Source organism: Cololabis saira, chromosome 23 (genome assembly GCF_033807715.1).
Source record: "Cololabis saira isolate AMF1-May2022 chromosome 23, fColSai1.1, whole genome shotgun sequence".
NCBI lineage: Eukaryota > Metazoa > Chordata > Actinopteri > Beloniformes > Belonidae > Cololabis > Cololabis saira.
The window spans coordinates 3,311,005-3,383,093 of NC_084609.1; the positions used below are offsets into that span (position 1 = coordinate 3,311,005).

General features: G+C 42.3%; 2 protein-coding genes across 2 annotated transcripts; both read left to right on the plus strand.

The window, feature by feature from the left end:
- The first annotated feature begins 16,647 nt into the window (after nt 1-16,647).
- Nucleotides 16,648-18,770, plus strand: LOC133424251 (E3 ubiquitin-protein ligase TRIM35-like). Its single transcript, XM_061714741.1, has one exon. The coding sequence runs from the start codon at nt 16,679-16,681 to the stop codon at nt 18,065-18,067; it is 1,389 nt and encodes a 462-aa protein (XP_061570725.1). The 5' UTR covers nt 16,648-16,678; the 3' UTR covers nt 18,068-18,770.
- A 28,853-nt stretch (nt 18,771-47,623) lies between these two features.
- LOC133424041 (potassium voltage-gated channel subfamily A member 1) lies at nt 47,624-61,804 on the plus strand. Its single transcript, XM_061714422.1, has 4 exons — nt 47,624-48,485; nt 53,584-53,827; nt 55,631-56,026; nt 59,927-61,804. Exons 1-4 carry the CDS (start codon nt 47,983-47,985, stop codon nt 60,533-60,535), a joined length of 1,752 nt encoding a protein of 583 aa, XP_061570406.1. The 5' UTR covers nt 47,624-47,982; the 3' UTR covers nt 60,536-61,804.
- The last annotated feature ends 10,285 nt before the right edge of the window (nt 61,805-72,089 follow it).

The window sequence follows — 72,089 nt, forward strand, 5'->3', positions numbered from 1 at the left end:
CTGTAGAGGTCTGGAGGTCCTGTAGAGGTCTGGAGGTCCTGTAGAGGTCTGGAGGTCTGGAGGTGTGGAGGTCCTGTAGAGGTCTGGAGGTCTGGAGGTCCTGTAGAGGTCTGGAGGTCTGGAGGTCCTGTAGAGGTCTGGAGGTCCTGTAGAGGTCTGGAGGTCTGGAGGTCCTGTAGAGGTCTGGAGGTCCTGTAGAGGTCTGGAGGTCCTGTAGAGGTCTGTAGAGGTCTGGAGGTCCTGTAGAGGTCTGGAGGTCCTGTAGAGGTCTGGAGGTCTGGAGGTCCTGTAGAGGTCTGGAGGTCCTGTAGAGGTCTGGAGGTCTGGAGGTCCTGTAGAGGTCTGGAGGTCTGGAGGTCCTGTAGAGGTCTGGAGGTCTGGAGGTCCTGTAGAGGTCTGGAGGTCCTGTAGAGGTCTGGAGGTCCTGTAGAGGTCTGGAGGTCCTGTAGAGGTCTGGAGGTCTGGAGGTCCTGTAGAGGTCTGGAGGTCTGGAGGTCCTGTAGAGGTCTGGAGGTCCTGTAGAGGTCTGGAGGTCTGGAGGTCTGTAGAGGTCTGGAGGTCCTGTAGAGGTCTGGAGGTCTGGAGGTCCTGTAGAGGTCTGGAGGTCAGAACCTCAACAGAACCACCTGGGGCTGATCTGGGTCACGAAAGAGATTGAAACTGACGTCCAGTTTTTATTTTATTGTATTTTATTTCCTGTGTAACGAGGTTTCATCTCGTGTTCCAGTGAACGATGTTGAGACATGTGTAGACGTGTTAGAGAGATTCCTAAATCCTCCTCCTTCTAAAGCCTTGCTGTTAATCCCTCCCTGGTGGGGGATTTGGACAGCTGTCAATTAAAACTCTCTTGACACAATCCAGCTGTCCCTCCCTCGTCACGCCAGCGTCCTGCTCAACGGCACTCCTGACACATGTCTAACCCCCCTTGGAGGTCACTGTTGTGTCGCTGATGCTGTAATCCCCCCCACGCCCCCTCGTTAGGTGATTTCTGTGTCGCTAGGGAACCTTTTCTTTTTTTTTTAACCTTTATTTAACCAGGTAACGGCCCATTGAGATCAAGGATCTTTCACAAGGGTGACCTGGCCAGGAAGCAGCAGCTCGTCAAAACAAATAAAATCACAAGGTTAAAAGACAGAATACAAAACAATAACAGAGGAACAAAGTAGCAGTAAAATGATAAAACCATGTCTTATAAGGTGCAGATGCAGGAGGTCACAGCCAGTTAACAGTAGGTAACCACATCAATCATATAAAGTGCAGATGTTGAGGAAGACATAACTACTATCAGGTCCAGAGACATTAAAGCTTTCACGCTCTCGGTCCTTCAAGATCGAACCAAAGTTATTGAAGGATATCAGCTCTTTCATTTTAAAGTCTTTCTGAAAGGAGTTCCAAGCAAAGGGGGAATTTAAAAGCTCTTTTTCCAGCTCAGTGCGAACACGCGGAACAATGAAGTGCAAAGCATCATGGGAGCACAGGCCATAATGGCTTTGGCTTCTATGGAGATATGTACATAGGTAAGCAGGGACCAATCCAAGAAGGGTTCTATAAATAATGCTCAATAAATGCAAACGCCTGTGTATGTATAAAGATGGCCAAGCGGATTTGGCCTACAAGGTTCAGTGGTTGGGGGCGGGGCTGCAGGGGCCGGGGTACCAGGGGTACCAGGGCTACGGGGGCTGGGGTACCAGGGCCCAGGGCCGCCGCAAGGGGTGTGCGAACCGTGCGACCGCATGGGGCCTCGCGCCCCAGGGGGCCTCGCGCTATGGGCCGTTTTTTTTTTTTTGTTTTTTTGTTTTTTTCATTTTTTTTTTTTTTTTTTTTTTTCCCTTATAAATATCAACAGTCACGTTCCATTACAGACCTAAATGTGTAATCTGTGCATATCAATAAATATATGTGTCTGTTGTTCAATACAACTAATCAGACCAAGCGCAGACACAAGCTGCTCTGATCCAGACGGGTGGAGTTGGAACAAACTGTCACACAATGTCGAGAGAACGAGACAGATTCAGGAAATTTCCATCAGGGGATGAAAAAAGAAAAAAAAAATAAAGAAAATGGAAGAGTTTAAAGCCTCTCTGAAAGGCACGTTTGATAAATTTGTTACAAAAATCACCGATCCGACCGGGTCTCAAGCAGCCGTGGGGCCCCGCGTCGAGGTAAGAGATGGTGATGAGGCAGGGGAAGGTATCCAGTATTTTGATCATTGGAGAGTTAAAATTGCGCATATAAACACCCGATCCGGCCCGAAAAACCCAAAAATCTTGCACGAGGCCCCCCCCCAGCCATTTCGCACAGGGCCTCACAAATCTCCCAGGCGGCTCTGACCAGGGGTACCAGGGACCGGGGTACCAGGGCTGCAGGGACCGTGGTACCAGGGCCGCGTGCTGAAAGCTGCATGTGTGATTCCTGACGAGCGGAGACAGCTGATTGGCCCACACTTCCCCCCAGTCCTCTTCTGGCTCATCGCTCAGGCGGAGAGCCGGCGGACAAACGCCGGCGCTAACGCCGGCGCTAACGCCTCGCTGCGTCTCACGTTTGAGCGGATATGGGACGATGCTCTTAAGTCTGATTTGTCTCCAGAGGATTTTAAACCGCTTAGCTTTGTGGTTTTCTTTTGCTCAGACAAGGATCCGAGTTCTTACCTTCAAACTTTACTCACAGTTTCGGCGGAACTTCCGCCTTCCTAGGAGTATGTTGTCACACACACACACACACGCACGCACACACACACACACACACACACACACACACACACACACACACACACACACACACACACACACACCTGGAAACAGGCATTGTGACGTAGAATTGTCAAATTGGTTTAATTCACCGTACAAATTGTTACAGATTACTTTAGTAATCCTGTATTTGACCCAGTCTTTGTGCGTTTTGACCGTATAGAAACGTAATTCTAAACGATTTTCAACGATTCTAAACAATTTAAAATTATTTTAAACAATTTTTCATGATTTTAAAGGATTTTCAACTATTATAAACGATTTTCAACTATTTAAAACAGTTTTATTTGATTTTCAACAATTTTCAACGATTCTAAACGATTTTAAATGATTTTAAACAATTTTAATTGATTTTCAACAATTTTCAACAATTCTAAACAAATTGTCAAAATTGGTTTAATTCACCGTAGGAATAGTTACAGATTACTTTTGTAATCCTGTATTTGACCCGGTCTTTGTACGTTTTGGCCGTATAGAAACGTAATTATTACCATTGTAAGAATGAGATGAACCTGCTGGATCTACTGCCCTTACTGACTAACAACTGCTGCTTTCTTTTATTTTACCTCTTTTATGTTCATTTTATTTGTTATTTACTGTTTAATTGTGTCTTGCTGCTTTTAATGTTGATGTAAAGCACTTTGAATGACCTTGTGTTGAATTGTGCTATATAAATAAACTTACCTTTCTCAGGTGTGTTTTGTGGAGCTGGAGAGTTTCAGTTCCAGCTCTAGAGCTGAGTTTCGTCCACAGATGGTTAAACCATCACATGTTCGTCCGCCCACACGCCAGCATCTGTTCACGCGCTCGCTGACAAATCCCACCAATCATCCCATCATCTCTGCCATCATCTCTGCCATCATCTCTGCCATCATCTCTGCCATCATCTCTGCCATCATCTCTGCCATCATCTCTGCCATCATCTCTGCCATCATCTCTGCCTAGCAACGCACCGCCACCTCACCCTCATGCAGCACGGAGAGTGTTTTAAATCCCACCAATCATCTTCTTCTGGATGATAACTCATGATGATTGATAATGATGATTGATCATGTGACTGGTGACAGGATCGTTGTCTCAGACAATCCTGTAAATATTGATGACTGATGTCTGATAAACAATCACAGCCACTCTATGTAGAAATACCACGTCTGACTCATGTGGGCAGCGATCACGAGACAAAGTCGTGTTACAAGACATATTAGTCCAGAAGAGAGCTAGAAAAGTCAAAAACTCTACAATCATGGAATTGATTAACTGGTCTCTCAGCACAATTGACCAGTGTTGGGGTAGTTACTCAAAAAAAGTAATCCATTACATATTACTAGTTACTTTTTAAAAAAGTAATCCCTTACACTACTTAGTTACTGGTTGCTGAAAGTAACTAGTTACATTACTAGTTACATTACTTTTGGATTACTCCGCAATATCACCTGAGCTGCACTGGATTGCCAATGAACAACATATACAGGACTGTCTCAGAAAATTAGAATATTGTGATTTTCTGTAATGCAATTACAAAAACTAAAATGTCATCCATTCTGGATTCATTACAAATCAACTGAAATATTGCAAGCCTTTTATTATTTTAATATTGCTGATCATGGTTTACAACTTAAGAAAACTCAAATATCCTATCTCAAAAAATTAGAATATTCTGGGAATCTTAATCTTAAACTGTAAACCATAATCAGCAATATTAAAATAATAAAAGGCTTGCAATATTTCAGTTTATTTGTAATGAATCCAGAATGTGACATTTTAGTTTTTTTTAATTGCATAACAGAAAATTAAGAACTTTATTACAATATTCTAATTTTCTGAGACAGTCCTGTAGTTGGAACTTTATTACTGCAGTGTCCAGATCAGCACCAGAAGTCCCGTAAAATCCTGTAAAATCCCATAAAATCACGTTAAAGGCTGATTTATGGTCTGCGTTACACCAACGCAGAGCCTACGGCGTAGGGTACGCGGCGACGTGCACCGTACGGTGTGTTGCTGCGTACCCTACGCCGTAGGCTCTGCGTCGATTTAACGCGGAACCATAAATCAGCCTCAAGTCAGACAAGTGTTGCAGCGCAACGCGTGAAGACGCATGAAAGGCAAGTTTGATTTTCTTTTCTGTTCTCCCGTTCTACATTCAATTCAATTCAATTTTATTTATATAGCGTCTAATACAACAGAGTTGTCTCTAGACGCTTTCCAGAGACCCATACCCAGAACATGACCCCCGAGCAGTTATTACATAAACAATGGCAGGTAAAAACTCCCCTAGTGGGAGAAAAACCTTAAGCCAAACAGTGGAAAGAAAAACTCCCCTTTAGGAGGAAGAAACCTTGAGCAGGACCAGGCTCATATGGGGGGACCCTCCTGCCGAGGGCCAGACTGGGGGAGTCAGGGACGGCAACATGTAGTTGAAAAGCTTAAAGTAACTAAAGTAACTAAAGTAACGTATTTTTTCTTGTCTTAGAGTAACTATAACGGGATTACCCAAATTACAACTGTAACGCGTTACATTACTGCGTTACTGGCGAATGTAATCTCGTTACAGTAACGCGTTACTTTGTAACGCGTTACACCCAACACTGCAATTGACCAAATATTTGCAACAAGAAGATAGGGGGTAAGGGAGCCCTCTTGCCCAGACGGGACATTCTTTGCTAGATACACAATGGACTCGTACAAGGCGTGGAAGCTGTTGTGTATGGCAATATTGTCAGTCGAGGATGCAGAAGATGCCTACATATTTGGATTTATGATCGCAGGATTTCTCCTGATTATCTCCTTGATCGGAGGTTGGGGTTTCCTGATGTATCGACAAATGCGTAAGTCGTCGGCGGCCTCCTTTAGCCACTTTTCCAGGCTGCCGGACGTGGCGGATGGATCAAGCAAAGCGATCAGCGCTCTGACATTTACGCTGGGGGAGCAGGCCCGTAAGCTGGATGCGATTCTCGAGCAGAACCGCAGGCTGGCGGGGATCTTTGAGCTCATCAACAAGATGGATAACAACATGGAGAAGCTGGGAGCTCAGCTTGGCCGGAATTGATTGATCACAAATTCGTCTGATCGGAGTTTATTGAGGAACCAGAAGACTGAAAAGGCAGACGGAAAATGACTGAGCTGCCTGCAAATTGTTGATTTGATTTGGCCTTGACGGAGCGGCTTGGCAGGCCTCTTCGTCACAATCTCCCTGGAGGAATGTAAACATGACGCTCTGCACCCAACTCAACCCTCCCCCTCTCTCACAAACACCTGAGGATCTCCCTCCCAGAACTGTCTGCACTCTGGGCGAAGGTTCTCGGACTTATCGCGTCACAGACTCTCACACTGACACACCCCCCTCTCCCCATATTCAACGTCTTCCTGGCCCCCCCTCTTATCAGCAGCCCCTCCTGACACAGTCTCCGGGTTGGAGCGCCAGCTGGCAATGGCCGCGGCCCTCACTTGGAGGACCTGTGCTGGGTCCCCCCCCCGACCTGCCCATATCGTATACCCATAAGCATGATGTTGTACTGTTGTGTGTATGTTGCTTTTCTGTGCTGAGGTGGTTTTTTTGCACCTTGACACTAGGTATTAATACACAGTGTGAAGATCCTTTTTTCCCTCCTCCTCCATCCCAGTGTCATCCTTCCTCTAAAAATGGCGTCCGTATTAATGGAGCCATCGGTGTGAACCGGAGTCAAGTTCTCTCGTCTGATTTATGTCTGACCTGGCAATAAAGCTTTTCTGATTCTGATTCTGATGCATTGAGATACAATATCTCTTCTGCCAGGGAGTCCTGGTCAAGATGGTAGCAGAAAAATAAATTCAGTTTCATATAAAAGAAAATACATGATACATAAATACAAAAATAAAAAAAATACAATACATAAATGTCTGTTTCTCTCCGTTTACAAGCAAACGTGAAGACGGAGGTTTTAAAAATCTCCACTTTGGCCGGAGTTTTCAGGAATGATGGTTTTTGGAGACTTTGAGCTTCGTTTTCTTGTAAACGAACGGACAAAATGCATGAAAACACCAGCGTTTCTGCTACATGGAAATGGGACCTTAAATCCCACCAATCACCCCATCATTTCTGCCATCATCTCTACCTAGCAACGCTACCTAGCATCTCTACCTAGCAACGCTACCTAGCAACGCGCCGCCACCTCCTCCTCGTCCACACGGAGAGTGTTTTAAATCCCACCTCCGGCTGCATCCCGCCGCTCTGATTTACAAATCCATTTAGCAGCATCTGCAGCCTTTTCTGCTCCTAATCTGTGTGTGTGTGTGTGTGTGTGTGTGTGTGTGTGTGTGTGTGTGTGTGTGTGTGTGTGTGTGTGTGTGTGTGTGTGTGTGTGTGTGTGTGTGTGTGTGTGTGTGTGTTAAGCTGTGACTTTAAGTGAGTGACGTGGCGTCCTTGATGTTTCTGCTCGTCTCTCACTGTGTTATTATGCAGCATCTGCTGTCAAGACTCCTTAGACTCACGACGGCGCTGCTGCCGCCCCGAGCTGCACACACACACACACACACACACACACACACACACACACACACACACACACACACACACACTGGGGAGTGTGTAGTCGGATCACGGCGAGGACACGCCGCGTGGAACATGCTAACGCACACAGATGTGGAGGACGATGAAGCTCCCGCAGGTGAATCTGACTCAGGAATACTGTCAACACACACACACACACACACACACACACACACACACACACACACACACACTCATGTTCAGATCTGTGATGGTTGCTGACAGGAGCTTTAATAAAACGACTTTGTCTTCGAGCTTCAAACCAACCGTGACTACGTTTCCATGCAGTAAAATTGGGGTTAAGGTCAACGTTCCGGTTACTGAAACACTGGGAATAATGTGTTTCCATGCGTGAGCTAACAGGGTCATCCCTGTATACATGGTGATTGGAATCATTTGGGATATCTGGATCAAACCAGCAACGCACAGAGAACGTCATGAAGCAATTCCCCTCATTTCTGCCTCTTCTTCCTGGATCCAAATCCAAAACAACAACAATAATTAAAGCTGCAAGCAGCGATGAACGGATAAACGGCCTCCACCCTGGTGCACGTTCAGGCTGCAGTGGAAGCTTGTATGACTTCATGTAGATTCTTCAGACCTGGACATTTAGCAGATGAAACCACCCACAACTCTCTATATCAAACCATTCAAAAGTTATGGCAGAAAGTAGGAACTATCAAATATGGACCAATCAGATGAAGGGGGGGTGCGCTTTTTGGCGTCTATCGTCGCCACGGTAAAGAGTAATGCGTGTTGTCGCAGGATGGAGACGCACATTTTGATGTTTAACACACCTGGGTGCACGTTACGGTTCGCGCCGTATTAACTGCAGAAGGAATGGCATATAATGCGCCAAAATTACACGATTAATGTACCTCCATTTCTGTGGAAAAAAAAACAATATTAGCTAAGAACTACATTTCCCTAGAGTCATGCTATACAGCTTTATGCTAATCAGCCCCATATTTGTAGTCACATTGGTTTGGTTAACCCTAACGTATAAAAACGTTTTAAAAAACATATATCAATTGAATATATCTATTATGTAATGCATCTGAAATAGTAACTACATTTTATAGAGATGATGTATGTTAAGGAATTGTAAATATGTTTGTTAATTTAGGATACTTTATTTATCATCATGTAACTGACATTGATGTATTAACAGTGATTCAACATAAGTTGTAAATGTACCTGTGTACGGTTTATTTTAATATTTACCGTTCAAAAGAACAATATATTTAACGGTTTACTTCCACGTCCATAGCAACAGTAATCAATGACCACACATCCGCGATCCATGAATTGAAATGTTAAATAAAGTTAATAAATATTGCCTGTCTCCACTTCCTCGTTTAAAATCAATTAAAAATGATATTTTGTGGCCGGACGACGCTCTGGTTAAGGTCTGGTTAGGATAATGCACTTATGATTGGTTAGAAGTAGGAAACGCTTGTGGTTTTGGCTAAAAACAATAATTTCACATCACTTACGCCACCTCCGTCGTCATGGCGACAGCAAACAACATGGTTAAATACTCGAATTTACGTTAAATACTAGAAAACACGGTTAAATACTCGCCGTCAAAATACTGTTAAAAATCATCAAAACACCATTTAAACACTGTTAAAACAGCGTTAAAAACATGCTTTTACAAACTGACAGTAACAAACAGTAACTTGCGCGTCAAAAACTCATAATTTAGCCACTATAACAAAGAATAATATATGCATAATAATAATGTAATAATCCGTGTATATATCACGACAACGGAGCCCATTGACTTCGCATAGGTATAATATCCGTGGTGCTCACATGGAATTATACAATTTCCGTGTTGGTGCCACAGAAAATAGTGGTGAGAGGTCGTGGGCATTTCACGGATTTTTGTGAGATCAGGTTGGTAAAACCTCGTACTATCACCTCAAGAACATCGCCTAACTCTGTAAAATGAAACTAAGCTTTGTGGTTTTCTTTTGTTCGGACAAGGATCCGACGTCTTACCTTCAAACTTTTCTGTCAGTTTCAGCAGAACTTCCGCCTTCCTTAGAGAGTGTTGTGTTTTTTTTGTTTTGTTTTCTGCTTTTGTTTTGTATTACCTAGCTTATTCTATTTGTCTCATCACCTTTTTAGTCTGTCTCGGGGCAAAATATCAGTAATTCCCCCCCTTTTCTTTTTTTTACAATCTTCCCTACAAAGTTCTGCTTCTTACCTGTTTGTCATTCAATGCAATACATGAGTTTAAAAAGGTCTCCAATGTAAACAAGCGTAATGCTTTCTTGGAATAATGCCTTTCAGTTGACTTTGTATCAGCGAATCTGTACTGTCATGAAACTGTACCTGATCCTATGCAACTCTCCTAATAAATTCTTAAATCAATCAAGTTTGAAATAAAAGATATCAATCAATCATCAGAGCGGACATTTCAAAAGTCGCCCTCATTAGAAGTTAACTTATTCAAACATCAACATCATGTTTTCACATTTCAGATGAAAGGTTTATTTGTTTATTAGGGCCCGAGCACTGACAGTGTTAGGGCCCTATTGTATCTGTAGGAATTTTTCTCGTTTTCCACGTTTTTATTTTTCTGACGAAATTAGGGCCTTTTTTCCCCCTAAACGTGCCCCAAAAGTCACCATATTTATCACCAAGTCAGTCCTGGTGATAAATATGATATTTAATGGTTTGCATTAATGAGCGTGGCCTAACGGCTCAACAGCGCCCCCTAGAAAACTTTGTGTCTCAAGCCCCACAATACGGTTTGACGTACATGAACGAAAATCGGTACACACCTGTATCATGTCACAACTTAAAGAAAAGTCTCTTGGCGCCATGGCCCAAACCCAACAGGAAGTCGGCCATTTTCAATTATTATTATTATTCCGCACGCTTTTTTCTTCCATTAATGCGGCCCGAACCGCATCATGCACCCGTGCATGTCATATATCGTTAGATGCGTCTCCATCGTGCCTCGATGGACCTTACTTTTCTCAGTCAAACGTGTTACCGTGGCAACACTAGATGCCAAAAAGCAAAAAAAAGGTTAAAATTCGGACGCTTATTGCTCGGCCGAACTTTATCGTAGAGACATCGTTCAAATTTACAAACACTCGGCCCGATTGGCACTAACGGACCGTACAAGCTCATCATGCTACTTATTACGGTTTTTGCGATATTTAACTTTCAATTTTTAAAAAAAATCCATTTTATTTTGAACGCTTGTTGCTAGGCAACTGTTTATCGTACAGACATCATTACGACGTTGAAAAACCCGGGACGTGTTGTACTACAACATATTTTAGTCTCATCATGCTAGCTATTACGTATTTTGAGATATTCAATTATGCTCATTTTGATGGTAAAATGTGATATTTAATGGTTTGCATTAATGGGCGTGTCCTAACGGCTCAACAGCGCCCCCTAGAAAACTTTGTGCCTCAAGCCCCACAATACGGTTTGACGTACATGCATGAAAATCGGTACACACCTGTATCATGTCACAACTTAAAGAAAAGTCTCTTGGCGCCATGGCCCAAACCCAACAGGAAGTCGGCCATTTTGAATTATTATTCTTATTCAGCACGCTTTTTTCTTCCATTAATGCGGCCCGAACCGCATCATGCACCCGTGCATGTCATACATCGTTAGATGCGTCTCCATCGTGCCTCGATGGACCTTACTTTTCTCAGTCAAATGTGTTACCGTGGCAACACTAGATGCCAAAAAGCAAAAAAAAGGTGAAAATTCGGACGCTTATTGCTCGGCCGAACTTTATCGTAGAGACATCGTTCAAATTTACAAACACTCGGCCCGATTGGCACTAAAGGTCCTTACAACCTCATCATGCTAATTATTACGGTTTTTGCGATATTTAACTTTCAATTTTTAAAAAAAAATCCATTTTATTTTGAACGCTTGTTGCTAGGCAACGGTTTATCGTACAGACATCATTACGACGTTGAAAAACCCGGGACGTGTTGTACTGCAACACATTTTAGTCTCATCATGCTAGCTATTACGTATTTTGAGGTATACAATTATGCTCATTTTGATGGTAAAATGTGATATTTAATGGTTTGCATTAATGGGTGTGGCCTAACGGCTCAACAGCGCCCCCTAGAAAACTTTGTGCCTCAAGCCCCACAATACGGTTTGACGTACACGCACGAAAATCGGTACACACCTGTATCATGTCACAACTTAAAGAAAAGTCTCTTGGCGCTATGGCCCAAACCCAACAGGAAGTTGGCCAGGGCGCGAGGGCCCGTTGATCGCTGCTTGCAGCTTTAATTCTAGTTGGTATTCTCCCGTCTTATGCAACATCTCTTCCTCCATATGTGTTTTTTTGTGTGTCTCTGTGTCTCTTTACAGTCGTTGCACAAAGGCCGGCTTTATGCCTGAGATCCGAGGACGAGTTTCTTTTATTTCAGGCTCTTAGTGGCCTTTGTGTCCGAGTCCACTTCCCCTGTCAGGCTGGAGGGTCGGGGCCCCTGAAGGAGTACTCTCCATCAGGATATGGAGGCCTGAAAGAACCTGCTTCTGTTTCCTTCCTGTCCTTTATTCCATATGCCAAGCAGGAAATGTGAGTTCATCGGTTCATGATGTTATTTATTTACTAGAGACTTTTGTCAAAAGCACCTTTGACCTCTGCCGCCTGCAGATTTAGATGCTCTTAGTTTGATAGAAATACAACTTCCAGCACTTGTTCGTGTCAATAACGGCTTTAAACTTCAAACATGTCACGACTGGTTCTGCTACAGTCCCGGTCCGACGCCTGGATACAAACCCAGGTCGGAAAACGTTGGAACACTGATGCAAAAGAGACATAAAAAACCATCGAATGCAATAAAAAAGCAGTTCCACAGTGAGACATGGTGGTGGGAGCATCATGATGGGGGTTGGGTTGCCTCTTCAGGATGTTTATTAATTAAATGTGTCATAAAAAAACAACCGTACCACCTAACGCTAGATTATACTACCCAACTCCTCCAATGCTATGAATAAACTACACTTAAGACACTTATGCCTTCTTCCGGCTCTCGGTGAAGGCGGACGCTTTTCTGCTCCTCTCCCTTATCTATCTGCCCTGCTACTGCTTTTTGTCCTGTCTCGTCTTCAGAGTCTCTTCTTTTCACTTCTCCCAAACTCTACAATCATGGAATTGATTAACTGGTCTCTCAGCACAACCAGAAGTCAGGGGGTAAGGGAGCCCTCCTGCCCCCATGGGACATTTTTTACTGGATACACAATGGATTCCTGGAAACATTGGAAACCGTTGTGTTTGGCGATTCTGTCTGTCGAGGACGTTGAAGATGCTTCATAATTGGATTTATGATAGCAGGATTTCTCCTAATTGGAGGGGGATTCCTGGTCTACCGACAAACGCGTAAGTTGTCGACAGCTGTTCTGGCTCTTTCAGAGCTGCCGGACGTGGCTGAAGGATCAAGCAAGGTGATCAACACTCAGACTTTAACGCTGGGGGAGCAAAGCCGTAAGCTGGATGTGATTCTTGAACAGAATCGCAGGCTGGCGGCGTCTTTGAGCTCATTGGCAAGATGGAAAACACCTCAGAGAAGTTGGAAGCTCGGCTTGGCGGGAATTGATCACAAATTCGTCTGTTTGGAGTCACCATTGATGAACCAGAGACTGAAGGCAGACGGAACATTACTGAGTCTGTCTGTTTTCAATATAATTGTTGATTCTATAATCTGGCCTTGACAGGGCGGTTTGGCCGATCGCTCTGGTCACAATCTCCCTGGTGGAATGTAAACAAGGTGACTCTGCCCCCACTAACCCTCCCCTCTCAGGAACATCTGTGGACCTGTTTCAGAACTGACCGAGCCGTCTGATAACATCAAGGACATTGGCTGAGGAGCAGCTCTGAGCGAAGTTCACGGACTTACCGCTTACACACACACAATGATAAATACACCTTCATTTAAAGTCAACGCCTTCTCCGGCCCCCCTCTTATCAACCCCCCCCCCCCCCCCCCCCCACCCCCCCCCCCCCCCCCCACACACACACACACACACACACATGTACAAGCCTTGTGATGATGATGTTAAATTGTTATGTTGCTTTCTGTGCTGAGGTGTTTTCTTTTTGCACTTACACACTGTGTATTTATACACAGTGTGAAGATGACTTTTTTCCCTCCCCCATCCCCAATGTCATCCTTTCTCTGATCTGATCTCGCCAGTTCACTAATGTCTCATGTTGTTATTTGTTTTGTCTGTTGTCTTGATGGTTGTACTGGTTTCAATTTGTGCTGGGATGCCAGACTAGCGACAATAAAGGCTATTCTGATTCTGATTCTGATTCTGATTTATGTCACTTATGCACAACATTCAAGTGCTCAATTAAAAACAGACGTTTACCAGATATAGTACTTTATCAGAAAACAAGGACTTTAGATTTTAAGGATTTAAAGAATCGGAGGCCGTGACGCCGTGAAAATGGCTAAAGGCTGCAAACAACAAACAGGAAGTGACACAATAAATTACCGCCAAAAAGTCCCAGTTGAGTCACAGACAACAGTTAATAAGTCAATTATTCATGGAAGAAGAGTTTAAAAGCCCTGGGAGACGTTAGCTAGAGACATTAAAGAGGAAACTGTCAGGAGCTTCAGCTCAGATCAATAGTTGGATAATAACGTTGTTAATCACGCCGCTAACACGTCCTCCTGGACGCTAACACGTCCTGCTGGACGCTAACACGTCCTGCTGGACGCCTGGAACTTAAAAAGGCTTCTGGCCGGACTGAGCATGTGTGTTTGTGTGTGTTTGTGTGTGTTTGTGTGTGAAAGAAGGGAAGGTGACCTATTTAAAAGGTTAGTTTCTTCGCCCCGTGGGTGGATTAGAAAACAAAGCGCGAGCTCTATATTTATCCCGTTCCTTATCTAACGCTGCGGTCTCATCACGATAAGGACTCTCTCTTTCCCCCTGGATTAAAGCCTGTCCTCAGAATAATAACTCCCATCACCCCCCACAGGAATAATAACTCCCATCACCCTCCACAGGAATAATAACTCCCATCACCCAGGAATAATAACTCCCATCACCCTCCACAGGAATAATAACTCCATCACCATCCACAGGAATAATAACTCCATCACCCAGGAATAATAAATCCCATCACCCAGGAATAATAACTCCATCACCCTCCACAGGAATAATAACTCCCATCACCCTCCACAGGAATAATAACTCCCATCACCCTCCACCGTGACTACAGGAATAATAACTCCCATCACCCAGGAATAATAACTCCCATCACCCCCCGCAGGAATAATAACTCCCATCACCCAGGAATAATAACTCCCATCACCCTCCACCGTGTGACTGGTTACGGGCAGCGATTTCACGCACTGGGTGATAAAATGGGAAAAAAGTGATCACAAATTCGTCTGATTGGAGTCGCCATTGATGAACCAGAGACTGAAGGCAGACGGAAAATTACTGAGTCTGTCTGTTTGTAATATAATTGTTGATTCTATAATCTGGCGTTGACAGAGCGGTCTTCAGCCGATCGCTCCGGTCACAATCTTCCTGGTGGAATGTAAACAAGGTGACTCTGCCCCCACCAACCCTCCCTCTCCCACGAACACCTGTGGATCCCTGTTTCAGAACTGTACCCAGCCGCCAGATAACATCAAGGACAATTGGCTGAGAGCAGCTCTGGGCGAAGGTTCACGGACGGACTCATCGCTTCACAGAAAGAACCTTACTGATAAACACACACACCTCCCTCAACTCAACGCCTTCCTCGGCTCCTCCCTCTTATCAGCCCCCCCAACAGTCTCCGGGTTTCGAGCGCCAGACGGCGATCACTTTGACCCCCCCCCACACCTCACACCCACACACCCACATGCAAGTCTTGTGATGTCTGTTGCTCTGTGTTGCTGAGGTGTTTTTTGCACTTTGATACTGTCTATATACCGTTGAGGAATTTACCAAACCATTTCAGAAGTCCGCTTTGTGGTATATGAGTTTTATTCAGCCGGCGGTGAGCACGTCGACACAGACCAGGGGTCTGGTTGAAATGCTGACCTCGAGTGATTTTGTAACAAGGTTTTTATACAAGAAGTTTAACGAACAAAAGGCAGGAATAAATAAGTCAGTGAGAGACAGTCAGAGGTGTGATCTTTCAGTTTTGGGACTACCCCTGAGTATCAGGAAGTCCATATATGGTCTTCGTCTCTGTAAGGGCTGGAAGTGAAATCCACTCCCCCGGTGCCTGTCTCGGCAGGGATGCAAGACGCCGGAACTTGTGTGAGACAATAGCTCACAGACGAAAATCACCCCATGGGGTGCTCTAGTGTTCCGAGTCTGTTTGAGTCAACTTCCAAGGTGTGATCTTCTACATGGGGGTAGGAAGTTTGAAGCTAACACAAAGGTGTTGGGTCCTAGTTCAAAGCCCTGCAGGAGGTAGGACTGGTGCAAGGCGTCGTTGTCCCTGCAGGGGCCACGTGCTGTTGGAATGCTTCATCAATACTCAGTGTGAAGATGTTTCCCTGCCATGTTGAGAGTAGAAGTTATTTAGTCACAAACACGAGCGCTAGTTCCCGTATAGCTCAACGGGTTGAGCAGTAACTTATGTACACCTTCCCCTGAACAGCAATGCGAGTTTGATTCCAGTAGCGGCATATTTTGCCTCCACTTGCTACATGTCCGTCTTTCACTGCACCATCAAATAAAGTCGCATGAGCTGCATGACACCAGGAAACCACCAGGTTGGACACCCCTGGGCTAGAGGGATAAAGGCATGGGCGGCTGACTCATGGGGATAGACGGAAGAGTGCAGGAACTGTCAGGTCTGGATCTGGACCCTAGTGGTCATTGTGGTTTTTTCTTCTTTGTTTTCCGTTTCAGAAATTGAGGTCCAGTTTTAATCACGTGACCAACAGTTGAGTTGTTATGCAACTTTTGAACACAGAAGCTGTGAAGAAAAAAAATCATTGACGTGAAAAAACTGGTTCCAGCCAGAGTCTGCATCACCGTCAACACTTGTTAGGACATGCAAGAAACAAGTTTAGTAAAGTGAGTCACACACAGGAATTTGCATGAAGCTCCGCCCACTCTTACTCCCCCAGGAAACCAGTCGGTCCAGATTCTTGACTGACGACAACGCCCTCAGGCATCAGAAATCCTCTCGCTGCCGAACAACGTAGCAGAAGTCAGAACGCCGCGACCGCTCGGATCTCTGCCACCGCTGGACCACTAGGACCGCTGGGATCTCTGGGATCTCTGGGACATTTGGGATCTCTGCCACCACTGGGATCTCTGGGATATTGGCTTCCTCACACTCACCCTGCTTCAGCCTCCTCAGCCTCGCCTGAAGAAGCCGCAGCTCAGAAGTCAAAGTAACTGACAGTCTGAACCGTCAGCGTCTCCCGGAGAGAACATGGCCTCCAGCTCAGGGGAAGACCTCTCGTGTCCCGTTTGCCAGGACATTTTCAAAGACCCGGTCCTCCTGTCGTGCAGCCACAGCTTCTGCCGGGCCTGCATCCAGTCGTGGTGGACGGAGAAGAAAACACGACCGTGTCCATGCTGCCAGAGGAAGTCATCGAAGAGCAACCCTTCTCGCAACCTGGCGCTGAAGAACCTGTGCGAGGCCTTTCTGCAGGACGAGGAGCGGCGGGCGGCGGCAGGGCCCAAGCACATGTGCAGCCTGCACGGTGAGAAGCTCAAGATCTTCTGTCTGGACCACCAGGAGCCGGTCTGCGTTGTCTGCCGGGACTCCAGGAATCACAGCAACCACCGGTTCAGACCCATCGACGAGGCGGTCCAGGATCTCCGTCAGGAGCTGCAGAGAGACCTGAAACCCCTCCGGAGGAAGCTGACGCTCTTCCAGGACGTGATGGGGGACTGCATCTCCACGGCAGAATACCTCCAAGTCCAGGCCCGGGTCACTGAGCAGGAGATCCGGCAGGAGTTTCAGATTGTTCACCGGTTCCTGTATCAGGAAGAGCAGGTGAGGGTGGAGGCACTGAGGAAGGAGGAGGAGCAGAAGAGTCGGGCGATGAAGGAGAAGGTGGAGGCTCTGACCCGGGACATGGACGCTCTTTCAGACACGATCAGAGCGACGGAGACGGAGCTGAGAGCCGGAGACGTCTTGCTGCTGCTCAACTACAAGGTGGCGACCGGGAGGGTCAAGCAGGGCCCGGTTCTGCAGGACCCGGAGCCGGTTCCAGGGGCTTTGATAGATGTGGCCAAACATCTGGGAAACCTGACCTTCAACATCATGAATAAGATGAAGGACATAGCGGGCTACAGTCACATGATCCTGGATCCAAACACCGCCGACCCAGAGCTTGTCGTGTCGGACAACCTGCTGAGCGTCACATTCGGGGGGTCGCGAGATCTGCCGAGCAACCCGGAGAGGACCAGGTTCCCCGGAACCGTCCGGGGCTCCGAGGTGGTGAAGTCAGGGACCTTCAAGTGGATAGTTGATGTTGGAGACAACGCCGACTGGGAGCTGGGAATGCTGGAAGCCGATGGTGGCGACACAGCGGAGCCGCGGCGGTGGAGGATTTCACTCAAGGACGGTAGATACAAGGCGTTAGCTGGATCGGGCTCGGAGAAAGACCTGCAAGTGGGGAAGCCCCGGTGGATCGAGGTTCGACTGGAGTTCGACAAGGGGGAGCTGTGTTTCGTGGATATTGACGCAGACACAGTCATGCACACCTTCACGCACACGTTCACAGGCGAGATGTTTCCTTACGTGTACACCCGGAGCTCAGACCCACTGAGGATCCTGGCATTCAATGTTTCCGTGACGACACCGAGTTAGACGGGTCGGGACTTTTTTTGTTTTTTAAACATAAAAGATGTATGCTCTTTTAAAACTGCCATAATAATGTAATTTACCTTTAATATAATTTACCTTTTTTGTGAGGTGAAATTCACTCACAATTCATTCAACAACATGTCACACAGCCTACCCACAACAGTGGACACACCTTAGATTTGTCATAACCTTCTTGTTGTCCATGAGGACGAACCTCTGCAAACACAACATGAATGTGTTACGCTTGAGCTTCTACGTGGAAACAACCAGACCTTCTGTCATGGGAAAATTCAAACATTATATACTTTCTAACAAAAGGTCAACAGCTGTGGGGAGCAGGATACTGCAGGGGAGATAAACAGCTGTGTAAATGCAAAATTCTAACAAAGGCCAGCTGCGAGAAAGGAACTAGAAGAGGGGGATATGGAAGATGTGGATGCAGATGAAAATGTAATATCTCTTTTGTAATGTATGCCTTTCTCTAAGAGAACTAGCACCTATGTGTCGGGTGCAGGGGGACACAGTGTCCCTTGAATGGTCTGTCAGGTTTTCCTGTCTTTTGTTCCTCTAGCTTCCAATGATGTGTCAGGTCCGACCCATTCCCATATAAAAGAAGTTTCGCCTCAGACCCAACTGTCCAGTCTGCATGCTGCACGTCGACTCTCCTGATGCCACCCTAACTCTGCTAAATTACATCTATAAGCACCTCGAGGGTGTGTGTGTGAGGGGGTGTGTGTGAGGGGGTGTGTGTGAGGAGGTATATGTGAGGGGGTGTGTGAGGGGGTGTGTGTGAGGAGGTATATGTGAGGGGGTGTGTGTAAGGGGGTGTGTGTGAGGAGGTATATGTGAGGGGGTGTGTGTGAGGGGGTATATGTGAGGGGGTGTGTGTGAGGGGGTGTGTGTGAGGAGGTATATGTGAGGGGGTGTGTGTGAGGGGGTGTGTGTGAGGGGGTGTGTGTAAGGGGGTGTGTGTGAGGAGGTGTGTGTGAGGAGGTATATGTGAGGGTCCAACTTTCTAATTGCGGGGTAAAGGGGAGGTAATTATCAGACGTTTTGTCAATTGTTCAAATCTTTATAATTATAATCTACAATTACCAGGTAATATTATGGAAACAACACACGCTTTCTTTTACAGTCCAGTTTCACTTTAATTACTGAGTAAAAGCCAGGTAAAAATGTCTGTACTTATTGGGTAAATACTTAGGAAATAGAATTACTGGGCAAGTAACTACAAGGTAAGTACCTGGATTACCAGGTAAAACATGGTAACTATCAGGTTAATTACAAGGTCAATAGAGTCATTTACACCCCTCGGGGGTACCTGCACCAATCCATTGATAATACATAAATCAATAATGAATGGGTAAATACCCGGTAGTTATCCATGAAATGTATAGTAAATACAAGGTAACTACAAGGTCATTGAAGTGTAATTAGCTGGTAACTAGCTCAAATATAGGTTATAATTTCCTGGTAGTTTGCAGAAAAATACTTATTATCTGGTACTTACTTAGAAATAATTCATGTAATTTCAGAGTAATTACATGGTAAATTGACTTGTAGTTACCAATATTAACCTAGTAAATACCTGTAATTTCCCTCATAGTTCCCATCTAATGTCTTTGTAATTACCTAGTAATGTTTAGTTTAAACAACCAGGTATTTACCATGTAATTACACGGTAAATACACATAATTACATGGTACAAGAAAATACGTAATAATTACCTAGTACTTACTGGGTAAATTACCCGGTAGTTACCATGTAATTACCTTGTAAATACAAGGTACTACTAGGTCATTACAGTGTAATTACCATGGTATTACCTGGTTATTACTGTACTGTAAAAGAACGGGTTACCAATCTGGTTGTTAACTGTGGTATAATGATCTGATTGGTTGTTAACTGTGGTATAATGATCTGATTGGTTGTTAACTGTGGTATAATGATCTGATTGGTTGTTAACTGTGGTATAATGATCTGATTGGTTGTTAACTGTGCTATAATGATCTGATTGGTTGTTAACTGTGGTATAATGATCTGATTGGTTGTTAACTGTGGTAAAATGATCTGATTGGTTGTTAACTGTGGTATAATGATCTGATTGGTTGTTAACTGTGGTATAATGAGCTTATACCACGGCTTCTATTCTAAAGCCTCATCACAGCAGATCATTCCACGTCAGGGAAGCAACAATGTTTCCATGACAACAACCAACTGGTACAGATTTGTTGACGGTTACAGCAGGTAGCAAAAAGTAGTTTGTGTTAAAGTTTATTTTTGATTTTTGTTAACAATTAATGAGTCATGTTGAGGGTAAACGTTGATCTCCGGGGAGGAGCTAACGTTAGCAGGGAGGAGCTAACGTTAGCGGGGAGGAGCTAACTTTAGCGGGGAGGAGCTAACGTTAGCGGGGAGGAGCTAACTTTAGCGGGGAGGAGCTAACGTTAGTGGGGAGGAGCTAACGTAAGCGGGGAGGAGCTAACGCTAGAGGGGAGGAGCTAACGTAAGTGGGGAGGAGCTAACGTTAGCGGGGAGGAGCTAACGTTAGCGGGGAGGAGCTAACGTAAGCGGGGAGGAGCTAACGTTAGCGGGGAGGAGCTAACGTTAGTGGGGAGGAGCTAACGTTAGCGGGGAGGAGCTAACGTTAGCGGGGGGAGCTAACGTGAGCGTGGAGGAGCTAACGATGGATGGATGGATGGAGGAGTTCCTGTCTCCGACATGCGGAGCTACATCTGGAGAGATGGACTATTGTTTTACACAGTGGGATATTTTTACTGCATAATATGTATTTATGATTAATTAAAAATTACATAAAATATATTGTGTATTCCTCTTTCATATTTACATTATTGGTAACTGTTTTATAAAAGCAATAATCACTTGGCGTTGGGCCGGAGACGCCGCTCAGCTGTGATATAATGAGCGTATACCATGGCCTGTCGGGATGTATTGCTTAAATATTAATATTTAATTAATATTATATATATTAAACTCTCCCACTGTGTTAAAAACGTCCTGTGTTTATCTTCATATTTTCGTTTGGCTGTGCATTTTTTCCCTGCCATTTTGAGAGTAGAAGTTATTTCCGTCACAATCACGAGTGCTAGCGCCCGTATAGCTCAACGGGTTGAGCAGTAACTTATGTAAACCTTCCCCTGAACAGCGACGCGGGTTTGATTCCAGACGTGGCATATTTTGCCTCCACTTCCTACGTGTCTGTCTTTCACTGCACCATCAAATAAAGTCACAAGAGCCGCGGGTTGGACACCCTGCTCTAGTGGATACATACAGGACTGTCCCAGGAAATTAGAATATTGTGATAAAGTTCTTTATTTTCTGTAATGCAATTAAAAAAAAACTAATATCATACATTCTGGATTCATTACCAATCAACTGAAATATTGCAAGCCTTTTTATTATTTTAATATTGCTGATTATGGTTTACAGTTTAAGATTAAGATTCCCAGAATATTCTAATTTTTTGAGATAGGATATTTGAGTTTTCTTAAGCTGTAAACCATGATCAGCAATATTAAAATAATAAAAGGCTTGCAATATTTCAGTTGATTTGTAATGAATCCAGAATGGACGACATTTTTTGCATTACAGAAAATAAAGGACTTTATTACAATATTCTAATTTTCTGAGATAGTCCTGTAAACTTTCTGTGATATCATGGTGAATTAGGAAATTAGCATCGTTGTGTCATTGGATATCAATGTTGATGGTTTGCAGAGATGCTGGGGATTGTGGGTAATAGAGGGAAGGGTTGGGGTCGTATGAATCCTTTATCTTCTGTTTTGTTTTGTTTTTTTTGTCTGTTTTATTATTGTGGATGTAGTTTGTTGTTCTGTTCTATTTTTTATTTGTATTTTATTGTTTTTAGCACAGGAAGAAGAGAATCTCTGACCTACTGCTTCCACTCTCTCTGCATTTCTGACGGGACTACGATCATGTTTTTACCATGAGATTCTTAATAAAAAATTGATCATAAAAAAAAAAAAAGACGTTGAGACGGAGACGTTGAGACGGAGACGGGACGACGGCGGCAGCAGAAACACATCCGTCCTCCGGGTTTGTTGGGAGGCCGAGGAGAGAAATGTTTCTATAAAAAGAAACGTGTTATGTTAAGGAGACGTCAGGCAGCTGATTGGTGGAGAATAACGAGGGTTTCACACGGTTCCCTGCACTGTGCTTCTAGTCTAGGAACAATGAGATCCCCCTACCCGGGGTAGAACCAACCACAACAATGATTTCTATCATCTTTAGGCAGTACTCGAGTTGAGGGGGGATAAGGGGAGATGGCATCCCCCCTGAAATAAAAACGGTCCAAATCATCCCCTGAAATAAAAACGGTCCAAATCATCCCCCCTGAAATAAAAACGGTCCAAATCATCCCCCCCTGAAATAAAAACGGTCCAAATCATCCCCCCCTGAAATAAAAACGGTCCAAATCATCCCCCCCTGAAATAAAAACGGTCCAAATCATCCCCCTGTAAAACTGCCATCCCTCCTTTCCATCCCTTATGTCATTTCATCAATGAATGTGGTTTTACTGCTATTTCAACATTTAGAGTCATCACCAGAAAAATAACTTATTTGACAATTTTCACCTGTTTCAAGTAAATTTTCACTTGAAATAAGTAGGAAAATCTGCCAGTGGAACAAGATTTATCTTCTTATTACAAGCAAAAAAATCTTGTTCCACTGGCAGATTTTTCTACTTATTTCAAGTGAAAATCTACTTGAAACAGGTGAAAATTGTTGTTTTTTCCAGTGATGAGTCTTGTTTTAAGTGTAATGAGATTTTTTTTACTAAAATGAGACATTTTAACTAGAAATAAGACCAATATTCTTGTTAAGATTGTGAGTTTTTGCAGTGATCCATGTTACTTATCCTGTGAAGGACAGAGTCATATTGATAAGTTCAGAAAAGTGTTTTTTATTGTTGTGTTTTGATGTATTTGATGTAAGCCCAGTGGATATTTAAAGCTTACAGAAGGCTGCATTTAACTGCTGCTATGTCATTCCTGCAGTATTTCTGCAGCTGTTTTGGTCACTGCTATTATTTGTAATATATTATATTATTTGTAATCAGCACAAATTATCTGTCCCCATATGATAAAATCCACCATCCCCCCTGATTTATTTTACAACTCGAGTACTGTCTTTAGGGTCTCCTATTAGTGAAATTGGATGTTGTGGTTTTTGATTTTGGGGGGAAATTCGTTTTTTTGGCTCTTCTTTAGAACTTACTCCAAACCCTGAAGTTCCAATAGGGGAAAAGTGAGGAAAAAAGCCCATAACTTGAGAATTCTCACTCTTTTCTGCATCAAACTTGCTGAGGTTTGAACCAGGTGGCTGAACTACATCATCAAACAGTCAGAAAATGATTTACCTGAGAAAATAGTGAAATATAGCACTGTAATCATACCTCTAGTTTAGGCGGAAATCGTACTTTTTGATAATAAGAACAAATAGGACTCCTTCACTTTTCTCTCATTTATCAGAAAAACATAAATCCCTATAAAATATACTATAACTTAGTTGTCTTGAATGTTCTTGAATACTAACCAGTGGTTTTATGGAGATATCTGGTACAGTTCTCTTGAAAATGAGATTTCTTGTTTGTACTGGTTTATACTAGTTTATACTAGTTTGTATCGGTTTATACTGGTACATACTGGTTTGTTTTGGTTTATATTAGTTCATATTGATTTATACTAGTTTATACTAGTTTATACTAGTTATACTGGTTCATATTGGTTCATACTGGTTTATTTTGGTATATATTAGTTCATATTGATTTATACTAGTTTATACTAGTTTATACTAGTTATACTGGTTCATATTGGTTCATACTGGTTTATTTTGGTATATATTGGTTCATATTGGTACATAAGATAAGATAAGATAATATAAGATAAGATAATCCTTTATTTCTCCCTCAATGGGGAAACTCACTTGTTTAGCAGCAGTAACTCAACACACACATGCAGGGGAGGGGTAAAAATAAAGTAAAAAGTAAAAAATATATATAATTACGAAGTAATTATAATAATAGTACATTTTTTTGTCTTTTTTTTGTCTTTGCTTCTTGTCCAGATACCTCTGTTACTTGTCCAATATATCAATTCTTTTTCAATGTTTGAATCCAAATTACTAGTTTTGTTTTGTATAAAACCTCCTGAGTGGAGGTTCATAAACGGGTAATAATAATAATAAGCCTCGGCTTCAGCCTAAACCTTTTCAGTGCCATTTAAAATATTGGCAAGGCAAGGCAAGTTTATTTATATAGCACAATCTAATACAAGATGATTAAAGGTGCTTTACATCGACATTAAAAGCAGCAAGACATAATTGTACAGTAAATAAAATTAAGAGAAAAGGAGGTAAAATAATAAATAAAATGATAAGAAAAGAAGTAAAATAATAAAAAACACGAGCTGTTAAAAATAAGGGCAGTAGAGTACAGCATTGGACATATTGGACTATTTTTATGTTGTATTATGTTGTATCCAGATGGAGCGAAATAAAAACTCAAAATCAAAATCAAGTATAAACAGTATATACAGTTCATTGAAATGGAAGTAAAAGTAGTGAGAGAGAAAAAAAAAGAAACAGTGCAAAAAAAAGCAGGTAGAATGTGTGTGAGGTAGTGAGAGATGGATCTCCATGGTTCTGATGGAGCTCTCCATGGTCCTGATGGATCTCTCCATGGTCCTGATGAATCTGATGGATCTCTCCATGGTCCTGATGGATCTCTCCATGGTCCTGATGGATCTGATGGATCTCTCCATGGTCCTGATGGATCTCTCCATGGTGCTGATGGATCTCCCCATGGTCCTGATGGATCTCTCCATGGTCCTGATGGATCTCCATGGTCCTGATGGATCTCTCCATGGTTCTGATGGATCTCTCCATGGTCCTGATGGATCTCTCCATGGTCCTGATGGATCTGATGGATCTCTCCATGGTTCTGATGGATCTCTCCATGGTCCTGATGGATCTCTCCATTGTCCTGATGGATCTCTCCATGGTCCTGATGGATCTCCATGGAGCTGATGGATCTCTCCATGGTTCTGATGGATCTCTCCATGGTTCTGATGGATCTCCATGGAGCTGATGGATCTCTCCATGGTTCTGATGGATCTCCATGGAGCTGATGGATCTCTCCATGGTTCTGATGGATCTCTCCATGGTTCTGATGGATCTCCATGGAGCTGATGGATCTCTCCATGGTTCTGATGGATCTCTCCATGGTTCTGATGGATCTCTCCATGGTCCTGATGGATCTCTCCATGGTCCTGATGGATCTCTCCATGGTGCTGATGGAGCTGATGGATCTCTCCATGGTTCTGATGGATCTCTCCATGGTGCTGATGGATCTCTCCATGGTGCTGATGGATCTCTCCATGGTGCTGATGGATCTATCCATGGTGCTGATGGATCTCTCCATGGAGCTGATGGATCTCTCCATGGTTCTGATGGATCTCTCCATGGTGCTGATGGATCTCTCCATGGTGCTGATGGAGCTGATGGATCTCTCCATGGTCCTGATGGATCTCTCCATGGTGCTGATGGATCTCTCCATGGTGCTGATGGATCTCTCCATGGTGCTGATGGATCTATCCATGGTGCTGATGGATCTCTCCATGGAGCTGATGGATCTCTCCATGGTTCTGATGGATCTCTCCATGGTGCTGATGGATCTATCCATGGTGCTGATGGATCTCTCCATGGTGCTGATGGATCTCTCCATGGTGCTGATGGAGCTGATGGATCTCTCCATGGTCCTGATGGATCTCTCCATGGTGCTGATGGATCTCTCCATGGAGCTGATGGATCTCTCCATGGTCCTGATGGATCTCTCCATTGAGCTGATGGATTTCTCCATGGTGCTGATGGATCTCTCCATGGTGCTGATGGATCTCTCCATGGTCCTGATGGATCTCTCCATGGTCCTGATGGATCTCTCCATGGTGCTGATGGATCTCTCCATGGAGCTGATGGATCTCTCCATGGTGCTGATGGATCTCTCCATGGAGCTGATGGATCTATCCATGGAGCTGATGGATCTATCCATGGAGCTGATGGATCTATCCATGGTGCTGATGGATCTCTCCATGGTTCTACAGTAGTATTGGTTCATACTGGTTTATACTGGTTTATACTGGTTTATACTGGTTCATACTGGTTTATACTGGTTTATATTGGTTTATACTGGTTTGTTTATACTGGTTTATATTGGTTCATACTGGTTTATACTGGTTCATACTGGTTTATACTGGTTTATACTGGTTCATACTGGTTTATACTGGTTTATACTGGTTCATACTGGTTTATACTGGTTTTATACTGGTTTATATTGGTTTATACTGTATTTGTTTATACTGGTTTATACTGGTTTATACTGGTTTCTATTGGTTTATACTGGTTTGTTTATACTGGTTTATAGTGGTTTATACTGGTTTTATACTGGTTTATACTGGTCCATACTGGTTTATACTGGTTTAATCTGGTTTGTATTGGTTTATACTGGTTTATACTGGTTCATACTGGTTTATACTGGTTTATACTGGTTTTATACTGGTTTATACTGGTCCATACTGGTTTATACTGGTTTCTATTGGTTTATACTGGTTTGTTTATACTGGTTTATACTGGTTTATACTGGTTTATACTGGTTTATACTGGTTTTATACTGGTTTATACTGGTCCATACTGGTTTATACTGGTTTAATCTGGTTTGTATTGGTTTATACTGGTTTATACTGGTCCATACTGGTTTATACTGGTCCATACTGGTTTATACTGGTTTATACTGGTTCATACTGGTTTATACTGGTCCATACTGGTTTATACTGGTTTATACTGGTTTTATACTGGTTTATACTGTATTTGTTTATACTGGTTTATACTGGTTTATACTGGTTTATACTGGTTTATACTGGTTTATACTGGTTTGTATTGGTTTATACTGGTTTATACTGGTCCATACTGGTTTATACTGGTTTATACTGGTTTTATACTGGTTTATACTGGTTTAATCTGGTTTGTATTGGTTTATACTGGTTTATACTGGTTCATACTGGTTTATACTGGTCCATACTGGTTTATACTGGTCCATACTGGTTTATACTGGTTTATACTGGTTTTATACTGGTTTATACTGGTTTATACTGGTTTATACTGGTTTGTATTGGTTTATACTGGTTTATACTGGTTTATACTGGTTTATATTGGTTTATACCGGTTTATACTGGTTTATACTGGTTTATACTGGTTTGTTTATACTGGTTTATACTGGTTTATACTGGTTTATACTGGTTCATACTGGTTTTTACTGGTTTATACTGGTTTATATTGGTTTATACTGGTTTATACTGGTTTATACTGGTTTATACTGGTTTATACTGGTTTGTATTGGTTTGTATTGGTTTATACTGGTTTATACTGGTTTATATTGGTTTATACTGGTTTATACTGGTTTATACTGGTTTGTTTATACTGGTTTATACTGGTTTATACTGGTTTATATTGGTTTATACTGGTTTATACTGGTTCATACTGGTTTATACTGGTTTATACTGGTTCATACTGGTTTATACTGGTTCATACTGGTTTATACTGGTTTATACTGGTTAATACTGGTTTATATTGGTTTATACTGGTTTATACTGGTTTATACTGGTTTATACTGGTTTATACTGGTTCATACTGGTTTATACTGGTTAATACTGGTTTATATTGGTTTATACTGGTTTATACTGGTTTATACTGGTTTAAATTGGTTTGTACTGGTTCATACTGGTTTGTTTATACTGGTTTATACTGGTTTATACTGTACTGGTTTATACTGGTTTATACTGGTTCATACTGGTTTATACTGGTTTGTTTATACTGGTTTATACTGGTTTAAATTGGTTTATACTGGTTTATACTGGTTTATACTGGTTTATACTGGTTTATATTGGTTTATACTGGTTTATACTGGTTTATATTGGTTTATACTGGTTTGTTTATACTGGTTTATACTGGTTTAAATTGGTTTATACTGGTTTATACTGGTTTATACTGGTTTATATTGGTTTATACTGGTTTATACTGGTTTATACTGGTTTGTTTATACTGGTTTATACTGGTTTATACTGGTTTATACTGTACTGGTTTATACTGGTTTATACTGGTTCATACTGGTTTATACTGGTTTGTACTGGTTCATACTGGTTTATACTGGTTTATACTGGTTTGTACTGGTTTGTATTGGTTTATACTGGTTTATACTGGTTTATACTGGTTTACACTGGTTTGTATTGGTATGTACTGGTTTATACTGGTTCATACTGGTTTATACTGGTTTATACTGGTTCATACTGGTTTATACTGGTCCATACTGGTTCATACTGGTTTATACTGGTTTATACTGGTCCATACTGGTTTATACTGGTTCATACTGGTTTATACTGGTTTATACTGGTCCATACTGGTTTATACTGGTTTATACTGGTTTTATACTGGTTTATATTGGTTTATACTGGTTTATACTGGTTCATACTGGTTTATACTGGTTTTATACTGGTTTATATTGGTTTATACTGGTTTATACTGGTTTTATACTGGTTTATATTGGTTTATACTGTATTTGTTTATACTGGTTTATACTGGTTTATACTGGTTTCTATTGGTTTATACTGGTTTGTTTATACTGGTTTATAGTGGTTTATACTGGTTTTATACTGGTTTATACTGGTCCATACTGGTTTATACTGGTTTAATCTGGTTTGTATTGGTTTATACTGGTTTATACTGGTTCATACTGGTTTATACTGGTTTATACTGGTTTTATACTGGTTTATACTGGTCCATACTGGTTTATACTGGTTTCTATTGGTTTATACTGGTTTGTTTATACTGGTTTATACTGGTTTATACTGGTTTATACTGGTTTATACTGGTTTTATACTGGTTTATACTGGTCCATACTGGTTTATACTGGTTTAATCTGGTTTGTATTGGTTTATACTGGTTTATACTGGTCCATACTGGTTTATACTGGTCCATACTGGTTTATACTGGTTTATACTGGTTCATACTGGTTTATACTGGTCCATACTGGTTTATACTGGTTTATACTGGTTTTATACTGGTTTATACTGTATTTGTTTATACTGGTTTATACTGGTTTATACTGGTTTATACTGGTTTATACTGGTTTGTATTGGTTTATACTGGTTTATACTGGTCCATACTGGTTTATACTGGTTTATACTGGTTTTATACTGGTTTATACTGGTTTAATCTGGTTTGTATTGGTTTATACTGGTTTATACTGGTTCATACTGGTTTATACTGGTCCATACTGGTTTATACTGGTCCATACTGGTTTATACTGGTTTATACTGGTTTTATACTGGTTTATACTGGTTTATACTGGTTTATAGTGGTTTGTATTGGTTTATACTGGTTTATACTGGTTTATATTGGTTTATACCGGTTTATACTGGTTTATACTGGTTTATACTGGTTTGTTTATACTGGTTTATACTGGTTTATACTGGTTTATACTGGTTCATACTGGTTTTTACTGGTTTATACTGGTTTATATTGGTTTATACTGGTTTATACTGGTTTATACTGGTTTATATTGGTTTATACTGGTTTGTTTATACTGGTTTATACTGGTTTATACTGGTTTATATTGGTTTATACTGGTTTATACTGGTTCATACTGGTTTGTTTATACTGGTTTATACTGGTTTATACTGGTTTATATTGGTTTATACTGGTTTATACTGGTTCATACTGGTTTATACTGGTTTATATTGGTTTATACTGGTTTGTTTATACTGGTTTATACTGGTTTATACTGGTTTATATTGGTTCATACTGGTTTATACTGGTTTGTACTGGTTCATACTGGTTTATACTGGTTTATACTGGTTTGTACTGGTTTGTATTGGTTTATACTGGTTTATACTGGTTTATACTGGTTTACACTGGTTTGTATTGGTATATACTGGTTTATACTGGTTCATACTGGTTTATACTGGTTTATACTGGTTCATACTGGTTTATACTGGTCCATACTGGTTCATACTGGTTTATACTGGTTTATACTGGTCCATACTGGTTTATACTGGTTCATACTGGTTTATACTGGTTTATACTGGTCCATACTGGTTTATACTGGTTTATACTGGTTTTATACTGGTTTATATTGGTTTATACTGGTTTATACTGGTTCATACTGGTTTATACTGGTTTTATACTGGTTTATATTGGTTTATACTGGTTTATACTGGTTTTATACTGGTTTATATTGGTTTATACTGTATTTGTTTATACTGGTTTATACTGGTTTATACTGGTTTCTATTGGTTTATACTGGTTTGTTTATACTGGTTTATAGTGGTTTATACTGGTTTTATACTGGTTTATACTGGTCCATACTGGTTTATACTGGTTTAATCTGGTTTGTATTGGTTTATACTGGTTTATACTGGTTCATACTGGTTTATACTGGTTTATACTGGTTTTATACTGGTTTATACTGGTCCATACTGGTTTATACTGGTTTCTATTGGTTTATACTGGTTTGTTTATACTGGTTTATACTGGTTTATACTGGCTTATACTGGTTTATACTGGTTTTATACTGGTTTATACTGGTCCATACTGGTTTATACTGGTTTAATCTGGTTTGTATTGGTTTATACTGGTTTATACTGGTCCATACTGGTTTATACTGGTCCATACTGGTTTATACTGGTTTATACTGGTTCATACTGGTTTATACTGGTCCATACTGGTTTATACTGGTTTATACTGGTTTTATACTGGTTTATACTGTATTTGTTTATACTGGTTTATACTGGTTTATACTGGTTTATACTGGTTTATACTGGTTTATACTGGTTTGTATTGGTTTATACTGGTTTATACTGGTCCATACTGGTTTATACTGGTTTATACTGGTTTTATACTGGTTTATACTGGTTTAATCTGGTTTGTATTGGTTTATACTGGTTTATACTGGTTCATACTGGTTTATACTGGTCCATACTGGTTTATACTGGTCCATACTGGTTTATACTGGTTTATACTGGTTTTATACTGGTTTATACTGGTTTATACTGGTTTATACTGGTTTGTATTGGTTTATACTGGTTTATACTGGTTTATACTGGTTTATATTGGTTTATACCGGTTTATACTGGTTTATACTGGTTTATACTGGTTTGTTTATACTGGTTTATACTGGTTTATACTGGTTTATACTGGTTCATACTGGTTTTTACTGGTTTATACTGGTTTATATTGGTTTATACTGGTTTATACTGGTTTATACTGGTTTATATTGGTTTATACTGGTTTGTTTATACTGGTTTATACTGGTTTATACTGGTTTATATTGGTTTATACTGGTTTATACTGGTTTATACTGGTTTGTTTATACTGGTTTATACTGGTTTATACTGGTTTATATTGGTTTATACTGGTTTATACTGGTTCATACTGGTTTATACTGGTTTATACTGGTTCATACTGGTTTATACTGGTTCATACTGGTTTATACTGGTTTATACTGGTTAATACTGGTTTATACTGGTTTATACTGGTTTACACTGGTTTGTATTGGTATATACTGGTTTATACTGGTTCATACTGGTTTATACTGGTTTATACTGGTTCATACTGGTTTATACTGGTCCATACTGGTTCATACTGGTTTATACTGGTTTATACTGGTCCATACTGGTTTATACTGGTTCATACTGGTTTATACTGGTTTATACTGGTCCATACTGGTTTATACTGGTTTATACTGGTTTTATACTGGTTTATATTGGTTTATACTGGTTTATACTGGTTCATACTGGTTTATACTGGTTTTATACTGGTTTATATTGGTTTATACTGGTTTATACTGGTTTTATACTGGTTTATATTGGTTTATACTGTATTTGTTTATACTGGTTTATACTGGTTTATACTGGTTTCTATTGGTTTATACTGGTTTGTTTATACTGGTTTATAGTGGTTTATACTGGTTTTATACTGGTTTATACTGGTCCATACTGGTTTATACTGGTTTAATCTGGTTTGTATTGGTTTATACTGGTTTATACTGGTTCATACTGGTTTATACTGGTTTATACTGGTTTTATACTGGTTTATACTGGTCCATACTGGTTTATACTGGTTTCTATTGGTTTATACTGGTTTGTTTATACTGGTTTATACTGGTTTTATACTGGTTTATACTGGTCCATACTGGTTTATACTGGTTTAATCTGGTTTGTATTGGTTTATACTGGTTTATACTGGTCCATACTGGTTTATACTGGTCCATACTGGTTTATACTGGTTTATACTGGTTCATACTGGTTTATACTGGTCCATACTGGTTTATACTGGTTTATACTGGTTTTATACTGGTTTATACTGTATTTGTTTATACTGGTTTATACTGGTTTATACTGGTTTATACTGGTTTATACTGGTTTGTATTGGTTTATACTGGTTTATACTGGTCCATACTGGTTTATACTGGTTTATACTGGTTTTATACTGGTTTATACTGGTTTAATCTGGTTTGTATTGGTTTATACTGGTTTATACTGGTTCATACTGGTTTATACTGGTCCATACTGGTTTATACTGGTCCATACTGGTTTATACTGGTTTATACTGGTTTTATACTGGTTTATACTGGTTTATACTGGTTTATAGTGGTTTGTATTGGTTTATACTGGTTTATACTGGTTTATATTGGTTTATACCGGTTTATACTGGTTTATACTGGTTTATACTGGTTTGTTTATACTGGTTTATACTGGTTTATACTGGTTTATACTGGTTCATACTGGTTTTTACTGGTTTATACTGGTTTATATTGGTTTATACTGGTTTATACTGGTTTATACTGGTTTATATTGGTTTATACTGGTTTGTTTATACTGGTTTATACTGGTTTATACTGGTTTATATTGGTTTATACTGGTTTATACTGGTTCATACTGGTTTGTTTATACTGGTTTATACTGGTTTATACTGGTTTATATTGGTTTATACTGGTTTATACTGGTTCATACTGGTTTATACTGGTTTATATTGGTTTATACTGGTTTGTTTATACTGGTTTATACTGGTTTATACTGGTTTATATTGGTTCATACTGGTTTATACTGGTTTGTACTGGTTCATACTGGTTTATACTGGTTTATACTGGTTTGTACTGGTTTGTATTGGTTTATACTGGTTTATACTGGTTTATACTGGTTTACACTGGTTTGTATTGGTATATACTGGTTTATACTGGTTCATACTGGTTTATACTGGTTTATACTGGTTCATACTGGTTTATACTGGTCCATACTGGTTCATACTGGTTTATACTGGTTTATACTGGTCCATACTGGTTTATACTGGTTCATACTGGTTTATACTGGTTTATACTGGTCCATACTGGTTTATACTGGTTTATACTGGTTTTATACTGGTTTATATTGGTTTATACTGGTTTATACTGGTTCATACTGGTTTATACTGGTTTTATACTGGTTTATATTGGTTTATACTGGTTTATACTGGTTTTATACTGGTTTATATTGGTTTATACTGTATTTGTTTATACTGGTTTATACTGGTTTATACTGGTTTCTATTGGTTTATACTGGTTTGTTTATACTGGTTTATAGTGGTTTATACTGGTTTTATACTGGTTTATACTGGTCCATACTGGTTTATACTGGTTTAATCTGGTTTGTATTGGTTTATACTGGTTTATACTGGTTCATACTGGTTTATACTGGTTTATACTGGTTTTATACTGGTTTATACTGGTCCATACTGGTTTATACTGGTTTCTATTGGTTTATACTGGTTTGTTTATACTGGTTTATACTGGTTTATACTGGTTTATACTGGTTTATACTGGTTTTATACTGGTTTATACTGGTCCATACTGGTTTATACTGGTTTAATCTGGTTTGTATTGGTTTATACTGGTTTATACTGGTCCATACTGGTTTATACTGGTCCATACTGGTTTATACTGGTTTATACTGGTTCATACTGGTTTATACTGGTCCATACTGGTTTATACTGGTTTATACTGGTTTTATACTGGTTTATACTGTATTTGTTTATACTGGTTTATACTGGTTTATACTGGTTTATACTGGTTTATACTGGTTTGTATTGGTTTATACTGGTTTATACTGGTCCATACTGGTTTATACTGGTTTATACTGGTTTTATACTGGTTTATACTGGTTTAATCTGGTTTGTATTGGTTTATACTGGTTTATACTGGTTCATACTGGTTTATACTGGTCCATACTGGTTTATACTGGTCCATACTGGTTTATACTGGTTTATACTGGTTTTATACTGGTTTATACTGGTTTATACTGGTTTATACTGGTTTGTATTGGTTTATACTGGTTTATACTGGTTTATACTGGTTTATATTGGTTTATACCGGTTTATACTGGTTTATACTGGTTTATACTGGTTTGTTTATACTGGTTTATACTGGTTTATACTGGTTTATACTGGTTCATACTGGTTTTTACTGGTTTATACTGGTTTATATTGGTTTATACTGGTTTATACTGGTTTATACTGGTTTATATTGGTTTATACTGGTTTGTTTATACTGGTTTATACTGGTTTATACTGGTTTATATTGGTTTATACTGGTTTATACTGGTTTATACTGGTTTGTTTATACTGGTTTATACTGGTTTATACTGGTTTATATTGGTTTATACTGGTTTATACTGGTTCATACTGGTTTATACTGGTTTATACTGGTTCATACTGGTTTATACTGGTTCATACTGGTTTATACTGGTTTATACTGGTTAATACTGGTTTATACTGGTTTATACTGGTTTACACTGGTTTGTATTGGTATATACTGGTTTATACTGGTTCATACTGGTTTATACTGGTTTATACTGGTTCATACTGGTTTATACTGGTCCATACTGGTTCATACTGGTTTATACTGGTTTATACTGGTCCATACTGGTTTATACTGGTTCATACTGGTTTATACTGGTTTATACTGGTCCATACTGGTTTATACTGGTTTATACTGGTTTTATACTGGTTTATATTGGTTTATACTGGTTTATACTGGTTCATACTGGTTTATACTGGTTTTATACTGGTTTATATTGGTTTATACTGGTTTATACTGGTTTTATACTGGTTTATATTGGTTTATACTGTATTTGTTTATACTGGTTTATACTGGTTTATACTGGTTTCTATTGGTTTATACTGGTTTGTTTATACTGGTTTATAGTGGTTTATACTGGTTTTATACTGGTTTATACTGGTCCATACTGGTTTATACTGGTTTAATCTGGTTTGTATTGGTTTATACTGGTTTATACTGGTTCATACTGGTTTATACTGGTTTATACTGGTTTTATACTGGTTTATACTGGTCCATACTGGTTTATACTGGTTTCTATTGGTTTATACTGGTTTGTTTATACTGGTTTATACTGGTTTATACTGGTTTATACTGGTTTATACTGGTTTTATACTGGTTTATACTGGTCCATACTGGTTTATACTGGTTTAATCTGGTTTGTATTGGTTTATACTGGTTTATACTGGTCCATACTGGTTTATACTGGTCCATACTGGTTTATACTGGTTTATACTGGTTCATACTGGTTTATACTGGTCCATACTGGTTTATACTGGTTTATACTGGTTTTATACTGGTTTATACTGTATTTGTTTATACTGGTTTATACTGGTTTATACTGGTTTATACTGGTTTATACTGGTTTGTATTGGTTTATACTGGTTTATACTGGTCCATACTGGTTTATACTGGTTTATACTGGTTTTATACTGGTTTATACTGGTTTAATCTGGTTTGTATTGGTTTATACTGGTTTATACTGGTTCATACTGGTTTATACTGGTCCATACTGGTTTATACTGGTCCATACTGGTTTATACTGGTTTATACTGGTTTTATACTGGTTTATACTGGTTTATACTGGTTTATAGTGGTTTGTATTGGTTTATACTGGTTTATACTGGTTTATATTGGTTTATACCGGTTTATACTGGTTTATACTGGTTTATACTGGTTTGTTTATACTGGTTTATACTGGTTTATACTGGTTTATACTGGTTCATACTGGTTTTTACTGGTTTATACTGGTTTATATTGGTTTATACTGGTTTATACTGGTTTATACTGGTTTATATTGGTTTATACTGGTTTGTTTATACTGGTTTATACTGGTTTATACTGGTTTATATTGGTTTATACTGGTTTATACTGGTTCATACTGGTTTGTTTATACTGGTTTATACTGGTTTATACTGGTTTATATTGGTTTATACTGGTTTATACTGGTTCATACTGGTTTATACTGGTTTATATTGGTTTATACTGGTTTGTTTATACTGGTTTATACTGGTTTATACTGGTTTATATTGGTTCATACTGGTTTATACTGGTTTGTACTGGTTCATACTGGTTTATACTGGTTTATACTGGTTTGTACTGGTTTGTATTGGTTTATACTGGTTTATACTGGTTTATACTGGTTTACACTGGTTTGTATTGGTATATACTGGTTTATACTGGTTCATACTGGTTTATACTGGTTTATACTGGTTCATACTGGTTTATACTGGTCCATACTGGTTCATACTGGTTTATACTGGTTTATACTGGTCCATACTGGTTTATACTGGTTCATACTGGTTTATACTGGTTTATACTGGTCCATACTGGTTTATACTGGTTTATACTGGTTTTATACTGGTTTATATTGGTTTATACTGGTTTATACTGGTTCATACTGGTTTATACTGGTTTTATACTGGTTTATATTGGTTTATACTGGTTTATACTGGTTTTATACTGGTTTATATTGGTTTATACTGTATTTGTTTATACTGGTTTATACTGGTTTATACTGGTTTCTATTGGTTTATACTGGTTTGTTTATACTGGTTTATAGTGGTTTATACTGGTTTTATACTGGTTTATACTGGTCCATACTGGTTTATACTGGTTTAATCTGGTTTGTATTGGTTTATACTGGTTTATACTGGTTCATACTGGTTTATACTGGTTTATACTGGTTTTATACTGGTTTATACTGGTCCATACTGGTTTATACTGGTTTAATCTGGTTTGTATTGGTTTATACTGGTTTATACTGGTCCATACTGGTTTATACTGGTCCATACTGGTTTATACTGGTTTATACTGGTTCATACTGGTTTATACTGGTCCATACTGGTTTATACTGGTTTATACTGGTTTTATACTGGTTTATACTGTATTTGTTTATACTGGTTTATACTGGTTTATACTGGTTTATACTGGTTTATACTGGTTTATACTGGTTTGTATTGGTTTATACTGGTTTATACTGGTCCATACTGGTTTATACTGGTTTATACTGGTTTTATACTGGTTTATACTGGTTTAATCTGGTTTGTATTGGTTTATACTGGTTTATACTGGTTCATACTGGTTTATACTGGTCCATACTGGTTTATACTGGTCCATACTGGTTTATACTGGTTTATACTGGTTTTATACTGGTTTATACTGGTTTATACTGGTTTATACTGGTTTGTATTGGTTTATACTGGTTTATACTGGTTTATACTGGTTTATATTGGTTTATACCGGTTTATACTGGTTTATACTGGTTTATACTGGTTTGTTTATACTGGTTTATACTGGTTTATACTGGTTTATACTGGTTCATACTGGTTTTTACTGGTTTATACTGGTTTATATTGGTTTATACTGGTTTATACTGGTTTATACTGGTTTATATTGGTTTATACTGGTTTGTTTATACTGGTTTATACTGGTTTATACTGGTTTATATTGGTTTATACTGGTTTATACTGGTTTATACTGGTTTGTTTATACTGGTTTATACTGGTTTATATTGGTTTATACTGGTTTGTTTATACTGGTTTATACTGGTTTATACTGGTTTATACTGGTTTATACTGGTTTTATACTGGTTTATACTGGTCCATACTGGTTTATACTGGTTTAATCTGGTTTGTATTGGTTTATACTGGTTTATACTGGTCCATACTGGTTTATACTGGTCCATACTGGTTTATACTGGTTTATACTGGTTCATACTGGTTTATACTGGTCCATACTGGTTTATACTGGTTTATACTGGTTTTATACTGGTTTATACTGTATTTGTTTATACTGGTTTATACTGGTTTATACTGGTTTATACTGGTTTATACTGGTTTATACTGGTTTGTATTGGTTTATACTGGTTTATACTGGTCCATACTGGTTTATACTGGTTTATACTGGTTTTATACTGGTTTATACTGGTTTAATCTGGTTTGTATTGGTTTATACTGGTTTATACTGGTTCATACTGGTTTATACTGGTCCATACTGGTTTATACTGGTCCATACTGGTTTATACTGGTTTATACTGGTTTTATACTGGTTTATACTGGTTTATACTGGTTTATACTGGTTTGTATTGGTTTATACTGGTTTATACTGGTTTATACTGGTTTATATTGGTTTATACCGGTTTATACTGGTTTATACTGGTTTATACTGGTTTGTTTATACTGGTTTATACTGGTTTATACTGGTTCATACTGGTTTTTACTGGTTTATACTGGTTTATATTGGTTTATACTGGTTTATACTGGTTTATACTGGTTTATATTGGTTTATACTGGTTTGTTTATACTGGTTTATACTGGTTTATACTGGTTTATATTGGTTTATACTGGTTTATACTGGTTTATACTGGTTTGTTTATACTGGTTTATACTGGTTTATACTGGTTTATATTGGTTTATACTGGTTTATACTGGTTCATACTGGTTTATACTGGTTTATACTGGTTCATACTGGTTTATACTGGTTCATACTGGTTAATACTGGTTTATATTGGTTTATACTGGTTTATACTGGTTTATACTGGTTTATACTGGTTTATACTGGTTCATACTGGTTTATACTGGTTAATACTGGTTTATATTGGTTTATACTGGTTCATACTGGTTTGTTTATACTGGTTTATACTGGTTTATACTGTACTGGTTTATACTGGTTTATACTGGTTTATACTGGTTTATACTGGTTTATACTGGTTCATACTGGTTTATACTGGTTCATACTGGTTTATATTGGTTTATACTGGTTCATACTGGTTTGTTTATACTGGTTTATACTGGTTTATACTGTACTGGTTTATACTGGTCCATACTGGTTTATACTGGTTTAATCTGGTTTGTATTGGTATATACTGGTTTATACTGGTCCATACTGGTTTATACTGGTCCATACTGGTTTATACTGGTTTATACTGGTTCATACTGGTTTATACTGGTCCATACTGGTTTATACTGGTTTATACTGGTTTTATACTGGTTTATACTGTATTTGTTTATACTGGTTTATACTGGTTTATACTGGTTTATACTGGTTTATACTGGTTTATACTGGTTTGTATTGGTTTATACTGGTTTATACTGGTCCATACTGGTTTATACTGGTTTATACTGGTTTTATACTGGTTTATACTGGTTTAATCTGGTTTGTATTGGTTTATACTGGTTTATACTGGTTCATACTGGTTTATACTGGTCCATACTGGTTTATACTGGTCCATACTGGTTTATACTGGTTTATACTGGTTTTATACTGGTTTATACTGGTTTATACTGGTTTATACTGGTTTGTATTGGTTTATACTGGTTTATACTGGTTTATACTGGTTTATATTGGTTTATACCGGTTTATACTGGTTTATACTGGTTTATACTGGTTTGTTTATACTGGTTTATACTGGTTTATACTGGTTTATACTGGTTCATACTGGTTTTTACTGGTTTATACTGGTTTATATTGGTTTATACTGGTTTATACTGGTTTATACTGGTTTATATTGGTTTATACTGGTTTGTTTATACTGGTTTATACTGGTTTATACTGGTTTATATTGGTTTATACTGGTTTATACTGGTTTATACTGGTTTGTTTATACTGGTTTATACTGGTTTATACTGGTTTATATTGGTTTATACTGGTTTATACTGGTTCATACTGGTTTATACTGGTTTATACTGGTTCATACTGGTTTATACTGGTTCATACTGGTTTATACTGGTTTATACTGGTTAATACTGGTTTATATTGGTTTATACTGGTTTATACTGGTTTATACTGGTTTATACTGGTTTATACTGGTTCATACTGGTTTATACTGGTTAATACTGGTTTATATTGGTTTATACTGGTTCATACTGGTTTGTTTATACTGGTTTATACTGGTTTATACTGTACTGGTTTATACTGGTTTATACTGGTTTATACTGGTTTGTTTATACTGGTTTATACTGGTTTAAATTGGTTTATACTGGTTTATACTGGTTTATACTGGTTTATACTGGTTTATATTGGTTTATACTGGTTTATACTGGTTTATATTGGTTTGTTTATACTGGTTTATACTGGTTTATATTGGTTTATACTGGTTTGTTTATACTGGTTTATACTGGTTTAAATTGGTTTATACTGGTTTATACTGGTTTATACTGGTTTATACTGGTTTATATTGGTTTATACTGGTTTATACTGGTTTATACTGGTTTGTTTATACTGGTTTATACTGGTTTATACTGGTTTATACTGTACTGGTTTATACTGGTTTATACTGGTTCATACTGGTTTATACTGGTTTGTACTGGTTCATACTGGTTTATACTGGTTTATACTGGTTTGTACTGGTTTGTATTGGTTTATACTGGTTTATACTGGTTTATACTGGTTTACACTGGTTTGTATTGGTATATACTGGTTTATACTGGTTTATACTGGTTTATACTGGTTTGTATTGGTTTATACTGGTTTATACTGGTTTTTACTGGTTTATACTGGTTCATACTGGTTTATACTGGTTTATACTGGTTTATATTGGTTTATGCTGGTTTATACTGGTTTATACTGGTTTATACTGGTTTATAATGGTTTATACTGGTTTATACTGGTTTATACTGGTTTATACTGGTTTATACTGGTTTGTACTGGTTTATACTGGTTTATACTGGTTTGTATTGGTTTATACTGGTTTGCATTGGTTTATACTGGTTGATACCGGTACATACTGGTTTGTACTGTTTTGTATTGGTTTGTTCTGGTTTTCAGTGGTTTATACAGGTTTTTTACTGGTTTGTATTGGTTCATATTGGTTTATACTGGTTGATACCGGTACATACTGGTTTATACTGGTTTGTATTGGTTTATACTGGTTTATACTGGTTTATACTGGTTTATACTGGTTCATATTGGTTTATACTGGTTCATACCAGTTCATACTGGTTTATACTAGACTGTACTCTTCCTCGTGTACACGTGAAGCCCATGTTTGGTAAACGGAGAGCAGACTCCCCTTCTGTGGAGCTCAAGGTCTGGTTGCCAGGTACAGAGGGAGACGGTAACCATGGCAACCAGTAACCGTTGACAACCAGCATCCATGCTTGAGCTCCATAACTACTGGAGTAGCTCCTGAAAACACGTATACACGTTGTTCCTCATTTTATTTAACAGTTTGAAAGCATTTACCACAATTTTGGTTAAAAAAAAATATTTTTATTGGTTTGCACACTTACAATAAGAGTAAAACAAATGGGATTGTGGCTGTTGCACTGTTTTCCTCTTCTACCTCAGATTGTACTTTTATTTTATTTATTTTTCTTTATTGGTTTGCACACAATAAAAGTAACACTTGCAATGTAAATAGTAAAAAACAAATGTGATTGTAGATTTTGCACTGATTGTTTGGCAATGCCTATTTTAAAAGGCACATTGTGTTAAATAAGAAATGGTTGAATTGTAACAGCAGTGTCGCTTTCAATTCTTTCAAACATTATTGACTGAGCTGAGAAATATTCAAAATTTCGAGTGTATTTCCCACAGATAATGAGCTGAGGAAAATAGAAAATTTTAAGTTGTGGAAACATTACAACGACTTAAAACATTTAAAAAATATAACTTGAATCAGAATCAGAATCAGAAAAGGGTTTATTGCCAAGTTTTCACACGAGGAATTTGTTATGGTGATGATTGGTGCAACACAATACAATTATAAAAACAAATATATATAAGAGATAAAATAAAATGTATAAACAATAAAATAAAATGTAGACCAGAAATGTACAAAATGAGGTTTTAAAGTGCCGGGTGAGTCTGTACAAAAGTGACTTAGGTATAAATATAAAATATAAAATATAAAATATAAAAATAAATATTTTGGTGTAATCAGATACACAAAAATGTATGAATGTATGTGTCATGAACAGTAACGGGAGTTCAAAGATGACGACCACGTCGACTCAGTTCGGCATTAACCAGCCGTTTATTAAACAGAGAACCACGCACACGATACAGATACCAGCTTGTTATGAACGCACACTGATGACGTCATACCGCGACTACGGTAGCCCGTTTGTGCTCATCATCACATCTCCCCCTTAAAGTGGTTAAACTCACAACGTTAACTGAGATGCATATCTTCTAACACAAGCATGGATGTAGAGAACATAAAAGCTTTAACTTACTTTAACTTACTGTGACTAACTGTGACGTTATGATTTCACCGCCTTTAACTCAACAGTAATCACATTTCTTCAGAAATTAGTACAAATAATATGAAATATAAACCCAAATTTAACCATGTAATTTCCATTCATTAATAATCTTTTTTTTTCTTTCTAAACTGTCAAATTAAACATAATTAAACCAAAAGTTATCCTTTACTCAAATTATCTTTCACACAACTTTTCACCTGAGCTTAATGTGAAGTTGGTTACTTCTAAATCCTAAGTGTCTCTATACCTGAGAGGAACTCTGACCTCACGACCTCTAGATGTCACCTGTACAGCACTATGTGGAGATGAACTCTGCGGGGCCCACTCCACATCTGAGTCTGTCAGTCTCTGGTTCCTGAGGCCGGTACGGACCACAGGTAGAGGGCTTCTGGGCTGCTGCACTGGAGATCCAGGCGGCTGCAGCTGTCGGTCAGGTGGGTCAGCAGACTGTGGAACAGCCTGCAGATGTCTCCGGTTGCGTCGCAGTACTGCTCCGTTGTCTGTCTTCACCATGTAGGATCTTGGCTCCCTGCACCTTTCGATGACTCTCGCTGATGTCCTCCACCCCTTCTCTCCATCCAGCTTCACTCTGACGTCCTGCCCTGGTTGTAGAGCAGGGAGAGGCAGTGCAGAATGATGCCGGTCATGGAAGAACCGGTAAGCGGACTTGGTCTGGATGTCCTTCTGCTGGACTTGATATCGGTCCACAGGTGCAGGTTGTAGCTTGGCCTCCAGCATAGGAAGTGTCGTCCGGATGTGCCTCCCCACCATAAGCGAGGCTGGGCTCACCCCTGTCGCAGCACTAGGGGTCGCCCTGTAGCACATCAGGGCCAGATGTGGATCAGGCTGCTTTAATATGTGTTTTGCAGTCTGAACGGCACGCTCCGCAGCGCCGTTAGCCTGGGGGTAATGGGGGCTAGACGTCGTGTGCACAAACCCATACTCCCGGCTGAAGTCCTGAAACTCAGCAGAGGTAAACTGAGTGCCGTTGTCACTCACCAATTCTAAGGGAATGCCCCACCTCACAAACATGCTCTTGAGCCTGTTAATTACTTGACGGCTCGATGTTGTAGTCAGGTGGGCAATTTCAATGTCCCGAGAATAGTAATCAGTCACGATAAGGTAATCCCCTTTTCCTGACTCACACAAATCAGCAGCAATACGCTGCCAGGGGCCCTCCGGCAGAGGTGTGGTCAGGAGGGGCTCGTGTCTCTGGCTGGGTTTCTGTTCTATGCAGAATTTGCATGTGGAGACTGTTTGTGTGATCTCAGCTCCAATGTGTGGCCACCACACAGACATCTTGGCACGAGCACGGCACCGTGTCAGTCCTTGGTGCCCCTCGTGCAACAGCTTTAATATGTTCACCCTTAGAACAGTAGGAATGACCAGTCGGTCCTGATATAGCACTAGGCCATCAGTCTCTGAGAGTTGCGCTCTTGCAGTGTAAAATCCATGCAGCGATGGTGACAGCGTTGATTTAGCCGGCCACCCCTTACTAATGAAACGCAAGACCTTCTGCAGATCTTCGTCATGCTGCGTGGCTGCGCGGATTTCCCAGAGTTTTTGTGATGAGACAGGTGCATTTGCTACTACAGACTCGACGTACGCCTGTACCTCCTGGTCTGTGCTCTCATCTCTCACGTTGGTCAGCGGGCTCCGGGAGAGCGCGTCGGCGACGACCAGCTGTTTCCCTGGGACGTGTTCTGCTACCACGTGAAACCTTAAAAGCCGCATGAGGAGCCTCTGGCACCTCGGAGGGGCCTTGTCCAGGTCGTAGGTGTTGATAAGCGGCACCAGTGGTTTATGGTCCGTTTGCAGACGGAAACCATCCATGCCCTGCACGTAACGTGCAAACCGCTCACACGCCCACACGCCTGCCAAACACTCTTTCTCGATCTGAGAATACCGTTTCTCCGCGTCGGACAGCGTGCGGGAACAGAATGCCACTGGTTTCAAGCAGTCTCCGTGTTCCTGCAACAGCGCTGCTCCTAAGCCGAAGCTGCTTGCGTCAGCGCTGATGACAGTCTTTCTTTTAGCTTCATAATAAGCAAGAGCTGGGGCTGACACAAGCATGGCTTTAACCGCAGAGAATGCTTGTTCTTGCGCGTCACCCCATGTCCACTCGCTTTCCCTCCTCAACAGGCAGGTGATCGGGTGGAGCTTCGTGGAGAGGTCAGGCAGGAACCTCCCGACGTAGTTGATGAGACCCAGAACCTGACGAAGCTCTTCCACGTTGGTCGGGCTTGGCATGTCGGTGATAGCTCTCACCTTATTCGGGTCTGGTCTCATCCCCTCAGCACTGATTATGTGACCAAAGTATGTCAACTCGGATTTAGCAAAATGGCACTTGGCCTTATTCAGTTTCAAGCCGCTGTCTTTCACAGTCCTCAGAACCCCGTTCAGACGCTTATCATGCTCCTCTTTAGTTGCTCCAAAAACGAGTATGTCGTCCATCACCACGACAACTCCTTCATGACCCTTCAGCAGCGTTGACATTTGTCTTTGGAAGATTTCTGGAGCTGAAGTAATTCCAAACGGCAGCCTTCGGAAGCAGAATCTGCCTATAGGTGTTATAAACGTAGTCAGCTTTTGGCTGCTTGCATCCAGAGGAATCTGCCAGAATCCACACGAAGCGTCCAGGGTGGAAAACACTTTTGCTCCAGCCAGCTGTGGGGCAATATCTTCCAAAGTTGGCAGGATGTAACGTTCTCGCTTCACAGCTTTGTTTAAGCGTTTGAGATCAACGCACACCCTCACTTGGTCTCGGTTCTTTTTTTCCACTGGAACCATCGGGGCGCACCAATCGGTGGGCTCCGTGACCTCCTCGATAATCCCCATGGCAAGCATCCGCTTCAGTTCTGTCTCCACTTTTGACAGGAGAGGAAATGGGATGCGTCGCGGTGCTGTCAGAGTGTAGGGCTCCGCATCTGCTCTCAGTTCAATTTTGACTGGATCACACTTGAGCAGACCGATGTCCCCATACACGTCCGCTAACATCTTTGTGTCAACGCCATTAATGCGTTTGACCAGTCCCATCCTCCTGGCAACAGTCCCTCCTAATAGGTTGTGAGCATACGGGCCTTTTATGACAGTGACCCAGTAGCGATAGTTCTGTCCTTTAAACTGCGTTCTGGCCAGGAATTTGCCAACACACTGCACCTTACCGCCAGGACTGGTCACTAGTGGTATCTTCTGCGTTGTGACCAATCTTGGGCTCTGTGCCAGTCTGTCAAAAGCAGTTTGTGACATCACCGTGATGTCAGCCCCTGTGTCAATTTTAAATTTGACAATGCTGTCATTTACAGGCAACTCCACCAGCCACTCGTCCTCTGTGTCTGGCTGCTCGATCACGGCTGGCTTATTTTCAGTCACCGCTCCAAGGAAAAACATGTCCCCGTCTCCCTCTGATATTTTATCAGGAGCCAGTGCCACCTCTTTAAGCATTCGCGTTTGACAGGCTACTTCAAAATGTCCCAATTTTGTACATTTTCTGCACCTCTTATTCTTTGCTGGGCAGGGCTTTGTTTTCCCATGATGTCTAGCACAGCGAGAGCATGCAACGGTGTTTCTCTGCTCACCTTGCTCCTGCTTCCGCCGCCATTGTCCATCATTGTCGCTCCTTTTAGCGCGAAACTGCTGCCTTCTTTGTCTCACAGCATCCACAGTACAATCCGCACGCAGGCTCACGTTCTGCTGCTTAATTTGTTCACTCTGGCGTGCAATCTGGATAGCTCTTTCGAGCGAGAGTTCAGGTTCGAGCTGCAACTTTTGGGAAACTTCGTTGTCGGATATTCCAATAACAATCCTGTCCCTGATTTGTTCGTCTTTTGTCCCCTTGAACTCACAATATTGTGCCAGCTCATACAGTCCCCGGACAAAAGCTTCAACCGACTCTCCAGGCTTCTGTACCCTCATGTGGAAGCACGCCCTGTCGTGAATGACGTTCCTCTTGGGCACAAAATGCTCGCTGAATTTCTCCATTACCGTCGTGTAATTGAGCTCCGGGGGCTCGTCTTCCTCCTCATCGACGTTGTCGTACACAAAAGAGTCATAAATAGCCTCTGCCTCCCTTCCCAAGGCGTAGAGAAGCGTGTTCACCTGCACTTCCCCGCTGTCTCTATCCAGCTTCGACGCCACTCGGAAGCGGTCGAAGCGGCGGCGCCACATCGGCCATTCAGCCGGCCGGGTGAAGTCAAAAGGCTCTGGCGGTCCGAACTTTGCCATATCTCACAGCGTAGGCTTCCTGTCGGCCACTTCTGACACCATGTCATGAACAGTAACGGGAGTTCAAAGATGACGACCACGTCGACTCAGTTCGGCATTAACCAGCCGTTTATTAAACAGAGAACCACGCACACGATACAGATACCAGCTTGTTATGAACGCACACTGATGACGTCATACCGCGACTACGGTAGCCCGTTTGTGCTCATCATCACAGTATGTATGTATGTAATGAAGTTAGAGAGAGAGGGAGAGTTAGAGGGAGAGTTAGAGGGAGAGAGAGAGAGAGAGAGAGAGAGAGAGAGAGAGAGAGAGGAGGGAGAGAGAGAGAGAGAGGGAAGAGGGGGAGAGAGTTAGAGTGTTAGAGTGTGAACATTACAAAGACATTAGATCTAGTTCTTTCCTAAAATTAAAAAACAAGTCCAGGATTTTGATTCCCTCACAGATCAGGACAAAATCCTACATTTAATTGGAGAAAAAAAGGAAAGTTCTTTAGAAGCCGCTAAATACATGAATTTGAATTTGAGTTAGAGAGAGGGAGAGTTAGAGAGAGGGAGAGTTAGAGAGAGGGAGAGAGGGAGAGGGAGCGTTAGAGGGAGAGAGGGAGAGGGAGATCCAGCCGCCGCGGTTCTCTCCTCGTCCACAGACGTCCTGCGCGCCTGAACGGCTCTGGTCACGTCAGGATCCTCATCCCTCCATCCTCATCCCTTCATCCTCATCCCTCCATCTACGTCAGGGACTCTCATCCCTCCATCTGCTGCTGTTTCTGTCCCGCTCCCGGTCCGCGGAACCGGTCTAGACCAGCAGAACCGACCCGGCGGCTCCGGTCCAGCCCCCGCGCAACCGAGCCGACACCGATGGAGCGGCGCGGCTGACCCAGAGCGCGGATCCGGGAGGATGCTGCGGATCTACAGGTGTCCGTGAGCGCGCAGGGTACCAGCGGTACCGGTCCCGGTCCAGACCCGGTCCAGACCGGGCGGAACCGGTCTGCGGGTCTGAGGTTCCGCGGGTTCTGCGGGTTCTGCGGGATGGAGGTCGCGCTGGTGAGCTTTGAGAACTGCGGGACCAAACCCGGCCCCGGCGGGGCCCCGGTGGCCCCGGGTCTCCCCCCGGGGGCCCCGGCGGAGGACGGGCCCCGGAACGCGGTCCCGCAGGCCGCGCCGGTGCGGGGGGATCCGGGGAAGGACCCGGGGAAGGACCCGGGGAAGGATCCGGGGAAGGAGCTCCCCCCCCGGGCAGGGACCGCCGTCCTGGCCGCCCCCCCGCCCCGGGGCCCCTGGAAGATCAACGACATGAACTGCGGCTCCGACGCCACGGACGCGCTTTTACGCGCCGACCACAGCCCGCACCTGTGGGACGACCTGGACCCGAACCTGGACCCGAACCTGAACCTGGACCTGAACCTGGACGCGGACGCGGACAGCCGCGAGCGGGTTCTCATCAACGTGGCGGGACTGCGCTACGAGACCCAGCTGGGGACCCTGAACCAGTTCCCGGAGACCCTGCTGGGGGACCCGGCCAAGAGAATCAAGTAAGAATAAAATAATAATAAATAAAGCTGCTGGGGGACCCGGCCAAGAGGATCAAGTAATATTTATTAATTATTATTATTATTATTATTATTATTATTATTATTATTATTATTAAAGCTGCTGGGGGACCCGGCCAAGAGGATCAAGTAATCATTATTATATTAATAATTAATAATTAAAACTGCTGGGGGACCCGGCCAAGAGGATCAAGTAATCATTATTATATTAATAATTAATAATTAAAACTGCTGGGGGACCCGGCCAAGAGAATAAAGTAAGAATAAAATAATAATAATAACTATTAAAGCTGCTGGGGGACCCGGTCAAGAGAATAAAGTAAGAATAAAATAATAATAATAACTATTAAAGCTGCTGGGGGACCCGGCAAAGAGAATAAAGAAATTAATATTAATTATTATTATTATTATTATTAAAGCTGCTGGGGGACCCGGCCAAGAGGATCAAGTAATCATTATTATATTAATATTAATAATTAAAGCTGCTGGGGGACCCGGCCAAGAGAATCAAGTAAGAATAAAATAATAATGATAATAATAATAATTAAAGCTGCTGGGGGACCCGGCCAAGAGAATAAAGTAATTATTATAATAATATTAATAATTAAAGCTGCTGGGGGACCCAGCCAAGAGAATAAAGTAAGAATAAAATAATAATAATAATTAAAGCTGCTGGGGGACCCGGCCAAGAGGATCAAGTAATCATTATTATATTAATAATAATAATTAAAGCTGCTGGGGGACCCGGCCAAGAGAATCAAGTAATCATTATTATATTAATAATTAATAATTAAAACTGCTTGGGGACCCGGCCAAGAGGATAAAGTCATTATTATTAATTATTATTATTATTAAAGCTGCTGGGGGACCCGGCCAAGAGGATAAAGTCATTATTATTAATTATTATTATTATTAAAGCTGCTGGGGGACCCGGCCAAGAGGATCAAGTAAGAATAAAATAATAATAATAATAATAATAATTAAAGCTGCTGGGGGACCCGGCCAAGAGGATCAAGTAAGAATAAAATAATAATAATAATAATAATTAAAGCTGCTGGGGGACCCGGCCAAGAGGATCAAGTAAGAATAAAATAATAATAATAATAATTAAAGCTGCTGGGGGACCCGGCCAAGAGGATCAAGTAATAATAATAATAATAATAATAATAATAATAATTATTATTATTATTATTATTATTATTATTACTATTATTATTATTATTATTATTATTGAAGCTGGGGGACGCGGCCAAGATAATCAAGTAAGAATAATCATGGATTTAATCTATAATGCACTTTACATTCAATCAATCTCAACATGCTACAACATTCAAAGCAAGAAAATAAAAAAAAGCAGCAGTATCATCACTAAAAAGTAAAAAAGCCATAAAAATCAATGGCAAATCATAAATCGTAGCTGGCATATGCTTTCCTAAAAAGGTGGGTCTGAGCGGTGAATGGTGGTGTTTTCATGCGTTTTGGCCGTTCGTTTACACGAAAACGAAGCTCATTGCACATTGTTTCTAGTTTAAAGAGCTGCAGTGACCTCTATGTTGGTCAGAAAGATTCACATCTTGAATGAATAGCATCTAAAATGTAATTTTCTGAAGGGGGTGTGTAACTTCATGAGCTGATAACTCTGATCCAGCTGCCTCTCAGGAAGGTTATCATACTAAATTATCATCTACATGTGATCGTACTCCCATATGGAACAACCCAGACATCGTGAAAAATGATAAAAAGGTGGTTAACTTCGTTCAATGGAGAGATCAAGGAATACGGTACTTACAGCACGTAATTGTAGGAGGACAGTTTGTACCTTTCAATACACTTATTGTTCAATACGGAGTTAGCAGGAATACATTTTTAGAGTATCAACAACTTAAGGCCATAATAAATAAAACATACAAAATTAGTCAATTAAACGTACAACTTCCCGCTAAGATAATAGATTTATTGAATCTAAGCACTTTAAAGTTGTTATCAAAACTCTACAGGTTAGTATCTAAACTGGACGATTCAGTCTCTCTTCCGACTTCCAAGTGGGAGGCGGATCTCTCTCTGAATACCGACCAGTTTTCTTGGTTACAAATATGCTTAAATACGTTTACTATGACCAAAAACCCAAACTTACAACTTATACAGTACAAAGTTCTTCATAGAATACATTATACTGGACAAAGGATGTTCCAGATGGGCTTTGTCACCTCTAATATCTGTTCACAGTGCACAGAGAACACCCCAGATAATTATATGCATGCTTTATGGCTCTGCACACCGGTACAGAGGTTCTGGAAGGAGATTTGTGAGGATTTATCCACATGGATCAACCACAGAATCCCAGTGTGCCCCACGGTATGTATATTAGGTCACCTGGGAGACATTCAAATGGAACCTAATTGGACACACCGGGTTCTCACTGCTTTATGTATCGCAAAGAAAACCATTCTAGTAAATTGGAAACAAAAATCCAGTTTATGTATCAACCATTTTAGGAATCTTTTATCAGATCATATTAGTAGTGAGATAATGTCTGCCTCCACTGAACAACATTCGGCTGAATTGCACTCTCTCTGGTCCCCGATTATTGGCTTCATTACCTAGTGGGGGCGGGGGGGTGGTGATCTCGTAGCCCTTGGGGTTGGGGGTCGGCTTGGGGGGTCTGGGGCGCGGGCCTCTGGTGGCCCCTGGGGGGCGGTGGGTGGGGCCGCGGGGCCCTGGCCCGGCTCGGAGGGCCGGCCCCCGTCTACTGGATGGCCGGTGGGGGGACGCGGGTGTCTTATCAGGGCCGGCTTTGCTGGTCCTGCCTCCTGGCTTCGGCCTCCGCTCCCCCTCCTTCCCCCCCTACACGATTCATACGCACATAGGCGAAGGGGCGGGGGGTCCGGGTCGTGGGGGGCACTGTCCCGCGTGGCCCGGCACTCCCCGCCTCACGGTTTTAACAGCAAAATAGACACTGCACATTCAACACTTAATAAATACATTTAACAAGGACACGTAGTTCGGGAGGGGGGGGGGGGGTCGGTGTCAAATCGATACTTGGCCCTCCCCCCTCCCTGTTTTTATGGCATTAATCACATGCACTCAACACCAGGGGCGGGAGGGGGTCCTACATCACCCGCGTTCCCTCACTGGCCTGGGACAGGTGGGTCGGGTTACCCGGGCCCGGCGGGGCTCGCCGTGCAGCCTGGGGTGCCTTCTGGCGGTGCTGGACCCCCCCGGGGAGGGGGAAACGGTGCGTGATTGTGTGTCTGTGTCGGTGAGAATGCGGTATGGAAGGGTCCTGCCATGGAGGATTTGAGCCTCCATTGGCAGGACATCAAAACTTAATAATTTATCAATATTATATTATACAAAGATGGTTATTATTATTATTATTATCTGGTCTTGGAGGGCCACTTTCGTGGGGGGTGGGTGCGCCTCCCCGCGTCGGCGGCCGGGGCGGCTCTGTCTCTCCTGGCAGGCCTGCCCTCTGCCGGGTGGGGGTCGTTGGCCTGAAGGGTGAGGGCCTCCTGGCCGCGTGTCCGGCCCGGACCGGGTGGCCGGGGATTGCCTGGGTCACGATCCGCTGCCACGGGATCCCTGGCTGCTTCTTCCCGCGCCGTGGGGGCCCCGCCCGCGGACCCTCTCGGCCTCGCAGGCGGTGGGTTGCCTCCCTCCTGCTTCTTCCCTCTGTGGGGTTGCCGGTGGCCTGGGTTCCGGGCTCTTCCGTGTCGGCCTCTGGTCTCGCGGGTGGCGGGGTTGCTCCCCCCCCTCCCCCACTATAGATACACTTCAGGTGGAGCTTTGTTCGGTTTATTACACACACACACACACACACACACACACACACACACACACACACACACACATAGACATACACACTGGCTTGTTCACCTGCATGCCAAAAAAAAAAACACTGGGTTTGTATGTGTATATTTATGTATGTGTACGCATATGTATGCGTATATATATGTATATATATTAAATATAGTAATAATGCACATGTGTATGCTTTTGGTTTCTACCGTCATGGTATCAATCATTAATATGTGTGCAGACAAGGGAAAAAAGAAAAAAAATATATATATCATCTACAGACATGGATATTTTCAAAACTTATAAGTAAGTGTTGTCACCTTGAGTGGTTCTGATCTCTGGTCTGGAACACGGACTACATGGACGCATCGGTAGGTTAACAGGGAGATTCTGTATTGTGTCCGGGAGGAGATGGGGAGATGGGGTGTAGTGAGTGGAGGATGGAGTGATGTGGTCGTATTTACACTCTCATCAGGATCCTAGCAGCTGTTCTGGATGTGTTGGAGCTTTTGAAGGCTCTTGCTTGCACTAAAAAAATAAATCTAAGCGCATGTAAATATAACATACTTAAATCTGTGATATTAATAATTAAAACTAAAGTTTGTTGCTTTACATGAATACATCTAGTTTTGAACTTAATCTGCATTTGTTCAAAAAACAAGACATTGTGCATTTTTTCCTTAACAAGCAGTATTTATGTAATCCCAGGCAATCTTTACATTTACACACAAACAACAAGCAATATACTATAATAATATACTGTACATACACTTGCATACATACATGTACACACATAGATGCATATACATACACATACATATCTCTTTTCCCCTTTTTTCAATTAGAGCCATAACTCCCACATATAAATACACATAATGATTTTTTGAACATAACAAAGGAAGTTTATTGCTTAAGTTTGAGATCAACACTATTCCACAGCTGGACCCCTTTAAAAGAAATAAATCTTCTTTTAACTTTTATCGCTTTTGGTAACAAAAATCTGCCTCCATCTCTTAACTCATATTTACTCTCATACGCTATGAAAAACTTCTGCACACTTGTCTGCTAGTGTTTTATTTTTTGCTTTAAACATGATTTGTATTGTTCTATAATAAACCAAATCACTAAACTTCGGAATATGAGAATTTAAAAATAATGGATTAGTATGATCATAATATCCCGCTTCATTTATGATGCGTTTAGCTCGTTTTTGTAGTAAAACAAGTTTGCCAGCTGTTTAGTTGCAGAAAGTGTTTTTTCATCCACACCTCGGTCTCCTCAGGTACTTCGACCCGCTCAGGAACGAGTACTTCTTCGACCGGAACCGGCCGAGCTTCGACGGGATCCTGTACTTCTACCAGTCGGGAGGGAAGATCCGCCGGCCCGTCAACGTTTCCATCGACGTGTTCGCCGACGAGATCCGCTTCTACCAGCTGGGAGAGGACGCCATGGAGCGGTTCAGGGAGGACGAGGGCTTTATCCGCGAGGAGGAAAAGCCGCTGCCGCACAACGAGTTCCAGAAGCAGGTGAGAGAAGCTGCTGCTGCTGCACAATCAGTTCCAGAAGCAGGTGAGAGAAGCTGCTGCTGCTGCACAACGAGTTCCAGAAGCAGGTGAGAGAAGCTGCTGCTGCACAATCAGTTCCAGAAGCAGGTGAGAGGAGCTGCTGCTGCACAACGAGTTCCAGAAGCAGGTGAGAGAAGCTGCTGCTGCAGAACCAGTTCCAGAAACAGGTAAAAGAAGCTGCTGCTGCAGAACCAGTTCCAGAAGCAGGTAAAAGAAGCTGCTGCTGCACAACGAGTTCCAGAAACAGGTGAGAGAAGCTGCTGCTGCACAGAGGTGGAAAAAGTACAAAAATATTGTACTTAAGTAAAAGTACAAATTTTCTGCTTGAAAATTACTTAAGTAAAAGTAAAAAGTACCCATTAAGAAAATTACTTAAGTAAAAGTATAAAAGTACCTCAACTTAAATATAATAAAGTACCAAAAGTACATGGTGTAAAATGTACTTAAGTACAAAAGTAAAAAGTACAAAGTACAAAATTCAAAGTACAAAATTATTTTCAAAAGGATTGCAAAGAAATGAAGAATCCAAGAATTTGCTTACAACTCTAAATAATGGTGATATTATTCTGACCCCTTTAGCGTTTGTTTCCATTACCCCATTTTAATTTCGCCGGCTTGAGCGTCGGCTGCCGCTCAAGGCTGATTTATGTTTCCGCGTTACACCAACGCAGAGCCTACGGCGTAGGGTGCGCGTCGCCGCGTACCCTACGCCGTAGCTCTGCGCCGGTGCAACGCGGAAACATAAATCAGCCCCCGCTGTGCTGTTCTCACGCCTACATTTTCATTTAATGTAAGACTTTAATTTGTAGCGAGTAACGACGTGTCCAATTTGAAATATAGCGGATTAAAAGTACGATTTTTTCCTTGAAAATGTAAGGAAGTAAAAGTAAAAGTACAGAAAAATGAAAGTATCAATAAAAGTACAAATTCTCAAAAATCTTACTTAAGTACAATAACGAAGTACTTGTACTTCGTTACTTTACACCACTGCTGCTGCACAACCAGTTCTGATGGATCTCCATGGTGCTGATGGATCGGATCCACCAACATGTTCCAAACGGAGTAGGATTGAAGTAAAAACTTATCCAGTTCCCCTGAATCTACATACATTCTTACATATAATAACAGTTTCAATAAACTTACTTATAAAACACACATCCCTACTTTAATAACTGTTCAATACAGTGATGTAATACTCAATTATAGTGAGAAGCCTTCCATCTACTGCAAAACAAATCCACCTATGGGTATTAATAAAGTTAAGTTGAACTTGAATTATGTGTATATATAAATATGGTCAAAATCAAAACAAATCAAGGCAAACAAAAGAAAACAAAACAAACAGCCATCATTAAGTGGTGCTACTATGTATGTATATACTAATAGAAGTAATTATAATGCATATTATTAGAGCTGGGCATCATCACTGACCTCCCGATACGATACGATTCCGATACACTAGGTCCCAAGTCGATACGATTTCCGATACGATTCGATATCGATATTCTAGTTACAATACCAATTTTGCTTTGGCAATAGAAGGGATTCTCAAAAAGAACTAAGGGTTGGTAGACGGAGCAATGCCCAGGACTGACTCACGGAGGAGCGCTGGGTGATAAAATGGGGAAAAAACGAAAATGTTTTTGTTTTTTTTAAATCGATAATTGGATTTATGTATCGATAATCGTTCCTACACATGTATATCGATAAAATATTGACATATCGATATTTTTAACCCACCCCTACGTATTTTTCCATCCTCAGGTGTGGCTGATCTTCGAGTACCCGGAGAGCTCCAGCCCGGCGCGCGGCATCGCCATCGTGTCGGTGATCGTCATCACCATCTCCATCATCACCTTCTGCCTGGAGACGCTGCCCGAGTTCCGGGACGAGCGCGAGCTGGCGGCGCTGGACAACAGCACGGCGCCGCGGCCGTCGCTCACCTTCTCCGACCCCTTCTTCATCATCGAGACCACCTGCGTCATCTGGTTCACCTTCGAGCTCATCGTGCGCTTCTTCGCCTGCCCGAGCAAGTCGGAGTTCTCCAAGACGGTGATGAACATCATCGACATCATGTCCATCATGCCTTACTTCATCACGGTGGGAACCGAGCTGCAGGCGGAGCAGCAGGACGGCACCGAGCACCAGAACGGACAGCAGGTAGCTGGGAGTTTTCAAGTTTTTATAGTTATAGAGTTTGCAAATTTGCTTGTTCTGTCCAAAGCACAACCTAGAACCTTCCATACCAACCTACAACCCTTCCATACCAACCTACAACCCTTCCATACCAACCTACAACCCTTCCATACCAACCTACAACCCTTCCATACCAACCTACAACCCTTCCATACCAACCTAGAACCCTTCCATACCAACCTACAACCCTTCCATACCAACCTAGAACCATTCCATACCAACCTACAACCCTTCCATACCAACCTACAACCCTTCCATACCAACCTAGAACCTTCCATACCAACCTACAACCATTCCATACCAACCTACAACCCTTCCATACCAACCTACAACCCTTCCATACCAACCTACAACCCTTCCATACCAACTTAGAACCTTCCATACCAACCTACAACCCTTCCATACCAACTTAGAACCTTCCATACCAACCTACAACCCTTCCATACCAACCTAGAACCCTTCCATACCAACCTACAACCCTTCCATACCAACCTACAACCCTTCCATACCAACTTAGAACCTTCCATACCAACCTACAACCCTTCCATACCAACCTACGACCCTTCCATACCAACCTAGAACCCTTCCATACCAACCTACAACCCTTCCATACCAACCTAGAACCCTTCCATACCAACCTAGAACCCTTCCATACCAACCTACGACCCTTCCATACCAACCTAGAACCCTTCCATACCAACCTACAACCCTTCCATACCAACCTAGAACCCTTCCATACCAACCTAGAACCCTTCCATACCAACCTACGACCCTTCCATACCAACCTAGAACCCTTCCATACCAACCTAGAACCTTCCATACCAACCTACAACCCTTCCATACCAACCTACAACCCTTCCATACCAACCTACAACCCTTCCATACCAACCTACAACCCTTCCATACCAACCTACAACCCTTCCATACAACCTACAACCCTTACATACCAACCTAGAACCTTCCATACCAACCTACAACCCTTCCATACCAACCTACAACCCTTCCATACCAACCTACAACCCTTCCATAACAACCTACAACCCTTCCATACATACCTACAACCCTTCCATACCAACCTACAACCCTTCCATACCAACCTAGAACCCTTCCATACCAACCTACAACCCTTCCATACCAACCTACAACCCTTCCATACCAACCTACAACCCTTCCATACCAACTTAGAACCTTCCATACCAACCTACAACCCTTCCATACCAACTTAGAACCTTCCATACCAACCTACAACCCTTCCATACCAACCTAGAACCCTTCCATACCAACCTACAACCCTTCCATACCAACCTACAACCCTTCCATACCAACCTACAACCCTTCCATACCAACTTAGAACCTTCCATACCAACCTACAACCCTTCCATACCAACCTACGACCCTTCCATACCAACCTAGAACCCTTCCATACCAACCTACAACCCTTCCATACCAACCTAGAACCCTTCCATACCAACCTAGAACCCTTCCATACCAACCTACGACCCTTCCATACCAACCTAGAACCCTTCCATACCAACCTAGAACCTTCCATACCAACCTACAACCCTTCCATACCAACCTACAACCCTTCCATACCAACCTAGAACCTTCCATACCAACCTACAACCCTTCTATACCAACCTACAACCTTCCATACAAACCTACAACCTTCCATACCAACCTACAACCCTTCCATACCAACCTAGAACCCTTCCATACCAACCTACAACCCTTCCATACCAACCTAGAACCCTTCCATACCAACCTAGAACCCTTCCATACCAACCTACGACCCTTCCATACCAACCTAGAACCCTTCCATACCAACCTAGAACCTTCCATACCAACCTACAACCCTTCCATACCAACCTACGACCCTTCCATACCAACCTAGAACCCTTCCATACCAACCTACAACCCTTCCATACCAACCTACAACCCTTCCATACCAACCTACAACCCTTCCATACCAACCTACAACCCTTCCATACCAACCTACAACCCTTCCATACAACCTACAACCCTTACATACCAACCTAGAACCCTTCCATACCAACCTACAACCCTTCCATACCAACCTACAACCCTTCCATACCAACCTACAACCCTTCCATACCAACCTAGGACCTTCCATACCAACCTACAACTCTTCCATACCAACCTAGAACCCTTCCATACCAAACTACAACCCTTCCATACCAACCTACAACCCTTCCATACCAACCTACAACCCTTCCATACCAACCTACAACCCTTCCATACCAACCTACAACCCTTCCATACCAACCTAGAACCTTCCATACCAACCTACAACCCTTCCATACCAACCTAGGACCTTCCATACCAACCTACAACCCTTCCATACCAACCTAAAACCCTTCCATACCAACCTACAACTCTTCCATACCAACCTAGAACCCTTCCATACCAACCTACAACCCTTCCATACCAACCTACAACCCTTTCATACCAACCTAGAACCTTCCATACCAACCTACAACCCTTCCATACCAACCTACAACCCTTCCATACCAACCTACAACCCTTCCATACCAACCTACAACCCTTCCATACAACCTACAACCCTTACATACCAACCTAGAACCCTTCCATACCAACCTACAACCCTTCCATACCAACCTACAACCCTTCCATACCAACCTAGGACCTTCCATACCAACCTAGGACCTTCCATACCAACCTACAACTCTTCCATACCAACCTAGAACCCTTCCATACCAACCTACAACCCTTCCATACCAACCTACAACCCTTCCATACCAACCTACAACCCTTCCATACCAACCTACAACCCTTCCATACCAACCTACAACCCTTCCATACCAACCTAGAACCTTCCATACCAACCTACAACCCTTCCATACCAACCTAGGACCTTCCATACCAACCTACAACCCTTCCATACCAACCTAAAACCCTTCCATACCAACCTACAACTCTTCCATACCAACCTAGAACCCTTCCATACCAACCTACAACCCTTCCATACCAACCTAGGACCTTCCATACCAACCTACAACCCTTCCATACCAACCTACAACCCTTCCATACCAACCTAGGACCTTCCATACCAACCTACAACCCTTCCATACCAACCTAAAACCCTTCCATACCAACCTACAACTCTTCCATACCAACCTAGAACCCTTCCATACCAACCTACAACCCTTCCATACCAACCTACAACCCTTTCATACCAACCTAGAACCTTCCATACCAACCTACAACCCTTCCATACCAACCTACAACCCTTCCATACCAACCTACAACCCTTTCATACCAACCTACAACCTTCCATACCAACCTACAACCCTTTCATACCAACCTAGAACCTTCCATACCAAATAAACCCTTCCATACCAACCTAGGACCATTCCATACCAAATAAACCCTTCCATACCAACCTAGAACCTTCCATACCAACCTAGGACCCCTCCATACCAACCTAGGACCCCTCCATACCAACCTAGAACCCTTCCATACCAACCTACAACCCTTCCATACCAACCTACAACCCTTCCATACCAACCTACAACCCTTCCATACCAACCTACAACCCTTCCATACCAACCTACAACCCTATATTCAGTGCGTCTTGTAATGCGGTGTGTCTTATATATGAAGAGGGTCTTAAAAGAGGCCATTTATTCAAGGTGCGCCTTATAATAGTACGTGCCTTATGTTGCAGAAAACACACAAAATAATAAAAGTGGGAAAACTTATTTATTCCTCCTTCAGGTAACGACGATGCCGTTGCACAAGTGTTGAAATCCAGGACACGGCTGTGGTATGTGGATATGTACGCTCCCTGCTCACCAAATAAATTAATTTAATTTCATTTTTCAGACCATGTCGCTGGCCATCCTGCGCGTCATCCGCCTGGTGCGCGTCTTCCGCATCTTCAAGCTGTCGCGCCACTCCAAGGGGCTGCAGATCCTGGGCCAGACGCTGAAGGCTAGCATGCGCGAGCTGGGGCTGCTCATCTTCTTCCTCTTCATCGGCGTCATCCTCTTCTCCAGCGCCGTGTTCTTCGCCGAGGCGGACGAGCCCGAGTCGCACTTCTCCAGCATCCCCGACGCCTTCTGGTGGGCCGTGGTCACCATGACGACGGTGGGCTACGGCGACATGCGGCCCGTGACGGTGGGCGGGAAGATCGTGGGCTCGCTGTGCGCCATCGCCGGGGTGCTGACCATCGCGCTGCCCGTGCCCGTCATCGTGTCCAACTTCAACTACTTCTACCACCGCGAGACGGGCGAGGACCACGCGTCGCTGAAGGACGACCCGGAAGACAGCGGCGCGAGCCCCGAGGTGCCGCGCAAGGCTAGCGGGGCCTCGGCGGGGGGCGCGGGGGAGGACCACGACGGAACGGGGGGGAAACCCAAGGCCAACAGCACCATGGACCTGAAGAAAACCCTGTACGCCTTCTGCCTGGACACCCGCGAGACGGACCTGTAGAACCCGGCACCTGCAGAACCTGCAGAACCCCCAGAGTTCCCGTAGTTCCCGGAACCCCCTCCCCGGAGCGGGCTAGCAAGTCTTTGCACGGATTTATTAACCTTTATTTTACCAGGAATCTCTTTTGCGAGGGAGACCTGGCCGAGAGGATTAACTGGTGCAACAACAATAAACTTAAGGATCTGGTCACCGAGACGGAACCGGTTCCCCCTGGTGGGCCGGTACAGCAGGAACCCCAAAAACAATGCAAAGGGAAGGGAGTAAGACATCAGCGCGGGACGTAGAGAACCTGGAAAGTTCCCTCTAGGAAAGTTAACCCCGACTGGACTCAGGATTAACCCGGAACCCCCTCCCCGGAGCGGGATAGCAAGTCTTTGCACAGATTTAAAGGATCTGGTCATCGAGATGGAACCGGTTCCCAATGCAAAGGGAGTAAGACATCAGCGCAGGAGGTAGAGAACCAGGACTCAGACCTGGAAACTTCCCTCCAGGGTTCCGCGGCCCACGTGACCAGTTCTTTTCAAACTGTTACCCACAATTCCCGTAGTAGTGACCTCACATCCAGGGAACTTCTTCCAGCACAGATGGACCAGGACCGGTCCAAACTGAAGGAAACGCTAAAGGAGTAAGACATCAGTGCAATTTTGTAGAAAACTCCCCATGAACGGACTCTTTTTAGGTCTTTGCAAAGTCTTAAACGTTTAAACTGTTGCCTGGGATGTAAAGCAGCCGCTGGAGCTACAGGTTTAACCCCGGACTGATGCGCTCTGGCCGGTTCTGGCCGGTTCTGGCCGGTTCTGGCCGGTTCTGGCCGGTCCGCGGTGCATGCTGCCCCCCCAACGCTGCAGGAACCAGAACCAGGAGCTGCAGGAACCAGAACCAGGAGCTGCAGGAACCAGAACCAGAACCAGGAGCTGATGGTGCAGACAATCAAGGCGTTCCTGGACTCAGGATTAACCCGTGGATTAACCCGTGTACATAAACATAAATCAGTGGTCATGTTTACACTGGAACCTGCGGCCGACGTGAACCGAACCCTCAGGACCATCAGATCCACCGTCTTACGGGACAAAGTCTATTTTTGACCCTGTTTTCCTCCCGGAGGGCGTTTTTGTAACCGACACTGGACCTCAGCCTCGTTTCTGCTCGTCTGGAACTAAAGAGCGTCTTTGATTTCTTTATTTTTGTAATAAAAGGACATAAATGGGAGTATGTGAAGTACGTGGAGCGAGGGAACACGAGCCACCGGAGGAGGACGAAGTGGAGATGGAGGGATGGAGTCGCTCCGACACCAGGTTAGTGTTACAGAGCCGTTTATGGGATGTTTTAATTTGATGGAGTCGCTCCGACACCAGGTTAGTGTCACAGAGCCGTTTATGGGATGTTTTAATTTGATGGAGTCGCTCCGACACCAGGTTAGTGTCACAGAGCCGTTTATGGGATGTTTTAATTTGATGGCAGCTGATCAGACAAAGAGGATTGTGGGACTAATGGACCCAGAACATAAGCAGCGTTGGTCTGACTCCTCTCACCACCGAGAATATGGAATATGGATACTATATATATATATATATATATATATATATATATATATATATATATATATATATATGTGTGTGTGTGTGTGTGTGTGTATATTTATATGTACACACATACATGTATATTATATATATGTGTACATATTTGTGTATATGATGAATAGCAGAGGGCCGAGGACGGAACCTTGAGGGACACCACAGGAGACGGGGCGTGTTTGAGACCTTGCAGATCAGAATCAGAAAGAAGTTTAACACACACAAGGAAGTTGTTGTGGTGATTGGTGTAGTACAAATCAGAACAGAACAAATAATATTAAAGGAGCTTGAGGCTCCTTTTAAGAAATGAGACTCTCTAGCGCCACCCTCACCACGACGGCCGTCGGGGGTACTGCAGCCAACAGTGAAGCCGGCACGGGAGAACGGGGAGAACGTGCATGCAGCGTCATGTAACGTCACATCTGCAGGACAGCGCGGGAAATTCTGGACCGAATTGCAGCACATTTTGCAGCAACAGCCTGTTCAAGGCAACGGAGAGATACACTAGAGGGAACATTCTTTTGGGTTTGGAACGCTTCATCTGACATTATTACTAGAAAACTTGAAACATATACTAATGTTTTTCATAAATCCTGCCTCAATCCTGCCTCATGCTCCTTTAAAAGAAAAAATGTACAACATGTTGTTTTTAAAGTACCTGAGTAATGAGTCTGTACAGAGGTGACCTGGGATGTGAAATAATGTGACGTGGGGTGGTAGACGGGGGGACCGGGTGGAGAGGTAGGGTCCGGGGGGAGAGAGGGGGGTCCAGGGGGGCCGGGGAAACGGGTGGAGAAGTAGGGTCCGGGGGGAGAGAGGGGGGTCCAGGGGGACCGGGGGGACCGGGTGGAGAGGTAGGGTCCGGGGGGAGAGAGGAGGGACCGGGCCTTGTCGACGTTCCCATGGTGACAAAGTGGGAGCTGCTTAGGGGTGTAACGATACACTAATCTCACGATACGGTACGATACACCATATTGAGGTCACGATAACGATACGATATGATATTATAGCAGAATTTTTTTAACAACCTTGAATGAGGAACATATGACTGGAAAAAATTAAAGACACAAAATACAAAACAATACTGTGTGTTTGCCCTATTGTTCCAGTTTGTAATGATTTATAACTGTTTAAGTTTTAAAGAGAAAGCCAGGCCAACCATTTTCCACAAACTGAACTAAAAGTAAATGTCAGGTTTGCATTATGATCTTCAGTTTCATACAAGTACAAATATTTAGACACAAACTGAATAGTTTGTGTCATGTATGATTTGACTTTTTTCTTTCTAATTTAACAACTAAAATTAAATAAATACATACAATTTGACATCATAAAAAGATTGATTCATGCTCACCTTATAAGTGTAAGAGGAGATTTATTTTTGTTAAGAAGGTTATTTCATTATTTTATAAATATATTCTTTATATTCTGATGTAAATCAGGGACTAGTTTATCTGTAGTGATTAGTCTGTTTTAGATTGGGCGGAGTGATACGCCACAGTACGGCACTAGGTGCTGTGTTGATGTTCTAAAATCCTACACTGTTGAGGGACATTAAAGTACACTGGAACTCAGCAGAAGTTTCCCCGTGTTTATCCTACTCACGACCCGAGAAAGGTTTAATTTAATAAAGTAAGGCTTAACTCTACACCAGACTTAAAAGTTCAGAGCTCAAAACCCCGCTAGAGTCCCGTGATCGGGACCGAAACGAGGCACGTTACTAGTCAACACAATAGATTAATATTAATCCTGTCACCTCCACGACACGTATTGTGACGTTTTTGTATCGCGAAATTTCGTGGCACGATATATTGTTACACCCCTAGAGCTGCTAAACCAGTCCAGACCAGTTTGAACACCAGTACTTTGTCCACCGTAGATGTGAGTCCTTATTGTGGGTTACGCCGCAGGCCACGCTCTGCCTGACGTGCACCTCCCACAAATTGTAATTAGGCGTCAAGAGGTCGCATACCCAACACAGACCGAGAGGCTGTGATTGGTTCTCTCGGTAGCAACTCATTTCCGGTTCCGGTTTGTGAAGCAGTCGTGAACTTTCAGCCTCTTTTCTTTATGTGTGTGTGATTTATTTTGTTTTGTTTTTTTGCACAATAGTTGTCCTTATCTCTTTGATTCACTGTGACCGGAAAAGTCTGGAAAAAGCATTCAGGAAAAGATCGCACCCCCCATAGCGCTCGCGGGGGGTTTTGCACCGCGGAGTGCTTCACAACGGCGTCACGGCAACGGCGTCACGGCAACGGCGTCACGGCAACGGCGTCACGGCAACGGCGTCACGGCAACGGCGTCACGGCAACGGCGTCACGGCAACGGCGTCACGGCAACGGCGTCACGGCAACGGCGTCACGGCAAAGGCGTCACGGCAACGGCGTCAGGGCAACGGCGTCACGGCAACGGCGTCACGGCAACGGCGTCACGGCAACGGCGTCACGGCAACGGCGTCACGGCAACGGCGTCACGGCAAAGGCGTCACGGCAACGGCGTCAGGGCAACGGCGTCACGGCAACGGCGTCACGGCAACGGCGTCACGGCAACGGCGTCACGGCAACGGCGTCCCGGCAGCGGCGTAGGCTCTGCGTTGGTGTACCATAATCCAGCTTTTAGGGTTAGATCAGGAGCAGCTGATAGACTGAACTTTGCTGTCAGTTGAATCAGCTGCATCAGTTTGCTGCCTTGAAACAGCCGTCCAGCTCGTTAGCAGAGGGATGAAACAGCCGTCCAGCTCTTTAGCAGAGGGATGAAACAGCCGTCCAGCTCGTTAGCAGAGAGATGAAACAGCCGTCCAGCTCGTTAGCAGAGGGATGAAACAGCCGTCCAGCTCGTTAGCAGAGGGATGAAATAGCCGTCCAGCTAACAGAGGGATGAAACAGCCGTCCAGCTCGTTAGCAGAGGGATGAAACAGCCATCCAGCTCGTTAGCAGAGGGATGGTGCTGATGCTAATTAGCCTGTGCAGTCACTCAGAAGAATCGGCCGACTCTCTGCTCGCTCGGCTGATTCCAGATGCTGCTGCCGGCGGCCGAGTGGAGCTGAAGAGGAGGAGATGAGACACTGTTTCCTTCTGGGAAACCTCTTATGTAGCAGGATTCAGGACAGATGGGAACCTGGATCCCAAAAACCAACTAAACCGTCCCTGAAACGATCCAAAATACTGGTTCTTTAAATGTCTGCTGAATTCTGAGTTCTGGTTTCAGCTTTTGTGTCCGACGATTCAGTAACTTGAAACTGGATCAGAATGAATGATTAGCCGCGGGATCCCTGGCTGCCTCTTCCCGTGTCTTTGGGGCCTGTTTTGGGAGAAATCTCACTTTAAGGTTCTAGTAAGTGGTCGGCTGCACCAAAATGAATCACACACACACTTGCTTTTGCTATAATGATATATGAACCTTTATTACCAGCCAGAAAAGCAAGCATTTGCATAGAAGACACACACACAATTACTCTTTTTGCTAGGACAAGGTGTCAAGTTATCCCCCACAAATGGCAGAGCAATATTACGCACACACAATTACACAGGGCCAAGGCCTTATACTCTTACCTCGACACAAGAGACTGGAGAGCCGAACAGTCCTGGCAGAGTAGGCCAAAAAAACCCGCTGGGCGTCCGTGCACTAGACCCGCAGCTGACTCTAACCCGGACTTCCGGCTGTCGCGTCTATATACCTTTTTACTCAGCACCTTGCGGAGGGGGGGGGGGGGGGGCATTCGCCACCCGCAAGTTCTCAAAATAAGTCTCGCCTCACATGGGAGCAAAATCCCGTGTGAACTAGCTCCTCTCTCACAGTTTATTTACATTTGTTATAATAAACAGGTGCATGGCTGATTAAAGCTGTGTTTTGGGAATCCAGGGCATTTCAGGACACAAAATTTATGTCTCTCCCTTCCCCTTGGGTTGCCTCCCTCCTACTTCTCCCCTCTGTGGGGTTGCCGGTGGCCTGGATTCCGGGCTCTTCCGTGTCGGCCTCTGGTCTCGCGGGGGGGCGGGGTTACTCCCCCCTCTCCCCCACTATAGATACACTTCAGGTAGAGCTTTGTTTGGTTTATTACACACACACACACACACACACACACACATACACATACACATACACACACACACACACACACACACACACACACACACACACACACACACACACACACACACATAGCCACACATACACACACACACACACACACACACACACACACACACACACACACACACACACACACACACACATAGACATACACACTGGCTTGTTCACCTGCATGCTTGCTCTGTAGTTTTTGGGGTTAGTTAGTGGTAGCTTAGCCTAGCCTAGCCTAGCTCAGACTGTGATCAGATCTCGATATTTGGGTCGATTGCTGCTCGTGTTTTGGTCGTTTCCGTGTCGGTTTTGTGTTTCGTTTGTGGTTTTTGTTGCAGATTTCCAGTGCTCAACGTGAGGCCTCCATGTATTCTTGCTTCCTGTTTTAGCAGCGGATGTCACCCCCCCCCCTCCAAAAAAATTGGTTTGTATGTGTATATATATATGTATATATATTAAATATAGTAACAATGCACATATATATGCCTTAGGTTTTTACCAGCATGGTATCAACCATTAATATGTGTGCAGACAAGGTAAAAAAAAAAAAAAGAATGAATGATTAGCATCATTGGCTAGCATAAGCTAAATTAGTCATTCTAAAGTAGCTAACAGTGATTGACAGGAGGTGGGCGTGGCTTAAACTAGCTTCCAGAACTCTCGTCTGACCTTCAACGCCTCGTTTTGAAGGATTTGATGCTCAACTTTAAGCTACATACCCTCAGTTTTCAGGCAGATTTAAAAAGTTTTCGGCCCCAGCTGTCAGAATGATTGACGTCTGATTTTAACGGAGGGCTGAGAGACGGTTAAAACCGGTTAAAACGGCATCCGTGACTAAACCGGAGCTGCGGCCGCTTCGCCTCCTTCAGCCAAAGATGAGATGCAGAGTATTTACATGTGTACACTTCTATTTTTATCTGCGTGGACGCAATTTAATCCAGCGGGCATCGAGCGGTTCGTGTGACGGACGAGTGACAGAAGAAATGCTGCTGTAACGACGGCAGACGCAGGAACAGATGCATCATGGGAGATGGTTAAACGTATCTCCTTCCAGCAGAAGTTTAAGGCTTATAAACCTTTACAGAATCAGCTCTGGGCAGATGATTGACTTCCTTCTCTCACGTCTCTGACACAAATCAAACCCTCACAACTCCCATGATGCACCAGCTCCCAGATCCAGGATGATATTGTGATATCCAAGTTTTGTGATGTTATACATAGTTCGCTGAAAACTGTAAAAAGCCTTATGCGTGTTAAAATCTGAGTTGCAAGTGCATCATATTATAATAATTCATGGGACAAACTGAGTCAAAACAATTTCATTTAAATGATCCCATGCCGTTTTATTGTAACTATTCAAGCTGAAGTAACAACATATTTGCATGTTTTTCCATTTATTCCATTTACATAATATGAAATTAACATTAACAATATAATTTAAGCTTAAGTTTACAATAAAGTCGTACTGGATTTAGAACTAGTCTGGGACATGATTTATTATTTGGAAAAATAAAAAATCGATGTTCAAATTTTGAATATCGAATCGGCAAAGTATCGCGATATATTGCCATATGGATATTTTTGCCCGTCCCTAGATAGAAACATGGTGGCGTTTCCACCTCCTTTCAGTCAAGTCAAGTCAAGTTAAAGTTCTTTTTATTGCCACACGGCTCGGCCGGTGGAATTGGTTTCACGGTAGGGCTGGGGATCGATTAAAATGTCAAGAATCGATTCGATTCCGATTCTTTAAGATTCAGAATCGATTATCAAGATTTGATTCGATTTGATTCCGATATTGATTGGGTTAGTGTTGTTAAAACTGTTTTTTCAGCTGTTGCATGAATGATATGACTGTAGTTCTGCAACATATTAATACTAGTATTATATTGAGATTCAACAGCAAGTATTGCAGCTAATGATGCTGTAAGGACCAATCAGCTCCCAGAATGCTGATAGAACTGAAACAGAAACATCGTGGGTCAGAATTACCAAACAGATCCAGGAGGAAACAGAGACGATGAAATCACTTTTATTTTTCCCACATTCCGTTTTTATTTGTTCCATTTTCGGTCTATTTTGGTTTTTAAGTTTTGAGCATTTGGTTTTTAGCATTTTTTGCAAATGTAACCCCAAGACAGTTTATAAAGTAATGAAATATAGACAATTTATGCAATTATAACCTAACACTTTAATGTTTAAACATATTTAAAGGCAAAAACATGGCACCAGTTATTCTTGTGTCCAACAAAACATTCCTTTTTTGGGGATAAAGAAGAAAATAACCAAAAGTTGTAATGTAATGATGAAAAAAAAAAACATAAATATAAAGGAAAAAAAATAAATAAATTAAAAAAAAATCGATCTTTAGACATATGAATCGACTTTTAGGAATTAATATGAGAATCGATTTAGAATTGGGAAATCGATTTTTTCAACACAGGCCTATTTCACGGTGCAGGCGGTAGCTGCAACAAAACACCACAGCAGTACAAAAGAAAACGACAGAGACATAACAGTTCAGACAAAACTGGTCAAGGAACAACATGTCAGGCAGAACCACCGAAACAGGACGAGGAGTTCAGCGTTAAGTAGTCGTATGTACTGGAGTTGAGGGGGGATGAGGGGGGATGGCATCCCCCCTGAAATAAAAACGGTCCAAATCATCCCCCCCTGAAATAAAAACGGTCCAAATCATCCCCCCTGAAATAAAAACGGTCCAAATCATCCCCCCTGAAATAAAAACGGTCCAAATCATCCCCCCCTGAAATAAAAACGGTCCAAATCATCCCCCCCTGAAATAAAAACGGTCCAAATCATCCCCCCCTGAAATAAAAACGGTCCAAATCAACCCCCCCTGAAATAAAAACGGTCCAAATCATCCCCCCCTGAAATAAAAACGGTCCAAATCATCCCCCCCTGAAATAAAAACGGTCCAAATCATCCCCCCCTGAAATAAAAACGGTCCAAATCACCCCCCCTGAAATAAAAACGGTCCAAATCATCCCCCCCTGAAATAAAAACGGTCCAAATCATCCCCCCTGAAATAAAAACGGTCCAAATCATCCCCCCTGAAATAAAAACGGTCCAAATCATCCCCCCCTGAAATAAAAACGGTCCAAATCATCCCCCCTGAAATAAAAACGGTCCAAATCATCCCCCCTGAAATAAAAACGGTCCAAATCATCCCCCCCTGAAATAAAAACGGTCCAAATCATCCCCCCTGAAATAAAAACGGTCCAAATCATCCCCCCTGAAATAAAAACGGTCCAAATCATCCCCCCTGAAATAAAAACGGTCCAAATCACCCCCCCCTGAAATAAAAACGATCCAAATCATCCCCCCCTGAAATAAAAACGGTCCAAATCATCCCCCCCTGAAATAAAAACGGTCCAAATCATCCCCCCCTGAAATAAAAACGGTCCAAATCATCCCCCCTGAAATAAAAACGGTCCAAATCATCCCCCCCTGAAATAAAAACGGTCCAAATCATCCCCCCTGAAATAAAAACGGTCCAAATCATCCCCCCTGAAATAAAAACGGTCCAAATCATCCCCCCTGAAATAAAAACGGTCCAAATCATCCCCCCCTGAAATAAAAACAGTCCAAATCATCCCCCCTGAAATAAAAACGGTCCAAATCATCCCCCCCTGAAATAAAAACAGTCCAAATCATCCCCCCCTGAAATAAAAACGGTCCAAATCACCCCCTCTGAAATAAAAACGGTCTGAAATAAAAACGGTCCAAATCACCCCCCCTGAAATAAAAACGGTCCAAATCACCCCCCTGAAATAAAAACGGTCCAAATCATCCCCCCTGAAATAAAAACAGTCCAAATCATCCCTGAAATAAAAACGGTCCAAATCATCCCCCCCTGAAATAAAAATGGTCCAAATCATCCCCCCTGAAATAAAAACGGTCCAAATCATCCCCCCTGAAATAAAAACGGTCCAAATCATCCCCCCTGAAATAAAAACAGTCCAAATCATCCCTGAAATAAAAACGGTCCAAATCATCCCCCCCTGAAATAAAAATGGTCCAAATCATCCCCCCTGAAATAAAAACGGTCCAAATCATCCCCCCTGAAATAAAAACGGTCCAAATCATCCCCCCCGAAATTAAAACGGTCCAAATCATCCCCCCCTGAAATAAAAACGGTCCAAATCACCCCCCCTGAAATAAAAACGGTCCAAATCATCCCCCCTGAAATAAAAACGGTCCAAATCATCCCCCCTGAAATAAAAACGGTCCAAATCATCCCCCCCTGAAATAAAAACGGTCCAAATCATCCCCCCCTGAAATAAAAACGGTCCAAATCATCCCCCCTGAAATAAAAACGGTCCAAATCATCCCCCCTGAAATAAAAACAGTCCAAATCATCCCTGAAATAAAAACGGTCCAAATCATCCCCCCCTGAAATAAAAATGGTCCAAATCATCCCCCCTGAAATAAAAACGGTCCAAATCATCCCCCCCTGAAATAAAAACGGTCCAAATCATCCCCCCTGAAATAAAAACGGTCCAAATCACCCCCCCCCTGAAATAAAAACGGTCCAAATCATCCCCCCTGAAATAAAAACGGTCCAAATCATCCCCCCCTGAAATAAAAACGGTCCAAATCATCCCCCCTGAAATAAAAACGGTCCAAATCATCCCCCCCCCTGAAATAAAAACGGTCCAAATCATCCCTGAAATAAAAACGGTCCAAATCATCCCCCCCTGAAATAAAAACGGTCCAAATCATCCCCCTGAAATAAAAACGGTCTGAAATAAAAACGGTCCAAATCACCCCCCCTGAAATAAAAACGGTCCAAATCACCCCCCTGAAATAAAAACGGTCCAAATCATCCCCCCTGAAATAAAAACGGTCCAAATCATCCCCCCTGAAATAAAAACGGTCCAAATCATCCCCCCCTGAAATAAAAACGGTCCAAATCATCCCCCCTGAAATAAAAACGGTCCAAATCATCCCCCCTGAAATAAAAACAGTCCAAATCATCCCTGAAATAAAAACGGTCCAAATCATCCCCCCCTGAAATAAAAATGGTCCAAATCATCCCCCCTGAAATAAAAACGGTCCAAATCATCCCCCCTGAAATAAAAACGGTCCAAATCATCCCCCCCCTGAAATAAAAACAGTCCAAATCATCCCCCCTGAAATAAAAACGGTCCAAATCACCCCCCTGAAATAAAAACGGTCCAAATCATCCCCCCTGAAATAAAAACGGTCCAAATCATCCCCCTGAAATAAAAACGGTCCAAATCATCCCCCCCGAAATAAAAACGGTCCAAATCATCCCCCCTGAAATAAAAACGGTCCAAATCATCCCCCCCTGAAATAAAAACGGTCCAAATCATCCCCCCCTGAAATAAAAACGGTCCAAATCACCCCCCCCCCCTGAAATAAAAACGGTCCAAATCATCCCCCCCTGAAATAAAAACGGTCCAAATCATCCCCCCTGAAATAAAAACGGTCCAAATCATCCCCCCCTTAAATAAAAACGGTCCAAATCACCCCCCCCCCTGAAATAAAAACGGTCCAAATCATCCCCCCCTGAAATAAAAACGGTCCAAATCATCCCCCCCTGAAATAAAAACGGTCCAAATCATCCCCCCCCTGAAATAAAAACGGTCCAAATCATCCCCCCTGAAATAAAAACGGTCCAAATCATCCCCCCTGAAATAAAAACGGTCCAAATCATCCCCCCTGAAATAAAAACGGTCCAAATCATCCCCCCCTGAAATAAAAACGGTCCAAATCATCCCCCCCTGAAATAAAAACGGTCCAAATCACCCCCCCCTGAAATAAAAACGGTCCAAATCATCCCCCCCTGAAATAAAAACGGTCCAAATCATCCCCCCCTGAAATAAAAACGGTCCAAATCATCCCCCCTGAAATAA

Coding starts and splice junctions, on each gene's coding strand:
- LOC133424041 (XM_061714422.1), top strand. CDS start 47,983: ATGGAGGTCGCGCTGGTGAGCTTTGAGAACTGCGGGACCAAACCCGGC. Junction 48,486..53,583: donor GACCCGGCCAAGAGAATCAA/GTAAGAATAAAA, acceptor CGGTCTCCTCAG/GTACTTCGACCCGCTCAGGA. Junction 56,027..59,926: donor AGCACCAGAACGGACAGCAG/GTAGCTGGGAGT, acceptor TTCATTTTTCAG/ACCATGTCGCTGGCCATCCT.
- LOC133424251 (XM_061714741.1), top strand. CDS start 16,679: ATGGCCTCCAGCTCAGGGGAAGACCTCTCGTGTCCCGTTTGCCAGGAC.